The sequence below is a fragment of the Anoplopoma fimbria genome, chromosome 9, assembly GCF_027596085.1.
Source record: "Anoplopoma fimbria isolate UVic2021 breed Golden Eagle Sablefish chromosome 9, Afim_UVic_2022, whole genome shotgun sequence".
NCBI lineage: Eukaryota > Metazoa > Chordata > Actinopteri > Perciformes > Anoplopomatidae > Anoplopoma > Anoplopoma fimbria.
Window position 1 is genome coordinate 29,179,893 of NC_072457.1, and position 60,948 is coordinate 29,240,840.

Genomic DNA, 60,948 nt, shown 5'->3' on the forward strand with positions numbered 1-60,948 from the left:
GCACAGAACAGAGCTGATGTTACATGACTGTCAATGAAGTGATGACTTTCACAAATAACTTCCCTTCTACACTGCAGACCAACAGAATTTACTACAACATAAACTATAAATCACATCACATGGAGTCCTAAATTTGTTCACACACTCATGTTGAGCAGACTGACCTTCAAGTTGATTAAAAATACTGGTCCCCACAAGGTAAACCATTCGATTTAAGGGTTAATTTATTTTTCTTGTTAAGGTTTAGGGTTTAGGGTTTAGGGCCAGGTCAATGATTAATGAGTTAGGGTTGGGGTTGAATAAGACTGTTTAATCCATTGCTTTAGAGAGACTGCCCGATGTTTCCGATTCAAAGGTTTAGGGAAGCTGTTTTGTAGAGTCCTACCAGAATAGTGTCATTGCTGCTGCCTCTGGTCCCTGGTTGAAAAAACTACCATCACAACAATAGCAGTTCTTTTTACACTTATTTCCCCCAGAAGGTAGTAATAAGCCCCTTCCTCGAGCACCATAATGAGGAGAAAGAAAGATTTAAACTTACTTGGAAAAGGCACATAACTGAGATTAATCCTCCAACTGAAGTGTTCCAAATAGGTATTTCAGTTTTACTAGCATGGAAATGCAAATGTGGACAGGGTCATTAAAAAAGTTGTGGTGCTGTTTCTATAAAACTTGTAAGTTCAACCAATTAAAACATAAGGCTGTTCTCGTACACTGTTAGTAGCTACGTATACTTACTGGTAGTGATATAGTATAATTTGTATATAACCCATCAATTCTTATGTAATTTACATAATTGTGATCCAGTGCAGGTGACATTGTATAAAGGGTGATTAAGCATGTGTAGGGAGGCGCTAGAATTTCAGCTTAAGTGTGTGGTTGGGCAAATGCACATCAGGTTAATATCCCCACCTCTGATTATGCAGCTGGTTTCCAGCATCTGGACTCCACAACACAGCGGATGAGACAGTTCAAGACAGTGCAAGGATTATGAGTTTCTGACTTGTAAACAGCATTCACAATAACATCATGTTGTGTCTAAGAGTTTCATCACTTCCGACATGGTGCTTAAAACCAAATCAAACATGTGCAATCAATGTAATTAAATCCAAATTGAATAGTTATATAATGTTAATGTCACTACAGTATTTTTTTCAAGCCTTAAATGACAAATTTGTAATCATGAATTGCCTGATGACATAAGAAATCATGGGAATCTTTGCCATATCTAATATCCATATCATATGTGTTGATGAGACAATACACATATGGTAAATGTTAGTATAAGTCTCCAGGGAATTATTGTAAGTAGATATGATTACCTCCCTAAGGGTCTGAAACAAGCATGTGTGTGTAAGTGTGATTGTCTTCACTTCCCTTTTCTTTCTTTTCCTCTTGCCTTTATGCATGAACTGGTGTGCTAACGAAGCCCACAGCATGTCCTCTTTTCTCTCTTTGACCGATTCTCTTTGTGTATGCCTCCCCCTCCTCCCCCATCCTGTGGCCCCAGCATGTGCTGGGCGGCAGGGCCGGCAGGATCTTCCTTGCTTTTCCGTATCATTGAAAATCGACCGGCTTGGGTAACGGAGGAGTGGATGGGCAGAGTGAATGCAACCCTGCCACTGCAGCTGCTCCTGGCCACGGCAACTGGGGCAGAAAATCAGACTTATCGCTTTGCCATAATCAGCAAAGGATTACAGTTTCCTATCTCCCTGACCCTCTGTGTCCCTTTTTTGTCTGCCGCTTCTTCCACATTCTGATTTTCATTTGACGATTTTACCTTTCTCAGGTGTGATTTTGCTCTTAAGTGTCTGTTTTACTTGCTGGTTTTCTCCTCTCTTGCTTTCTAGCCTTTAAACCATCTAAGCCTTGCTGTATATGTATAAGAGTGTATGTGTGCATGTGCAATGGTATGTGCACCAGCTCATACAGAGAGCTCGTCGCCCTGAACCTTCCATAAGCACTACAGAACGAAGCTATGGTCCTCTTTCCCTCTGTTGTCCATCTCCCATCGTTTCTCTCTCTCTCACTCTTTGTCTCTGTCTAAGACGACCAGGCTTAGAGGAAGATTTAGCTTTATTCTCCTGGGTGCTGTTCCTAGCTAGAGCTACTGAATCAGTCTTGGTGGTTGAGTCTTTGAACAGCCTCTCATGTTCACCCTCTGTTAAAGTGAATGAGTGGATGCCTGTTTAACTTGTCTGTGAAGTAAATGCTGTTGCTGAAACACAGGTCTCTCAAATAGAATAAACACAAGAAACCTCCCAACTTTTTAATAAAATATAAATACATAAGTATAAAAAGGAGGGACAGGAGGAGTTAAGGGAAGTATAATATCATGACATGAAATGAGTATGACAAATGACGGCAGCTGAAGTCCCAGGTATTAGCTTGTGGGATTCAAAGTCGAAATCATGTCAGCTTTCTCTAAATCTTCTAGTGTGAAATTTAGCTGATTATGCTTCTACTGCAATGCATAGATCCAGTCTCAAAGTCATCAGGCTAATGCACCATAACACTGTCTTACCAGTGGGTCTATTTGAATGTGCTTGGTAGGTAAACACACACACTCACATTTCCCTTTCTATTTCGTCAAATGACTTTTTGATTTTATATTTAAAAAAAGACTCCATTCTACAAACGTAGGTAACCCTGATGACATGGATAAGGTCTTTTTCTCTAGAAAGCTTTGTTTTCAAATGCTGAGTAGGTTTGCACTCTTGATGACGAGTAAACTGATCTTGCTATGTAATTGATGGAGTCAACTAGCAGTAATCCTAATTTCACAGTCAAAGTGGCCTCTATTTTCTTGGTCTGAAGGGTTTAAACTGGATAAAAAATAAATGCAAGATAACAGACTCATGGAAACAGCCACAGGCAAATGCTCCTACTGTTGTTTACCTTACTGTTTGGATTGAAAAGGTCACTGAACACACAATGGAGCATGTTAAATAGAAGCTGGAACAACAGCAGTTTAATAACGAGCACAGAGACATTTCTAGTTTGTTTTCCTGCATATGCAGTGTGTGTGTGTGTGTGTGTGTGTGTGTGTGTGTGTGTGTGTGTGTGTGTGTGTGTGTGTGTGTGTGTGTGTGTGTGTGTGTGTGTGTGTGTGTGTGTGTGTGTGTGTGTGTGTCCAGGCAGTCATGACTTTATGTTTTTGCATTAAGCATCGGTCTGTTGAGGTTACCTGAAAGGGCAGCTGCAACACCACAGTGACTGAGTAATCCAACAACATAAGATATTGCATTAGGTTACTCCACATCCCCTTTCTTAGACAAAAACATGGCACTTACATAATGCAATACGGTAAGTAGAATAATCCTAAAAAATGACACAAATGTGAAAAATGGATTCCATGGTGCTCTCTGCTATGCTCAATTACTATTTTTCCCCCTCAAAGAGAAAAAAGGGGAAATACATTGTGGATGAAAACTGATAGTAAACACATTACAAAGCTGATGTAAAGCATAAAAAGAAAGAAAGTAAAAAAGAAAGAAAAAAGATGTGTGTCTCCTGTTCCAAAATATTCAAGAGTTTTGACAATTCAGTCATAAAGATCTCTCTCTTTCATGCAGTAATTAAAGCACAGATTGCTCTCTAGACCTCCCCTCAGCTCTGATGACCTTAATGTGAACTCATTTCCTTAATTAACATGGATTGGAAGTGGAATGAGACTAATTACTGAAGTAGTCTGAAATTTAAAGACCATCCAGAATCTACATTTACCTCAAGCGTTGGATAACAAGACTGAAGCGATTTGTGTGCACTGACACAGAAGAGTTTGTTTGGGTGTTAGATAAGCAGGAAGGTCATGCTTACTTGGTGTGTGTGTGTGTGTGTGTGTGTGTGTGTGTGTGTGTGTGTGTGTGTGTGTGTGTGTGTGTGTGTGTGTGTGTGTGTGTGTGTGTGTGTGTGTGTGTGTGTGTGTGTGTGTGTGTGTGTGTGTGAGACAGATAGGCTAGGTCCCCCTGTGGGCAAGTCTTGGCAATAGTAGAGAAGCGATCAGATGCCTGAGCAAGACAGCATTTAATGAGATGCTTATAGGCAAAGCATTCAAGTGCCATGTGACCTGCATGTGTGCAGCAAATAGGTATGTGTCCATGTTGATGATGAATTAACCATCAAATCCCATGCATTTGTTTGCGTGTTTGTGCGTTGGTGCAGAATGATTCACCTTGCAGTTCTTCTTCCAGCTGCTGTTAGCTGAAAATTAATTATGCGGGAGAGAGAGAGAGTGTGAGAGAGAAAGAAGAGAGAGAGAGAGAGAGAGAGTCCATCTCCTACACTTGCTTGCCTCGACTTCTTTACGAGTCAACTAACTGCTGATTTGATTGCCTAAATAAATCACACAATTCAAATTAATCTGAGCTTTCTGTTCTCTGTAAAATACTCTGGCGGTCGGACCTTTGCACCTCCATAAATCCACTCCCATTCTTCTCATAGCAATAGTAAACTGAACCGGAAGAGATGCACATTTCTCAATTTCCCAACAGTGTATGGAAACTCTCTGCAAGATCGATAACTATAGATCACGTCATCTGCTCAGCCTGTACAGCAGGTAATTAGATCAATTGTGCCATAGTAAGTGCTCATCCTCGCCACTTCATCTTCAATCAGCGAAAGGTGATAGCTTTGGAATAACAACATATGGAAAATAAAAGCAGAACTACTCCCAGTCTTGTGGGCTCCCTTGTACAGGAATCAGGCTCTAATCGGGGTCCATGATGCCCACACGCATTAAGGGCTCTAATCAGATTTGGTGTCAGGATGTGATGTGGCAGAATGGATTCTTCCAGTCATCTGGGATCCTTTCTCACTCAAGTTACCTTATATCATTTGCATGGATTCATTTTTGGTTAAAACATTCTTTGTGCTTGTTGCCTCATCCATAGCCTCCTGTTACATTACGAGATCATGGCATGCCATGTATGGTATGCAGTGACAAGGCATGATAATATGTGGCTGACTGAATGAAGCATTAAATTGCACTCTGATGATTTACAATAATGTGCAGACGCACTGAAGATAAAACAATGTGATGGGCTTCTGAGAGGAAACTTACATGTCCCTGCTTCCTGTGAGATGATCGTAAGTCATTTCACATAAACTAAAGTGCCTCAAGACATCTATGACTGTTTCACTTAAAGTAAAGTGGGAAACCCTGTTGTTCAACCCAATCCTGCTCATTCATGTCAACTTTCATGCAGTAACTTGATTTGGACCTTTGATAAAGATTTTTTTGTTCACTTAGACAGGAAAACATAGAAAAAATAGGGTCCAGGTTGAAAAATACTGAAGTAACCCTATTGTTTTGAGCACCACTTTTGTTTTGTGGTTTAATAGGTTCACATTTGTGTCTCTCTTAAAGCAATACTTATATGCCCTTAACTAAGGCCACTCCATCAATGGTGATACATATGTAACGTAACGGACCTGGTAATTAAACTCAACAGGATAGTAAACTGCTTTTAAACTATTAGATTATACTCTTTTATATAAGGCAATCCCTTTCCTCATCATTTATTATTTTGCATTGCCTTGCATTTGACCTGCATCCAATTGGCTTTTTATCTAATATTATTTCACACCATTATATCTATCATCCATCCATCCATCCATGTATCTGTTTGTCTGTCTGTCTGTCATGATTTATTTATTTATTCACCTCTGGATGGGATCCGTCCTCCCTCCATCCTCAGACGGGCTAGCCCTCCTCCGTCCCGCCCTCAGCCCGGCTCTTCTCCGGCAGCATCCATCTCTGCACCCGATCCCTTACACACAAAACACGAGAAGAGGAACAATACAGGCGACAGAACAAGGGTTTGATAAAGAAAAGAGACTCGACATCGACATCAGACCTGGACAGCACCCAGAGGTGGTCCTCAGGAGGTCCGACTGGGCTGTTGAAGTGCACACTGCAGGACTGTGTGTGAACAGCACAATGATTTGATCTTCTGGATTCATCCGATCGGTGTTGTAGATGATTGGAGGGAGCATGAAGTTTGCGGTTGCGGTGGTGTGGTTGTCCCTTGCTCTCGGGGAGGCTACTATGGAAGGTAAGACACACAGTCATCTTTTAACTGTTGAAGCTAAGCTACAGTACGTCTTATTTGCCTAATAACCTAAGGGTTAATTGACTTGGGATAGCCTCACATGTTTGTGTTTTTGGTGAGCATTTGGCATCGTGTTGCGCGTCAAAACACAGCATCAGCACCACTTTACAGTCCCATTAATCTAGCAGAGTTATTGACCAATGCGCTCCATCCTGCACAGATACTCCTAATTTTGAAACAGTTTTATATCCATACTATATGGATCAGATGTGATGACTAAATGATGGGGTCAGGTGAGAGGAGCACGGTCATGATTTATTAAAGAAGGGAGCACAGCGCCCCCCTTGGGATGTACGACTGAGCTTGGCTGTATATCACACTGCAAGAGAACAATATAGGACAATAAAACACATTGAAATGAATGGGAAAAGAATTCCCTAAGATAATAAAGCTGTGACTCAGGTATGGTCTTGTTTATGAAAAGTAAAGAATGAGATATTGTGTCACTGTGGTGCTGAGCTACAGAAAGTCAGTCTTCTGTGTGAGTGTGTGTTGCTTTCAGTTTATGCTACAGCATTCACACAACTTTAATCTCAAGATGGAGTGGCTCTTGGCAGCACACGCTGTACCACTCTCTTGCTGTATATTATTTTTTCTGTTGTGTGTGTCTGCTAGTGACAGGGAGGAGAGAGTATGAATGATGAAGTTCATGAAAGCGATTACTCTATCACCTCAGAGAACAATTATGTGTCCCAGAAAGCCTCTGTCCACGATTAAGTTAATGATTAATCACATTTTAAACTGACACTGAGCTTCCTGCAAGGGAATTATGTTACCCACAATTTAAATGTTCAGTTCACGAAAATTACAAAAAATTCAAAAACATTTTCTCACTTCCCTGTAGCATCATGCAGATGGCTCGGATTTTATATGTCCAGCTTTTCAAATATTCGTCTCCGACATGTATGGTGTCAACTCATAAAAGATGAATGGAAAATAACCTTAACAGGAATAATGTCCCAGTTACTCTGGTTTTCCAGATACCTTGCTGACAACAATTTCCATAGGAACTATTTATTTGCAGTAGTTCCAATGAAAACGCCAGGTGTAGGCTGTGTACAGTAGTACTGCACACATGCGGTCACCTGTGGTCATGTGATGCTGAGTGTCTTTGACATCCAATGACTATGTGTGAACCGTTCGCTCATACACATTACAGTACACGTCTCAAGGGCCTGATGACTGATGGGGTTAACCATTGTGAAAACTCTTGGCTCACCCAGAGTCAGAGTTATAAATCCACTCCATTCTTGACAAGACCTGCCCCGCGTAACTGGTGGAGGCAGAGATGATTGGTTAAAGTTGGGTGTTGACCTTGAGTAGGGTCAAGATAGCTCGTTGGTCAGGGCATAGGACCTCAACAAATCAGGTTACCGGTACCTCGTAAAGCATGGACGCCTGGCCAATGTTAGAGCTTGAGTGCTAAAAGGAAAGCAGTGGGATTCATAATAACGTCCCCTAGAGATTCCTGTCCTGTTGCATTATGGGTAAAGCTGTTGCACTATGAGCAGTGGTGTCAGATTGTAAAGCATGCTTCTCTCTCTTTCTTTATGATTCTCTCTTGAATCCTGCCTTAAACATGTCCCCTTTCCCAAAGGTCTGGAAGCATCTCATTAGAAGTCAATGACAATTGCATTCAGAAAAGGGATTTTGCAGTAGTGTGAAAATTTTTTAGCTCCCCTCTGTTTTCCCTCCCATCCTTTTACCCTCAGTGGTATATCCTGCTGTTATTCCACAGTGAACAGCTGGTGGAAGGGACAATGTGATCGTACCACTGTGTCACCCATCGGGTGTTTTAGATTGAGGAGATGGCAGGGTGTTTCATTGAAAGCTGGGTCAGCCTGTGTCTGTATCAATACTAAGCATGCTGTAGTTTGTCTGTCTTACTTACACACATGCACACACACACATGCACACAGAGTGTACGTGTGTACAATGCCTTGTTAAGTCCTCTGTTAGTAAATACCTAAACACAAAGACACACATGAATGCATCATAATTTCCAAATCAGTCCCCAATCCTCCAATCCCCCCCTGTACGTTCTAATCAATAGTATCCCCTTCACCTCTGCTCAATCAACCACGCACACACACACACACACACAACACACACACACACACACACACACACACACACACACACACACACACACACACACACACACACACACACACACACACACACAGTCAATCATTCTCTATCTGAGGGAGGGAGCTCTTGTAGTGGAATCCATCCCTGTGGTGTTTAACTAGTTTGGCCCCCGTGTTTTTGTTGATGATGATCTTGAGACAGATTTGCTTCCCATAGAGATTCTAAATAGGAACACTGAGTGTACTGATGGGCCTTTCCAAGCCCTTACAATCTGTGCTTTACAGGGGATCTGATGCAATGGGAGGTAATCGGAGTCTGAACAGGCTGTCTACTTTAGCTTTAGATTCCAACACACCCAACAGCAAACAGGAGTAGACTGAAGACAGGGAATGCAGGGTACATCTGTGTCAATGCACACACACCCTTAAGCCCTCTTGTTTTTCTCGTTTCCGTAAATGACAGCCTGGTTTCCTAAAGTCCTGACAGTTTGTGTTTTCTCCTGGGTGAAATCAACGCTACTACTTACGTAACTTAAATTACATAACAAAACACACATCAGCCAAACCATGATCTGTTACTAAACCTAAAAAAATAGTTTTGTTACCTAAACATAACCAAGTAGTTTTGTAGCATTTTTTTTTGTTTCAATTCACAAAGTTAACCACATGCTTAAAACTGCAACTGTAATTTATGTTTCCCTCAAAACTTACTACTACTTTTATGGGAACTAACAACTAACAAGTAATGTTTGTGTATTCAAAACGATCTACTGGTTCTTTGAAGAAAAGGATTCATGGACTGGGTTCATCTAAAAACCACTGAGAATTAGACAGGAAGCAAGAAATCAGATGAGACAAACTGCATTAGGCATAATGCTAGGTGAGCAGGAACGAGAGCGATTCTGTTCAAACAGATGGAAATGAGAAAGGAATTGACTGAGTGTGTTGTTGTACTGCAGAGCAGAGTGACATAGACAATGTGTGTGTCAACAAGTAAGCAGTTCATATTCCACTCACCTTGCGATGGACAAGAACCACACCTGTTACCATGGTAACTCTACACAACGAAGATGGCGATATAGTTGTAGCCCGAAAATGCTAAGAAGACAAAAAAATAAAAATGAGACTAATATTATTCTAAAACAATAAAAATCAATTGGGGAAACTAATTTGACCAAAACAAATATATTTGAATCAAAATTGTGTGCGAACATGTACACTGTTTCATAGTAATAGGCCATTACATTGTGGAGGGTTATAATACAAACATTTGTACTTTTCTTAGGTTGTCCTTCAGGCTGTTCTAAAAACATATTCATAAAAATATTTCTAAATGCAATCATAAACCTTATGCCCTTAAGTTTCATTCTTCAAATAGCCCGTGAAGGTGAGAACTTAAACAAGAAATAACAATAATAAATAAATTGTTCTGGATAATGAATGTGTAAATTCAGGGACAGATAAATAGTTTAAGTTAAAATCAACCCAAAAAACTAAATATTGAACTACAGTAGCAGAATATAGAGTATCAAGTGATCTATGTAGATTTGCTTGCGCTGTGCACAACCCTGTGTTTAGAAATAAGCTGAAATGGGAATTTGCTCTCGACTTGCTATCTGTTTTGCTGTCTGTTCTCATTCCCCTTGCCCCAGTTAACTTCTCCTGTACCAACCTCAACCCTGCCCACTCATCCTGTCTCTCTCAGTCACTAAAGGGAATTGCTCCGGGTCACTCCGTCTCACTCCTTCCCTTATCAGCTCTCTCCATTCCCCTTGTTTGAGAGGGTATTGATTTAAACTCTTCTTTTCTGTCTATCCGCTTCCGTCTCCTTGCAACACTACCATTGGCAGTGCCAAATATCGTCCTCTTATTGCAGTCGAATGCTCAGAACTCAGCGTTGATAGAGTTACCGAGGGAGCCTCTGTTGTGCAGCTTAAGTATAAATACCAAATACTGCTCTGAGCGCCCAGCACATGCTGCTGTCATCTGCATCTTTCATGAGTTATAATGAGTAACAGGGAAGAGGTTCCCTGTCTTGCTCAGGGACAATTTGACAGGATATATAGCTCCTGATGAGCATGCTGGCTGTCAGTAGAATCAAGTATGTAAACTTTAAGCCACTGAGGAGTCGCCGATAATGTACTTTTAACCGAGTCAAACCAAACTGAACTAAAGTGTGTTTTCTGTACCTGTCTACCTGAGAGACCTGATATCTCCCATCTGTCTGTTCTTGACTGGGTGGCTGATGAAGTGAAAGCAGTGTTCCTTCAATGCACAGTCTCAGAGTAAACGTCACTCTTTAGCTGACTATTATGTCTTGTGCCTGGCTGCACAAAGCGCTCTGAGCTCAGCTTGTCTCCCCTGGCAATGGTTCTGTCTGAGGTGATCATGTCAGCGTGATCATTTTTTCAGCTTTGGGAGCTTAGATGCATTCGCTCGGCCATGGCCAGCTGTCAGTCGAGGGTTGACAGTGTGTGTGTATGCCTGGCTCTAAGGCCCTGACTTAATTTTTCCCTCCACTTGCTTTTGAGACTCTGGGGAGGTGGTTCACTTTGTTCATGCATGACTGTGTCTTTGTATGTTCTCAAACATGGAAGAAGAAGTTGACATTTATGCACACTTCTGTCTGTGCATATGAATATTACATGCACGCAAAAAAAGTCCAAGACAGTGTTCTCGAATGTCTTGTTTTTTTTTACATTTAGTGGCATGGCTCTAGGTATGGCAATGTCGGTCTGTTGGCTGGTCAGTCCGTCCACCACTTTGGTCCAGACTAGAGGTAGGTGGTATACCGGTTGGACGGCATGGATTTTGCAATACCTTGTTTACCTGATAAATATACCCATTTTTTGGTTTAGTACACATACGAGGACGAAGGAGACCGATGAATGATGTAACTGTTTATACTGTCTATGGTTACTTACGGGTTACCGCTGTTCAGTTTCATCACAGAATTCCTTGCTTTTCATTTTGGCACCCATGGTAAAGGTTAGAGCAGCCTTTGAAAAAAACAAACAACAGTAAATAAGTGGGAAAAAAATATATATATATTCTAATTATTATTTTTGCTGATATCCAGGTTGCTTAGCATGACAGTTCACTTCCAATTAAAAACAACAACATGGCAGCTACTATTGACTCTGATGAATCACATTTTACATTATGGGGCAGGATACTCCCCTCAAAACACATATAGGCCTATACTTCATTGTCATTTATATTTAGACCCAACAAACACATCTGTATTTTATGTTTTATTTCTTACTGAAAATGTGTTCTCTTATAGTGCAAATAGAGTGAAAATTGTTAGATGTGAAAATGTTTTTAGTGTTGTATCCCTTTTGATTTTGTAATACTTTAATATAATACCATCACTGCAAAAGACTGAAAAAATACTGTGGTATAAATTTTAGGACCCCTAGTCCAAACTGAAATATCCCAACAGCCATTGAAGAGATTGTCAATATTTTAACAGATATTCACGGTACCCAAAGGATAAATCCTAACAACTTTGGCGAACCTCTGAGTTGTCCTCTAGCACCAACATGAGGTTGACATTTGGAGTTTTAAGCAAAATATCTCAACAACTATTGGATGTCCCCCTAGGATGCCTTGTAACAACGTTGGTGTTTCCTCGACATCAGCGCACAATTTAAATTCATCACATTATTTAGTTTATAACTAAATATCTGCCAACTAAAAACATTCTCACCATCTTCAGTTATATTGCGTGTTTTGTGCTAATTAGCAAATGTCAGCATGCTAACATGCTTTACTTGTGAACAGGGTATGGATGCCACCTGCTCAACATCAGCATGTTAACACTGTCATTGTTAGCCTTATGACCTCACTGAGCTGCTAGCCTGGCTCTATGAATTACACAATGTCTACACAGCCTGCTTACAGAAGTAAGAGCAGTGTTAGCAGAGAAGTATAGAAAGCCAAGGACCACAAAAACACGTAAAATTGACTTCTGAAGTCACAAACAGTATCAGTCTTCCATGAGTATCTGCACAGGATTCGTTCAGGCTCAGTATTGGGTGTGACAGAATGTCTACATAGCTTATGTAGCAAAATCACCATGTTAGTAGAGCAGCAGTGTCAGCTTCAAACTAAACTACAAATTTCAGCCATACTTATAGTCATATCCATAGCTATATTCTCATGAACAAGCTACCATTTTCTTTCCAATACAAAAATGTTGTCCTCATCTCTATTTTCTTCTCTGGCTCCTTCCAGCACAGGAAGACTTTGTGTCGCTGGCCGAGATGGAGGATTCCTTGTTGAGGAACCTTTTCAGGGGTTACCAGAAGTGGGTCCGGCCTGTCCTGCACTCTAACGACACCATCACTGTATGCTTTGGACTCAAGATCTCACAGCTGGTTGATGTGGTGAGGAAACAACACCCAGATACGCAAACACACAGGAGGCTCTGTCTATAGAAGAACATGCTGCACCCTCATGTCCTGTTGACCTTCATGAATACTACCTTTGTGGAACTCATCCTGATCAAATTTTCCACTCTATGGTCAATATAAGGCCAATTTGTGCTGTTGAAGTTCTTGCAATTGAATTATATGTGAAAGGGAGTAGGTTTATATGAAAGGAATAACAAAGTAGACGTGAATAAAAAATGACTAGGCCATTTTTGTTGGGAATCCTCAGCAAATAAATATGTAAGTGTGTTTTATTTGTGTAGGGTCCTCAACAGATTTTGATTCACCATCTTATTTGTATGCAGCCTTTCAAGATTACTTTGCATTTTAGTAAAATTGACAAAGGCAGAACGAAAGAAGGAAAATCAATATAGTCAGGCTGACCTTTGAAAAACCAATCAGAAAGACAAATCAAACAGAATGCTGAGGACATGACCTCCGTGTCCTAAATGGTAGCTCTGTCCATGCCATAAATTATGTGTTATATTAATATTAGATGGATGGGGGTTTTTCAAATGGACTCTGCATTGATCACATCCTGAGCGCCCTTGAGCAAAGTGGAACCAGACAGGGACTCTAATGCTTCCAGGAGATCAACGCAGCAAACAGTCTCTGTGTGTACCTGTTAAGGAAGCTCCCTGCAGATAATAAAATTGCCTTATGTAACATGGTTAGTAAAATCCTGTTACAGTCGTCTGAGGATCCACGGTTATTTTTTGTAATGGAAAACAGAAGGGAGGAAGTGAATCTCACCATCAATAGGACACATAACAATAAGCAGAACAGGTGATTATTTTTGAAAGAAGAAAGATTCATGGGAAGTTATAGAAAAGAATTCCATGAAAAGAAAATAGGTTCAGAGTTGGCGCATCATCTGTTTAGGACAGGACAGAAGGTTACTATTTAATGTTAAGAAGAGATGATAAAGGAAACCAGGGCAAAGGAAGGCAAATACAAAAGACAGAAAGGCAGGTTAGAAGTGTAAGAGATGGACAGGGATGGCTAGTAAAGGACGTCAACAGAGGAAGTATAGTATAGAGGTTGAGCAGTGTGAGCATAAAAAAGGTGGAGGATAAGGAGATGATGGATTTAAATGGGCAAAAGAGAGAAAAAAAGAAGGGCAGGTAAGAAAGGTTAAAAGGTCCAAAGTAGTCTTTCATAGTAGCAAAACAGTAATGAGGCCATCCGGCTGGAACCAGATCGCATTTATTATTTACACACAGGGCACACAGACACACACACACACACACACACACAGACACACACAGACACACACACACACACACACACACACACACACACACACACACACACACACACACACACACACACACACACACACACACACACACACACACAGCTACCACAACTCTACAGAGGGCCACATTCTGCCATGCAAAAATAATATTTAGAAGAGGGCCATCTTGTGGTGTTCTAGCTAAATTACTGTGATTTAAAAAAAAACACCCCCACCTCAGATCAATTTTTGTTCAGAGCGCGTGGGTATGAAATCAGGTTTGCCTCAGCGCCTCTCGAGAGCAGACAAACTATTTCAATCTATTCCATAGATTTTCTTTCTTTTCTAGTTACATTTTTATGTTTCTGCAAGGCATTTCCTGCACAGAAACTCGACAACTTACATTGAAAACCTTTCTGACTTCCAGAAATTCATTACTGTCTTTGTCCCCATCTTACTCCTCTCCATGCCTTTCTCTTTAGTTTTTTGTATTAAATATGTCAATACTTATTGAACAAATGAGGCAGCTGTGCCAATGCAAGTTTTGCCAGTGATATTGGTCACATAGTATCTGGTGCTTCTCTCGCTCATTAAATTCTGTAGATGTACCCTGAAGCAAGGCACTTAACCCCCAAGCTGTTTTAGCGTGCCTTCTTAGTGGCAAGCAAGAAAGCAATTAACCCTCTTTGAAAAAAATTCCATTTCAACTTGGTTTAAGTTATTTCTTTCATCCCACTCAACCTTTTGTTTCCAGATTCTGGTTTGCCACTCACCTCCTCATTAGCCTCTCTTATCTTTCATAGTAAGCCCCACAGTGATGTATAAATAGTGAACAAAACTTCTTCCCTGTCTTCCTGCAGGATGAAAAGAACCAACTGATGACTACAAATGTCTGGCTGTGGCAGGTAAAAATCAATGCTAATCTCCAAAACTGAATATTTAAATTGTTAGGTGCTATTTGGTGAAACAACCATGACTTGAGTAGATAGGTTATGATCAGTTAATTTTAACAGTTTGATAAACGTATTGTATGATTCATTAGCTGCAATATTATATGGAAGCCAATATAACATTTCAAATGTCACATATTTTGGTGTATAATTGTACTGAAAGACAATTAATGTAGAGTTACAATGTTATGTAAATATATTTTTATATACACATATGTCTATAAGTGCAATGTGAATACAATCTGTGTCCGTACTTACTATCAAACTGCTAGTAGTTAATTGTATGACTTATATTTAAAAGTGCTTTAGTTAGATTTATAGATTCTTGCAAATTTAACATGTTAATTGCTACTGGAGAAATATCTAAATAACATTGATACAGAAAAATCTGAATTAAATCACATATTTTCTTTTGCAGATATTCAGTAATTAAAATGTAAGGGTTTCTAAACAAATGCACACATGGCAGATGTTGGGTAATTCCTTGTCTCTGATCGGCATAGACTAGAGTAATAAGATGCTTGATACATGTGTCTTATTCTTTACTTTCATCAATAACTATTTTCTACTTCTATGTTGATTCTTTAGAGCATTCTTAACTGTGATTCTTGGTTGGACCTCGTATATAAAATCCAAACATAGCATTGAAGGGTATCAACAAATTAGAATATTATAGCAAAGACACATATTGACATTGACAAGGCAACAAGCAAACTCGGGGCAATGAGAAACATAGTTTCCATTTGCTCTGTGCAGTTAAGACTCTGGTGCTGTCCATGGTGCTGAAATGAAAAAGATGCACTTACACTTTCTTAAGTCTAGTGTCAAATCATGTTACTTATCCTGTTGTCTTATTATTTATTTAAAGGAGTGGGTTGATGTGAAGCTGAAGTGGAACCCAGATGACTATGGGGGTATTACCTCCATCAGAGTGCCTTCAGAGACTATATGGCTCCCTGACATCGTCCTGTATGAAAAGTGAGTTATGCAGCACTCTGCACACATCAGTAGCACGTTCTGAGGCACTGCCTGATAACTGTGATGCATTTACATCAATTTTCCTTTCCTTATTCACATCTTTTCAACATCTTACCAGGGGTGTAAATATAGACAGTGAAGGAAGGGAGGTTGCACTGGGACCTGTGGGGTGAGGGGGCCCGTAGAGAGAGCGAGCCCTCCAACAGTATGATGAGAGAAGAACGGGCTGTTATGGTGATTCAGATTGTCACCTAAGAAATAAGTCTGTGATCAAAAATGATGTATTTACTTTAAAATGGTGCAATTTGTTATATATTTCCTTGAAATGGCGAACTTATCTCCATAATGGTTTACTTTTTTGGGGGGGTAAAGAAGTTAGTAGCTGGTTTACAAAATCATAGGCTTATTCTACAGAGAGTAAAATATAAAACGCTATTCAATTGAACGAATCATTTCTTATTTCCTTTGATATTTTTGTGGGTTATATACATGTTGTAATTGTCCCATGTCAAGTTGCTATTAGATCTCGGATCATCCTGTATTTTGATCAGACAATAAGATGGTGTGTGTGTTAATTACTTTTACTTACCACCTCAACCTTTCTCTCTCCTTCTCATCTTCTCCCAGTGCGGATGGTCGCTTTGAGGGTTCCCTGATGACCAAAGCCATTGTGCGTTGGGATGGTACCATAACATGGACTCCACCTGCAAGCTACAAGTCCGCCTGCACCATGGACGTCACCTTCTTCCCCTTTGACCGACAGAACTGCTCCATGAAGTTCGGCTCCTGGACTTACGATGGGAACATGGTGGACCTGGTCCTAGTGGATCACTACGTGGACCGTAAAGACTTCTTTGATAACGGGGAGTGGGAGATCCTGAATGCAACAGGACAAAGGGGAAGCAGGAGGGATGAGATGTACTGGTACCCGTTTCTCACCTACTCCTTCATCCTCAAGAGATTGCCTTTGTTCTACACCCTCTTCCTCATTATCCCGTGCCTCGGCCTCTCCTTTCTAACTGTGCTGGTGTTTTATTTGCCATCCGACGAAGGAGAGAAACTGTCACTTTCCACGTCTGTGCTAGTGTCGCTCACTGTGTTCCTCCTTGTCATAGAAGAAATCATCCCTTCATCTTCAAAAGTGGGTTTCTTCAGGAGGTTTACATCTAAGCCTATATTAATTTAAAAGTTTCTACTAGGCTTTAATTTTTTCAATCTGTCCTACTTTTTCCTGTGTTTAGTTATCCTAATTGTAATCTTAATTATAATATGTACAGATTACAACCACAGCTTTCTCAATTACCTGCATCTTAAACTGCATTTCAACTCATTACTGTAGGAAGCTACTGACGTCAGATACATATAGGTCCAATAAGAAGCCTACAAAGCTCCAAAATACAATGACTGCATCCAAAATCACTGGGTTATTTCAACCTCAGTTTTCAACTGTGCCATATTCTTTGAAGAGTATGTTTCATATGAAAACATCCCACAATTCAACATAAAAAGTACTGAACAAGCAATAGACAATAACAAAGCTTCAACTACCATCTTGCATTGTAGGTATTCTGTAGAAGACAAATTTTAATTACTTCAGTGATCCCCTGACATTTCATCTAGCGCCACAAGTCAAAGATTTCACTCATTCCGTAAAATAGATTGACATCTACTAGATTTACTGAGGCAAAATTGTGTACAAACCTTAATGATTTCAAAACAATGAATCCTATTGACTTTGGTGATGTCTTTTCCTGACCTTTAGTGTCACCATAAGGTTGACATTTTTGTTTGTGAGTGAACTATTTTGACAACGCATGGATAGATTGCTGTGAAATTTGCTATAAATATTCAAGGTCTTGACAGGTTAATTTCAAATAAATGTTGTTAACTTTTCATCTAGCACCATCTTGAAGTCAAGACTTTCCAATACTTTGGTTTTTGCGCAATTACCTGCAAAACTAATGACGTTCCCATCGGCCTCCGCTGTACTTTATGTTTAGTGCTAATTGGCAAATGTTAGAATGCTAACATGCTAAACTGTGAACCTTTCAACATGGGCATATTCACTCTAGAATTGAATGTTAGCACCTAGCTTGCACCACTGTGACTGAGCCGCTAGCATAGCTGTTTTCTTAGTCGCATTAAATATGTGTAATTTATGTTAACAAACTGCTAGAAACGAATCGAAATAACACATATTTCAAAAAGTCAGCTGTTAAACTGATTCAGCAACCTTTACATTTTTCTGTCACCAGGTTATACCACTGATTGGAGAGTACTTGCTCTTCATCATGATCTTCGTCACTTTCTCCATCATCGTCACCGTCTTTGTCATTAACGTCCACCACCGTTCTTCTGCCTCTTACCACCCAATGGCCCCCTGGGTAAAGAGCCTCTTCCTCCAGAGACTGCCCAGACTGCTGTGTATGAGGGGGCACACTGACAGGTAATATAGGATCAACTGTAGTTTAAGGTTGGTCAACATTTTGAGAAAAAGGCTTATTTACTTTCCGTCCAAGAGTTAGAGAAGAAGATTAGCATAGTTTAGCATAACTATAAGCCAAATAATTTACTGGCCCTGGCCAAGAAATACAGCCTTTGTGAAAAAACCAATTGTCGATTTGACAATTTTTTTTGTTTAGTTCCCAAAATGTTGAACTCTTCCATTAATATCTGCCAATACATTGTATGTTATTAGAAGATAAATATGCACAAAAAAATTAAACACTAAGTGTCAATTTCCTCAGATACCACTTTCCAGATATGGAGATGCGCAGCCCAGAGCTGAAGACCCGCAAAGGTGCGGGGAGACGGGGAGCTCCAGGCCACAGTGGAGGTCAGCAGAGAGGCCCTCTCGCAGGGAAGGAGGACGATAACCAAGCCTGGCTGGCCATGCTGGAGAAAGCAACAAATTCAGTTCGCTACATCAGCCGTCACATCAAAAAGGAGCATTTCATACGAGAGGTGCGTGGGCAGACATGGGATGAACGTCTTTGGTTGCATGCTGTTTTACATTCTCTTCTTATTTGTATGCCTCAGCGTTGGCGACAGCCATGGCCTGAGGCATAATGTTTTTAGGTTGTTTGCCCATTTGTCCCATTTTTGTGATGACAATATCTCAGGAACACCTGGAGGGAATTTCTTTAAATATTTCGCAAAAGTCTACTAATTTGGTAAAAAGGTCAAGTTTACATTTTTTTGTCATAACTCAAGACTTCATATGCTAATTTTGACAATTTCTTACAAATGTTTGATAGAATAAAAATGATGAAGTGATGACATTTGGAAGGGGGAAGAGTAATTCTAGTTTGTACTGTCACATCTTATTATTTGTTAAATTTATCTCATTTGCTTAATAATAGCTATTAAAATGACACAAAGTAGTTCTTGTGTCCTTAATGAGGAATGTTTTCACTCTGAAAAAGTGCTTAAGGCTGACACAGATTCACAATTGTGGAACTTTCTTTTCTTTTCTGTCCCTGTTGCTTCTGTCTCTCTCTCTCTCTCTCTCTCTCTCTCTCTCTCTCTCTGTCTCATTCAGGTTGTTCAAGACTGGAAGTTCGTGGCTCAGGTGTTAGACAGGATTTTCCTGTGGGCTTTCCTCACAGTGTCAATACTGGGAACTGTCCTTATCTTCACCCCTGCTCTGCAGATGTACTTCAGCACACCTTGATGAACACACACACAAACTCATGAATACTCTTCAACAGCTACGTCTTGTTTTCCAGTTTGTCTTGTCTGACGGCGACTTAATTAAAAAGCTCAATAAAACATTAACACTGTATATTTATTTTGAAGTAGTAGTTCTAAAGTATGGTTTGCATTTTGTAATGACTAGTTGAACTGCAGTGTTGGATGCAATATGTCATTCATTGTGAGGTGCATGCACAGGAGTGAAAAGGAATGAAAGCAATAAGCAGGTTATAGTAGCGTGTATGATTTGAATATCCATGTTTGTATAACTCTCACATTGTAATTATACATGCAACAAAATGCAGTACATCACTCCATGAATGAGTTATTTTCTGTGTCACATGCACCATGTTGTTCAGCCAACTGTAAATGCTGTAATGAGGATGATAATAAAATAAATATAATGTACCAAATAATCTTTTCAGTACTATTTTGAGGCTAACTTAATGCTTACAACCTGGCAAAGGGGACAAGTATTCGGGAGGACGCCAGGTTTAAAGCATGGCAGTTTGTTTGTGTTAATTTGATAAACTGCTAGTTTGTTTGTTAATAATGTTTGCAACACAAAAGCATCAGACAGTTAAAGGATCTGGACCTTAAAGGGATGTATTTCTGATGGAGAACTGAAGCCGTAATCTGCTCTCTTTAAGGCCCCTAGACTCCTTTGCCAAAACCAGTGATTTTACCATGCAGAACCGCTGAGTCGATCGGTTATTTTACCCAAGTCACACAATAACACAAACTAACCAATTGATCGAGGTCTAATGATCTATCTATGCTCTTAGGAGAGATAAATTATGTTTGTGTTTGGGCTGTAATGACACAGTATCACCACTAAACGGCAGCAAACATCTATTTACCGTTTGTCACAAAAACAGGTGATTTTGCTTTAAGGACACTATGATGTGATAAAAAAGTATTTCAAATATAGTATGTGAGCACACAAATGAGAAGTTACCACATTACATTTTAGGATGCCATGCTGCATACTTTTGTGTCCATGATGAAACACTAATGATGTATATTCGTTCACAGTTCCAACCCGGATGAGTAGCTGCATGGGAGAAGGTTGCAGTCATTATTATCCAACAGAGCAGTGCAGACCTTCAGGGAGAGGTCACAATAAAATATAAACCTGTCTGAAGAGATTAGAAACAGCAGATACTATATGTAGCTCATAATGTTGACATTTGTTGAGATTTAATCAAATATTTGTAGTGTTGGGGTATAGGTCATATAGCATTATACTGTCCCCCCCCTTCTGATCAACTCTACTTAAACGTTCCCCGTGTTGTCAGCTTTGCTAAAGGGCACATCATCATATTAATTACAAGAAGAGACAGTGGCTTCTTCATTTCCCACCCACTAATATTAACTGCTTCAACTTTCTTGTGTAGCCTTCGTGCTTTCGTCACCCACCAAATATTGTTACAAGTGGCAGTCCCTGGTGATATGACTGCGTGGTGTGCTTTGGCCTGGTTCTGGAGATACATGAGTTTGTTCTCTGACTTAGTGAAAGTCTCTCCCCTGTTTCCCCTGCACTTGAACAGTCTGACCTCATCCCACTCTTCTATTATTCACAGCTACTGATTTGACTCAGGCAGACAGGTGTTTGTGTGTGTGTGTGTGTGTGTGTGTGTGTGTGTGTGTGTGTGTGTGTGTGTGTGTGTGTGTGTGTGTGTGTGTGTGTGTGTGTGTGTGTGTGTGTGTGTGTGTGTGTGTGACTCAGACTGTGACAGATCAGGGTGGAAACAAGCTTTCAGGTCTTTGGATAAAAAAAAGATGGCACTGGATGAAAAGTGATCACCAACGTTTTTACAATTCACCCTGAGAGGAACGTGAATGTCTGTACCAAATTTCTTGGAAATCCATCTAATAGTTGTAAAGGAATTTCAATTATAACCACAAATGTCAAATTCATGTTTGTGGCTAGTGGAAGTGTCAGGGGATCACCAAAATATGTACATTTCCATAATCTGGGAACTATGTACACTATTTAGTGCCAAGCCCTCTAGTCGATGTTATATGATATTTCACAGGATATGTAAAGCTCTGCTAGTGACACTGGATGAAAAGTCAGAGGATTAACAAAGTCAGTAGCATTCATCCTCTGAGGGCCAAACATTTCTGAACAAACTTTGCTGGCTATCCATCCAATAGTTGTTGAGATGTTTCAGTCTGGCAGGCAGAAGGCAGGATGACAATACTCTCCCTTGAGCCAGGCAGATAGGGTGGCTTATATGAAAAACAAAACAGAAGCGTTTATCAGAGGCAACTAGAACTGCAATTATACATTTGGGGTTAATACTCTGTATAGACTCAACATAAAATATTTTATATTCATAGAGATTTGGATTCAATTGTAGTATTTGCCTGATGCCATATTGCAACCTAATCCATGTGGGTGAACACAATTTACTAAACTCAATCTAATGCAGTCTGAATCCAATACATACCATTATACCAAGATATTATATTTCTATATCAGGTATTGATATGGTATTGCATTTTAAAAATAACATTGCTTGACAGAGACACATGGCTTGAAATACACAATAAAAGCTAATTCCAAGCAAAATTCAGTGTACAGTGTTGCCTTAATTTTGCATTGACATGGGATTTGCTGACTTTATTTTCGGTGACTCTAGTGTACAGCTCCAGTAGCAATGGACATGAAAAGATTGAAAAGCTGATCAGGGTAGCACTCTGTGCTAGCACCCCTGGTAGAAATACTCAATTTTCTGCTTCACATCTGTTATCACTGCTGGAAAAGTGAAGCTCATCTGGATTGAAAAGCTGAAACACACATTCTCCACAAGGTCAGTGTCATTCTTAATGAAGCAACCCATGGTTGTACATCATGGGGAAATTACAGCTGGGTCAAGATGACTGTATCACCTGTGCTATAACGTATAACGCCCCATATACAAACTGTGTGTGTATGTGTGTGTGTGTGTGTGTGTGAGAGAGCCTCGTCACTTCCCAAAGCATGACTCAGACTGCTAGTAGCACTAACTTAGTCATACGGTCATTTTAGGTGCTGCAAACCATAGCCCATTGCTAGTATTACTTTTCCTGTCTCTAGGTGTGATACTGCCTTTCAAAGAAATTACAGCTAGATTTGATCAGGACATTTAGTTGTTATGTCTTCTGTCATGAAATGATACAGTCTAAGTGAAAGTTTGGGTTTATTTTTTTTACTTACCTAGACACAAGAGAAATAAAGTGAAGAAATGGATCGAGAGGCCAAAGCTGCAAAGAGAAGGATTAGCTCCTGTGCCATGTTGAGAGGTACATTGACTGTGTTAATGGCTATGGATTTTAAGACAAGCCCACACTGCTCATGCTCCTGTGTAAGTAAATGTATCCATGGTAGATATGATATAGGTCACATCTAAATATTAAATATCTTGAATAGAGCAGGGTGGATTCTAAAGCTTCATATCTGTATTGAAAAGGCACAGTATACATTCATACAGGAAATAAGAATAAAATGACTATGCGCAATGTGAGAATAGTTGTCAAGATGAATCAACAGAGAATCATCTGCCAACTCTGCAGTTCCCCCTGAGCTCTGCAGAGCGTTTCAGCATCTTTCAGCTTTTTCCTTTAGCTTTCAGGAGAAGTAAAGTTAGCTTTACGGTAAGCGTACTTTACTTTTCCAGCTAACTCTCACTGCTCTCATCGACCAGCAGGCAGCTGGTCTCAGAGAAAAACTGAAAAACAAACGTTTGCCACCTGTCCAGCACCTAACAGAAGACTGAGAAAGTTAGAAACTAGATGGTGAAGCATTTTTTTCATCTCTGCTTTTGGTCTCTACCAACCTCTGAGGGAAATATCTGTCTCTCTAGCCTCTAAATGCTCAGCCGGTACAGTCTGGTTATTAGAACTGTGTCACCGGGGACAGATGTCTGTTGTAGCAGCAAAACGAGATTGGTGAGAGTGATGGCCGGACAGCTAAACAATGAGCTGAAATTCGCTATAAAGCTTAGGGGAGCTGCAGATTTAGGTGATGATTGTAATTTCCTGTAACATGTTCTTTGGTAGAGGCTACATTCAAGTGATTTCACTTCGGACACATGAATAGTACATTGATTTAACATGGTGAAGTATGCCGAGACATATGCAACAGCATAAGCCTCAGCATAGACCTACATGTCCAGCCATGCTTGATGATCATGCTTCAGATGTTGTTTACATGTTTATGATATGAATCGAATGGGCTCTGTGTTACTGCGTATCACATATATGTTAATATATGTGCGATAAAGGGATAAGGTGGACTACAAGAGACAATACAGTATACAGTATACAGGACTGCACTGTAAATAAACAGGTGCACACAGAGAAAAAGGCACATCAAAACATACACACGACCACACTTTCACAAATACGCACACACCATACCAACTCCAATCCCTGCAGGCTCATCCAAAAGGACATTTATTTAATGTGTGCTGATGGCAGTCTACATACATATACAACACTGTGTCCAGACTGGAACCAGAGGCAGACAGAAAGACAAGGAGGGGAGACTGGGGTTTACACACTGAGGCTAAAGCGAACAGGAGAGGGAGAGTGATACATAGTGAGGGCTGGAGAAGCCCTGCAGGCGCTCTCGTAATGGTCTGAGGACATAACCGCATCTGATGCTCAAAGGAAGTAGTGCGAGAGTACAGAACAGAGTAGTGGAGGAGAGGAAACAGCGGGGGAGAAGAGAGATGGAAGGTTTTATGATGAGGAGGAGGAGAGAGGACAGACAGGAAAATCCACAATGAATGAGTGGGTATGGCAGATGGGCCGAGGGTAAAAGAAAGGAGAAAACTGGAGGAAGTGAGAGTCAGTGAACAGGTGACTAAGAGGACGACAGAAGGAGTGAGAAGAGCATTAAGACGATGACGCAAAGATGACGGGGTGGCATATATGGGCAAGCTAACAGATCAGGATGCAGATCATCTCTGCATCCACTGACAACTTGAAGCATCTCCATGCAAGCTAATGAGAACGCATACTGACTGCCACACACAATTACAGCACCACACTGAAGCTCAGGCTGTTTCAACAGAAAAAAACATTTGTTGCACTATGCTTTAACACCTGGCCACACGAACCAAAAATCACCCCATTGGACGGCTGCCACGCTGATTGAGATGTGCCCAGTGATGCATGATAACATGAAATGATTTAACTGACTTAATTCATGCCCATTGTCACCAATCCTGTTTGTGATTTTCATGGACAGGATTTCAAGGCGCAGCCGGGGGAGGAGAGTTTCCGGTTTGGGGACCTCAGAATCACATCCCTGCTTTTGCAGATGATGTGACCTTCTGTTGGCGGTTCTTCAGGGGATGAGAGTCAGTGACCTTCAGCCGGACGGTGGATTGCACTGGGTTGGGAGTGAGTCACTGTTCCCAGCCGAGAGTTCAAGTATCTCGGGATCTTATTCACGAGTGAGGGTAAAATGGAGCGGATGGACAGGTGGTTCAGCAGCGTCCAAGTCTGAGGCCATGGTTCTCTTCCGGAAAAGGAGCTGGCCGTAAGGCATTGCACCCTCTGGGTCCATCTACGTTCCACCCTGCCCCATGAGCTTTGGGTAGTTCCGAAAGAATGAGATATCTCGGGATCTTATTCACTGGGCTCAGCCTTAGAGGGTGGAAGACATCCGGAGGGAGCTCGGAGCTGAGGTGGCCAGCGGGCATCTGATCAGGATGCCTCCTGGACGCCTCCCTTTAGAGGTTTTCCAGGCACGTCCAACTGGTAAGAGGCCCCGGGGTAGACCCAGAACACGCTGGAGGGATTATATATCTCGTCTGGCCTGGGAACGCCTCGGGGTTCCCCAGGAGGAGCTGGAAAGTGTTGCTGGGGAGAAGGACGTCTGGAGGACCCCCCTTAGCTTGCTGCCCCCGCGACCCGGCCCCGGATAAGCGGAAGGAAATGGATGGATGGATGGATGGATGACTTAATTCATCATCTGCAGCGCTGCTGTGCAGAAATGCTTGTATCTCAAAATAGAAATATCAATGTTCTCAAATAAGGTTTGAGCAGAATTTCAATGGGTTCTAAAGAATTTTTTCTTGAAAAAGTAGCACATGTCACAAAGTAAATGTGGTAAAAAAACAAACATTTTTTTAGGCTAAGCCACCAAGAGGGAAACAAGGTTGTTACCACATAGAACAAAAGGATAACATGAAGATGGATTGGGATCACCTGTTCCTTTGCCATATTCTAAGATTTATACATTTCCAAATCCAAATTGTGGTAATATATAGGCATACTCTATGTACTGCCATGAACAGTATGTGGCAGGTGGCATGGCAAGAGAAACCCTTTAATGCACATGAGTAAGTGACACCTGATCAGCAGGCGGGAGAACCATTGAGCGATGCTTAGAGAACAGTTCTCAGTTAAATGAATGGGTGAGCAAGTGCAGATTATGACTGGAAATGGAGGAGAGGAACACAATTATGAAGAAAAACAGAATAGTGAAAAACAGTGCTGTGCTAAAGTGGCTGATACTTCTCCCAAAAGAGGACAAAGCTGAGAGGGAAAAATGACTGCCTCTCTGGGCTTGGACCTGAACGTTACTTTTTAAAGTAATGTCTTTATTGTTGCTCAGTTGCATTAGACTCCTTCCCACCTGTAGAAGTACAAGAGGACTGATGAGGCAGTGACATATTTAAGGTTGGAAGGGAGATCATGTTCACCACTCTCAAAACAAAAAGACTGAGTGATGCCACCAAAATCCTGATGATCAAGTTGGGCATACGCCAAACAAGGTATGAACAAATGTTCAATTAGAAAACATTTGCATGCGTAAAAAACTTCTGCCCTCTGTTGCGGATCCCTGCGTGCGTGTTCATCCCTGTTTTAGTCATCATCACCATTAAAGCAGAGGGGGAAGGGACAAACCTTGAGGAGTTTGACGGCACTGCGCATAAGCAGCCGGCGGACACACGGCTGCGACAGGAGACGATGTTTGATATAAAATACAGCTGAGCACAGAGAGAGAGAGAGAGAGAGAGAGAGAGAGAGAGAGAGAGAGAGAGAGAGAGAGAGACAGAGAGAGAGAGCGCAGCACCAGCAGTCTGACAAAGCTGCTCTCCCTCGAAGTTTGACATCCCCAACAGGCTGCAGAGGGACTTCTGCTCCGTCGCTGCCATGATGGAGCCTCGGAAGTGTACTGGATCTGTATTTATTGGAGTTTACTTGTTGGTGACATTCTGCTGTAAAGGTGAAGCCTCTAATCTCTTGTCTGTCTGTCAAATGATGCAGGGACCTAAAGCCAGGCCCCTTTTCTTTAATATGTTTGTCATTTGAACCCATGCCATGCCGATTTGCCATTTGTCAAATGGATAACAGACACTGTTCTGCGCTAAACATCTGGTGTGACAGGAGCATCAGTTTCCATACCTGTGTAAAGGCATGCTCTGGAGTAAAATAGATCCTTTTATTAGACATGCGTCTTAATAAATACATGTCATAATATACATTCAGAATGGCACATTTAAAGGAGAGATCAAAGATACAAATGTTTACATTGTCTTTCACTCTGTGTTTCGAATCCCGTAAAAACACCACAGTTTAATACACTTCTCTGTTCCTAAAGAGTGAGCTCTTTTTAATAGTCCGACAACATCTGGACCAGCATCAGGAAGGCGTGCCAGCGATGATGCACGAAGCCCATTGGGGCCGTTCATCCCTTCAGTGTGTAATCTGCAGCTAAAGGATGTTTAATTGCGTGACTACATATGAGCAGAGCTAGAGCACCCTCAGAGGAGGTTAAATCTGTGTATTATGTTTGAATCCCTGGTTTGACCTATTCTGTAGGCTTATATGGACGTTTTTTTTCTTTAAAATACAGGTTTTACTCATGCAAACTTTTTTGTTTCCTTTGTTCTGTCTGACTAAAATAGAGAAGGAGGAAAACAGACAGACACTTAACCATGAAGTAACTCAGTGAACAGGTGCTCTGCATGGTCATAAGGTATAGTGGCTACAATAGCAGGTGTAGTTGTTCCTATATGACAACATGGTGATGTCCTATACTCCTAAATAGATTCAGTAGCAGTTCGGTCAGATGTTCTTCATAGGAGCCCTAATCACCATAAGTAAACATCTTTGAATCTTCTATGAAAATGTTTGGAACTACAAAGTAGATTTCTACCTGTTGTATCCCTCAGTGAAGTTAAGGCTTCCTTATTGAGGAGTGATATGGTGTTTCACTAGACATTATATAGGACATTACAAGCAGGATTTGAGTTATTCCATAAGTAAAAGGTGACACATTCCCTGCCGTTCACACACTTAGCTGTTTTTATTTCCGCCACCCTCTGTTCCAGATGCAGTCCTTCCAATTAGCTTCTCAGGGTACAGTATGTCAAAAAGAGTCTGGATACAGCCTTGGGATTATCTGAAGCTGTAGATGGCTTGTCTCTGCTAGACACGACACCACCGTACATATATCAAATGGAAAAAAATGGAATTGAATGACTCATCTGCATCCATGGTGACTCATATGCGAGTCCTTATCTATGGTTGCTGATTAGTTGTAGTTTGCTATACAACAGCTTTATTTACACTGATAGCAATTTTGCTTATTGATTTGAGACCATTTTTGTTCTCCTTTATCAATCTTCTATATACAGACTTAGAGGGATTGTAGTGCATAGAGTTGAAATAAATTGACTTAACATGCACAAATCAAAATATTATTATGTTAATAATGGAAGTAAAAATCTAGCTATTAATGCTCCACTTTGTAGTTCCACTTGGCTCTACTGAGCATTTTAGCATCTTTCAGCTCATTGATTTTTTTTTGGGGTGTGGTCTTGTAGCTTAAGAGTCAGGTATTTTCCTCAGGAGCTGGTGAAGACAAAATCAAGTTAAAGGGAGAGTGAATTTGCTCTGTGTCTGCTGGATGTGCTTTCCTGTTCAGGAAACTAAAAAACGAATTATGCAGCACCACACCATAAATGGATAATTCTTTTAAATTTGAAGCAGAAATGGAACCAGGAATTTGCATGATGCAGGAGATTACTTAATGGTTCATGATTCTCTGAACTCTTGGATCAGAGAAACACATTGAATATATATATTTCCTAAAGCTCACAAAGTAATATTCTTGAGGGAAATAAGTCCACCCCATCAGATTCTGTTCTAATGTCTTATTTGCTTCTCATATTTTGGATATGTATTTATTTCCTAGAGATATCTGTGAACCAGCTGCTTTAATATTATTTGATTATAAACTTCACCAAGTCTACTCAATATTCAGGCAGCCAGAGGTTATTTATATTTAATCTGTCTCTCTGGTGGGATAGTCCTTGTGAGTGTTGTCATTTCTCTTGTTTCTGTTAAATTCCTTCTTAGATTGCAGAAAAAGACCCAAACTTTTCTATAGCTATTAATATGTGTAAGGTAAAAACATTTGAGATGTTCTTTATTCCACAGCTGCTGGTCTTTTAAACAAGTTATCATTTAGTCACCTGTTGGAGTGAGGTTGCAGGTTGGCTCTCATTGTCATTGGTTTTAACTCAAATGGTCGTTGTGACAATCGTCTATTGGGTGTTATATGTATTATATTTATTGTGTAGAATCAGAATTGTTCTTTATGTGTTATTCATTTTGGCTACTATCTGGAAACTGAACTGCTTCTTGGGGACATTAAACATTGACACTTCTCTGGCATTGTCCCTCTTAGTGTAAAGTTATTATTGCTGCGAGCAGCAAGCTGTTAGGGGATGCCTTCTGGCCCTTGAAAGCTCCAATATGATACACACAAAAATGGAAAAACAGAGACAAGATTTTTCTTAGGGGTGTAAAAAGTGTGTCTCTGCTACTGCTCTCTACTGACCTGCAGAGAAGCCAAGGACATGTCATGTTACATGCAATGACTTTAAATCATGCGAGTTGTGTGCATGCTGGGTCCAGCCCAATTCTTTTTTTTATTTAATGTTGATTGCATGTCCGAGTCTTAATGCTCGATTTATTGGCTCCATGGAATGGCAGGCTACAGTGTTAACTTGCCAATGCTTGACGTTAACACACAACACACAAATTGCCTCCAGCCTATAAGGACTTTTTTTCTCTATTCTCTATGCACTTTTTGAGGAGCACATCATTTATCCAAATAAGTCAATCCTCAATTAGAAAACTAAATTTGTCTTTGAACCAGGAAACAGTTGTTGTGCCCCGTGTCATGTAACTTCTTTACTTAAGTAACTCCACTTCCATAGTTATACTTCAACAAAACCAGGTAGTTTTGTTGCTTCAACCTAGCTAAGTTGTTTCCTCTTTTGAAAATAGAGGTTTATTTGGAAAAAACTACATGCATGTAACGAGCGGAAATTGACAGGTGTTGCTGGAATTTCCCTTCAACCGTTGTATGAGGATAAGTAGAAATATCACATTGCATAGCTGAGAAGAGGGAGGAAGAGCAGGGAAGAGCAGGGATACTTAGAGATACACAGGTGTTTTGAAGGACCTGTAGTTTTTGTTTTATTTTAAAATTGAAACTTTTATTATACGAGCACAGTTGTATAATATTGCATGTTCCATGATTGTATTCTGTCAAATTGATACACTGAGCATTTCACTGAACTGTTTCACAAGAGATTCTAATTTATACCTGATTACTTCATGTTAAACCTCTGGCAGGTTTTGTCTCAATGATTTTTTTACACCTGTGTGTCTCACTGTTTATGACAAGAAAGAAAAAAAAACTCACTATGGACAATAAGTCTGTAAAGATGATTTTGAAGGCAGGGAGTCCTTTCAAGAGTGAGTGACTCATAAAGTGAATTACCTGTGTACCTATGTTGCAGCATCACAGTAATAAAATACTCTTTTTATTTCTCTACAATACAACAGAGCTTTAATGATTGAGGATCGAACAAGGCCCCCAGTGGGCTCTGAAATTTAATATGATATGAGAGGTGTTTAATGCCATGAGAGAGAGCGATATGGTAGCCATTTGAAATTGATAGATGCCTTCAGGCTACCTTAGGGTTCTGTCTGTATGTTTATGTTCAGTATGTCTATTGAGGTTCTGGATCATAGAGCAATTCAGTGAGCCCTGGATGGAACGACAGTTGCAATCTGGGATATGCAAAAGAGGACAGAAGGAGAATAATTGATTGGCCGTGAAGTACTGGGCAGGGATTCTGTATGTCAGAAGGAAGCTCTGAGGGGAAGATACATATTGGGACAATGGGGATATTGCAGGACAAACAGAAAGAAAAACATCTTCTATAAAGCTTGAAATGCCTTCAGATGTGTTCACATTAGCCTCTTGTCCAAAAAAAGGATGGTTTGACAAATTATTCTGTGTGGGTAATGAATACATATTGAGTATAGTGATTACTTACTGTAAACACTGTGTGAGAGTTTCAGTCGGTAGCCCGATGATATTGTTCAAAACAAAGATTATTAATAACTTCTTCCTTTCCAAACTCAGTAGATCAGTGTTTGAAGGCAAAGTTAAACAAAGGTGAACTCTTCCCAGTAGGTCTGTCGGAGTTGGCCTGATGGTTGCATCTAAGTAGGAAATGAATGCCTTAATTCATCCATTATATGAGTTTCACTTAAAGTGAATGGGAGAAAAAAATTCAAAATTTGCAAGTCAGATGTGTAATGTGACCCGACTTTGTCTCTTATGATGCAATATATTACATTTTCTCGTGCAAGCTAAAGACCGAAAGAAACCCGTTACTTAGTTACAGAATTTAGCGGCTTCGAAATGTGTTGCTGACTGTGACTGGAAAATACAACTTACAACACATGCTCTTTACAACCACAACCTTTTAAGCCTCCTCCTAAAGAGATACAGATGAACAATGACAACATCCATAAGAGCTTACCAATCATGGAAAAGTGAGTATATTAATAAAATGTGAGAATCCTTACATTGTGAGTAAGTAGAAGTGGAGAATTTTGTTATATGATTGATCATTATCTGCTGCTGCACACACACTTGCAGCTTCACACAATTCAAAGGAGAGGAGGTGTGGAAGCAGGAGAGGAAGAGGGCAGTAAGAGGGACTTTTCCCTGTTTACATTCCCCACACTGCAGTAGTTGCCCTCAGGGCTACACAACATAATGAGAAAGTAATCTGGTCTTCCTTAAAACCCTAGTGACCTCCTTTATCGGGACGGTACACACTGTCAAGTACAGTACTCTGGGGTAGTAAACTGATGTTGAGCTATCTGTTCTTATCCCTCACAACACACAGGCTTTTTTAAGCAATCTTTTATTAGACAGAACTTTTTCTTCATTTATTTTAATGAATCATTAAATCATCTGTCCATCTGTTTCTCCCTCCAAAGCAATATTCTCTATAAACACACACCACATTATGCAACAGCATGGATGTATAAAATGAATGAGGCAAAGTGTATTTGTTTAGCACCTTTCAACAAAAGGCTGTGTTTCCAATCATATATTTGTACGCTCATTTTGAAGTATTGCTTTTGAAAAGCTATATGGAAACAGTTAATTCTATAAAATTCCTAAATTGTGCAAAAACATTTTTTCACGCTCGCTTGAGGTGGTTTTTGCCTTTGTTTAAAAAGAGTTGATGCATTATTTGGATTATTCAAACACCTTTGGCGAATAAATTCTGAAGTAGTGAACATTTAACTCACATGACTAATCAGCTCTTCTGCTGTCTTCCCAGATATTCCCATTTGGCGAATGGTTGTCTTTGTCTCTCGCTGCTTATCATTGTAACAAAAACAGGGTAGACAAAAAGCACATTTTTCATTCGCCCCCTCCATTTTGAAGGTTTTGGAAAAACAGAGTCTAGCCTTAAAATATGTATAGGGCATGCGAGGCAAAATAAACTGCGGTTCTACATAAATAATTTCCAACTGAGTCAAAGCTTCGGTTATGAGATTAAGACCCAAGTTAAAAAATACAGCTAGAAACACCTTTGGGTGTATATGATTTAGCCAGTTATGACAGATTGTGACAAATTGAACCTACTGTTTTCACAGGTTAGGAGTAGTTAGTGGATTTTGCTTTTTAAATTTTAAACTTTATCATTTGTTTTTTAATGTTAAGAATATACCACACATAACATGGCTTGATCTTACAAAACAAATATTAGCTCAGTCTTACAACAGAATTATGTGCTTATTAATTCACTCAATATGAACCTGTATTATTCAAAAAATACTTAAGGTTTAATGTGACATGAGAAAAACACAAAGACATATACTCAGTTTAATATGGGAAACTGTTGCTCACGTCCTGTGTGACTAAAAGTTAATGTTGACTTATTTTACCATACTAAAGTAATGTACGCACTTCAGTAGTGCCAGTTATGTAGGTAGCATTGGACAGTTCACAATGGTAAGTTTCACTTTCACAATGTGGTAGATGCAGGTAAACACCCAACCAATTGGCTGATAACATTCAAAATGGATGTTTGTTTTCATTCAGCTGGAGAAAGTTTTGGGAGATCAAGCACTTGATTCCTGACAGAGAAGATAATAACCGATGACAAAGCCTTCTTCAGGAAATACTCTGTATGTCCCTCTGCTTGAACCCTAGTAAACAAACTGTTCAGAACTTATTGTATTTGACTGTGCCATCTTCTGTCTCACGGGCAGGAGGTACATTGTGGTTGCTGTGGAGTGCTGTTACTTAAAGGACAAGAAAATTATTGTAGAAGCAATACATCCACTATGTGTTGCAACCAATGGAAACACTGTAAGTAGGGGACTGACTTAATAAAATGTACTATTGCTGATTTACTGCAGTGTATCCTGAGTTGCCACCCAGTCAGACATGTGTTCATTCTTACAGTGTCTCTTTGTCAGGCTCCTTATTGTTAAGCCCAACTATGTTCATCTTGCTTGGCTCAATTTGCTCGATCGACACTTTTACTGGCTGCCATTCGCACCCATTATGGAGATTCCCCGTCACGGAAAGATTTAGGGGTGCCCCAATGTTACACTCACCAACACCCTCTCACACACACACACACACACACACACACACACACACACACACACACACACACACACACACACACACACACACACACACACACACACACACACACACACACACACACACACACACACAGAGAGAGAGCTGACTTTGTTTATTTTTGCCTCATTAGCTATTTAGTCATCCGCTCAGTCACTGTCGGTGAACTTGCGTCTTGGCTGTCACATCTCGGTAATGGCTGGAATATGTTGAGACAACATCTAATTTGGACAGGGGTCACTGGGGAGATGATGGCTGTGACCTTTTCAGTTGTAGCTGAGATGAGACACTGAAGGATGAGGGAGTCTGGAAGTATTCTATTCCTCCAAAGTTTCATTGGGTGTGGATGGGAAACTTAAAGCCACTGTGCTTAGATTTTTTTTGTGATTATGGCATCTTTCAAATGATTGTGATTCGTGCCTATTTCAGATTTCAAAAGAGTATAGAACATTTAATAATAATACTATTTAAGCAGATGCAAGGATGTTTTAGTGTTTAATAATGTACTGTATTTTTAGCATAATACGTTCCCCCATGAAGACATTTTATATTATGACAGCAGTGTTTTACTATATTGTCACTTGTTATCTGTTTCAACATCAGCCTCCACTTAAGTGACTCCTCAGGGAGACGTGTGGTTTTTGATGGATAAAAATGTATGTCTGCTTACAACTACATTAACGTGGGTTGATAACCATTTATCAAATGTTTATTGCTTATGAATAGTAATGGGTCTTAAGTAAAGTGTTACCACCACAAGTATGGCATTTGGGTTAACACATCAAAGGCAGAGCAGGAGCAAACTCAACAAATCACATTTCACTAAGGGTGAGAGGCAATAATAAAGTTGAAAGAATATTGATATGAGTGTGAATAAGGTAGGGAGGTGTCTGCCTTCACAAGGAGGTGCTCCAAGTTTCTATCATTAAATGCAAGGATACAGCTGGCCACGTCATTAGTCCTTTCACATCTTGACAAGGATCAGGAATGATAGTTGTAAACAACCTTTACTGTGATTGGAAATTTGAAATGAACAGCAGTCTACAACGATAAATTCAATGTTTAGTTGACCCATAAATCCACCCTGGCCTCCTCCTTGCTTCTTACCTTGAGGCTCTATAACATGTCACCTTACTTCCTCTTTTGCTCCCGTCATAATTGCTACGGCCACTGTAGGGCTTTGTCACTTGAACTTAAATTTATGTTTTTTTGGGGGATCCGCTGTAACGACTATTGCTGTTGTTCTTCTAGTGGGTCTCTGAATACCCGACAAGGAAATCTAGAGGTGGTCAATATATTTGCAAACAACTGCATTCAAATATTATTCTGTATATAATCATGGTTTCATATAACATTTCCCCTGTAATTCAGGTAAGATCAATTTGAATCTTTCCTTGAATAGCATTTCCTGGCTCCATGTCCCTCATCATCGAATAATAAGCCAAAACCTATTGATTGCCTCCCGGTGGCTGACTGTTTAAGAAGAGCTTGACTTGATATGCAGCTGAGTTTTGAGTTGGCAACGCATTTTAAACATCAGTATTGCAGTTGATCAAATTCATTTAATTGTGGGAAGGCAGAATTGTGATTGCGATGAATAATAGATTAAATGTGCAGCCTTTGCTCAATTTTAGCAGAAATATTGGTGAAAAGGAAACAAAGTGTTGTGCCAAAGAGAATACTTGCTACCTTCATGACTGACTGGGTTTTCTTTTGCATCAGGGATTGGGCTGTCATATACCTTCCCATTCAAGATGGACACTTCATTGTTAAGTGTAAACCTCTTCATGTGGCCTAATGGAGACAAAAAAAGGAGCACAGTCAACAAAGTTAAAGTTCACTGAGTTGAAAATGAGCTCATCATGTTCAGCATATCGTGACATAATCAGGATTTATTGAGGGATTTGGAGCCGCATGAACAATGCAATAATAATGTGTTGATTAGATTAAAGGCTTTAATAAGTGTGGGAGTATATCTAAAGTGTTTAAGTAAACTACTGGGCTGATTGAGTCTGTGTTACTTAGAACTTAAATGTGTCAGTAGAATTTAAATGTTGCTCCAATGTCTTATTTTATACTTGACATGATATGACCATGACATGCTTCCATTTTCTCCTCTTACGCTTGTTACTCTTCCCTTTTACTCCTGTAATTCCACTATCTTTTATTATATTATTATTTTCCTCCCTTCTCTCCTCCTGTACATCCCACGACAACTTCTATCCTTTACCTCCTTCCTCTTTTTAATACATCTCACTTTTCCTCTCCCTCTTTCTGTAAATTTACATATTTAATCATGTTTCTGCTCCAGGTTGTCATGGCGGTGTGTACCAAAGGAAGCTGTACCGCGACCTGATGGTAAACTACAGTCGTCTGGAAAGACCCGTCCAAAACGACTCTGCACCCATTGTTGTGGAACTGGGCCTCACACTGCTACAAATCATTGACGTGGTGAGTGTGTGCACCTATGCGTGTTTCGGCATTGCTTAGGTATAGAGAATGTTTGAAGACAGACAGAGAAGAAAACAAGGATGTCTGTGGAATTCATTTCAAAACAAAGAGTGAAAAACCAAAAGTAAAGTTGAACACTCTGTTCAAACTGTTTGCATACAATATGTTTTTCAGGATTTTTTGTGTTGTTTGTGTTAAAGGTTTTCCATCTGATTCATCCACAGTGACTGTGTTGCATGCTGATGCACACACTTTGTGCTCACTACACACAATTGTTTCTCTGAAGTTAAAACAGTTTTTGCACCAGTTGCAGCACCCAACCAGCTGGGACTATTCTTTGAAAGAGCAACTTCTTTGTTTATCACCTCAATCCTTTTCATTTCGTGGCACCACAGGCCCTCAGTCCTTTCTTTCATCCAACAAGAAAATTGAATCTCAGTGTTAGGATATGTTCTCGCACATTTTTGCAGCTTTTTCTTCCCAGCTGCTCCTTACTCTCCCTCCCGCCTTGAGGTTTTTTACATTCTAATCACAACTGTGTCTCCTAGTTCAATTCATTTTTGGAAATAGGCTTATTTTCTGTCCTGCTGAGGGCTAGATGAGAAGATCAATACCACTTCCATATTTTTCTGTTAAACATAAGGCTACAGCAGAACCTTAGCTTAGCAGAAAGACGGAAGAGTAAGAGCTGGACTATGTCTTGGTCTGCTGCAATGACACTTTACACAGGTCACAACACAATAACAAAGAACAAAGAACAAAGCAATTTCAGTCCTTGATAACATTGTGTTCTGCCCTCTTCATTGACCTATCAAAAGCATTTGATATAGTTGATCATAAAATCCCACAAAGTGCAGTCTTTAGGTCTGGATGACGCCACGCGAATTGGTTCCACTCTTACTTTACAGTGAGAGCTCAGACTGTTGTTGCTGATGGTATTCAGCCAAGCCAGCCCAATCATAAATGGGTTGCCTCTGGGGTCTTTATTTGGTCCTTTGCTGTTTACATTATACATAGATAACGTGATTCTTCCTAATCAATGCTTAAATATACATTTTTTGCTGATGATACAATTTTGTATGCCCTGGGCTCCACTCAAGTACATGGCGTTCTCTGCTTCAACCAGTGACACTGACTGTCCTGCCATTAAAACTTGAAAAGGCATTTACATTGTCCTTGCTGAGTCATACAAAAACTTAGCAATTTGGCTTGACAGAAGATTGTCTTTCTGGTCAATGGCCTTTTTTTTTTACCTTTGGGCGGAACCATTTTAGCTGTTTCTAGTCCTTCTGTGGAGCTAAAATAATGGTCTGCTGCTCTAGTCTTATATTTATGGAACATTTATGAGAGTGATATCAATGTTAACCAATGAAGTTCTTTTCAGACCAAATGCAAATGTTTTGTACAAATAAATCACATCTATCTCTATAAGCCTAGCCACACCCATTCCAAAACTTTTGTATTTTGGTTTTAAGCAGCTGTTTCAATAACTACGAATTTTGGAAGCTGATGAAAACAAGCCAACAAAATAATGACTTCTGCTCAAGCAATCAACAGATTTTCTCAAATGTCAAATTCATAATTCAGTTGATAGCTTCAAACAACAACATGATTTTTGATAATGATCGATTGATCCCTATGGTCTCACAAAATAGTGACCTCTTAACAAACAAAATTAAGATTATACAAACAATAAGACAACATCTGGGGAAGTTCAGCAGTTAAACTTTCTTGTGATGGTGAGAAGCCTACACAAGAGTATGTATACAGAACCATTAATATCCAAGTGCATTAGATGATCTTTTGCTATGGACATTAAATGTCAGTCATTGTGAAAGGTATACCATGAAACATAACATTATTATTATTATTATTATTATTATTATTATTATTATTATTATTATTATTATTATTATTATTATTATTAGCAGCAAGGGAACATATCAGATCACTGCCTTCCCTGATGAAATCCACCAAGTCCCTAGAGGCATTATATGTTGACCATTATAAACTGACCATTGGGCCTTGTAGTAATGGCCATGTATCACATATAATAATAACACACACACACACACACATATATATATATATATATATATATATATATATATGCTTAACACATTTAGACTCAGCCTTACTATTCAGTTGAGTCACGCACTGAAAACAAGTTCAATGAAGCTTAGCATTTACATTTGTTGCAGTCAAAAACTTGAATTTTCAGGGAAATACACCGAATGGATATATTCATGTTTGCCTCAGTGTGAAAGGTAAAAAATTGTCTATGAATATTCCGTATTTCATATTAGGTTTTTTTGTTTTGTCCCCGATACGAAAACGCCTTAATTCTCTGCGAAAAAGTGAATATGTGTAGTGATCAAAATCTTAAATTTGGTTATGGCTTTAGGTCTTATTGTGCCACCCTAAGACTTTTAGTGGCCCCATCTGGCCACCCTTGAGAAAACATATCCAGAAAAACACAGTTTAGCTAAACCCAATTTAGCTCAATGTGGCCAAAATCCACCCTTCCTCTGTCACTCTTGATTTTCTTCCATGTCAACCCTAGGTCTCTAAATCGACAGTTCTCTTGTTTGGGTAGAATTTCTGTGACATCTTATTTTATGTTTTGTTTCTTCTTTGTTCGCCCTGCGCTTCATTGTGTTTTTCCTCCGGTTACCCATCTCATGCACCTAACCCCTCTCCAACCAACACATAACCTCTTGCCTGTAAGCTCCACCACACAGCCAGAGCACTCATCCAAAAAACCCAAGCCGACACTCTGTCACATCCCTGAGCCAGCCCTGTCACAAGACGTGTATGTCTTCTTATGATAACTGCATGGTGGTAAGAGCCATATATGCTGAGTTGTAATATAGAATTCCCATTCAATTATTTATATGGGCAGTTCCCCTGCAGCATACATATGAAACAACATTTGAATGTATTCTTAGAGCTTGCAAATGCCAGACTTGAGACACAAAGTCAAGAGGCGAGATAAACTCCAGAGAGAACACATGGCGCTTTTCCAACACAATGTGACAAGACTCTTTAGTGGTTTTTTAGAGGGACAATTTAATTAAACATGTTATTCAATTTTTCCTTTGATTTGAAAGTTATTTTTGAATAAGAAAGTTTAACGAATCACATACTGTACATAAATATACCGAAACCAAAGAAAAAACATATGTCTGACGTGTGATTGTTATGTGTGTTTGCTTTTTTAATATTGTTGTTAACTACATTGTTCGCTAAATTGCTACATAATGGATAAGCTTACTGGGCAGTTTGTAAATAATGTATTGGTTCCCGTGTGTGTGTGTGGCCTTTGATTCCTCCATCTGCTCCGGGGTAACTCTCTAACCAGGGAACTGGAGCAGGTTGAGTTCATCACCATGAATAATAACAGATACACAGACTGACAGACGGGCACAGGACTGGTCACCATCCAGTATGGGAAGGGCCACCATGGGCCGTATGTAGCTAACAATGAAGCCAAGGTTCAGTAACTAAGTACACTTCAGTCAACACTAAAATGCTACTTACGCATTAGTACATTGGTATTGATAATCTTATAATATAATATAAAGGTATCACACTCAAAGGGAATAAATATAAATAATTAGCTGCAATTATGTAGTGCTTTTATCCAAAATGATTAAATTAGATTTTTACTTCTGTATTTTGCATGAGACCCAGGCTAGACATGTCCCTCATGTTTCCAATGCTAAGTTAAGTTAACAGCTGCTTGTCCTGGTTTCATTTTAAATGGACGGATATGAGAGTGGCATCGATCTCCTCATCTAAACCCCATTCTGACAGGATAAACATTACAGGGTTATAGGTGGTGAATAAAATATTCACCTTTCTGCTCTGTAACTAAACTCATCATCCGGGGTGACATTTTAACTGAAAAGGCATTAACACCAGGGGTTTGAGGAATAAACATAACGACCATGTAAAAAAATACTCGCCTGTCAATATTTTGCGTATCTAAAAGTATACATTTGGCGTAATAATCATTAAAGCCAATGCTAGTTTCTGAAAGGGAATTAAAGGCACTGCTTACCTTTAGAAGAGTTGCAGGCGGTGAGCGTTGGTGCTGAACCCTCTAAGAATGGTGTCCATACACTTAGGTGGGCATTTTTCGGTTAAGTCCCTTTCACATGCTAGCTGGGTGCATTACGATAGCATGTGCATTACAGCTGCTCACAGAAGAACCCGCTGGCTCTTGCTCTTCAGAGGTGGTGGTGCTCCACACATTTGCTCCCTCTTCCTTCGGTGGAGGAGGCCTTGATGAAGCCGCACCAGGGGGAACGCAGCTATGCTCTTATCTTGACATAATGACAACATAGGTCAAGCACTGGACCAAATGTGACCTTATGCTAAAATTGAATTTCTTTCAAGCTTCCTATAGGTATACAAATAGGTCTATATGATGATATTAACATGTTTCTGTGTATCAGATTAACAAAAAAACATTTCAACTTCCTCCATTTGCACACAAAAGACAAAATTCACACTGAGCTGATACAAAGGAACGAAAAGCAGCACTTCTCGCAAAAAAAAAAAACTTGGTCGGTGACTGTAGCTGTAATTATTACTTGGGGTTAAAAATAAACACATTTTTTTGTTCAGGTAATGGTAAAAATAACCTACCTCTCTAGAAAAATAAATACATTTTGAATGGGGCTTAACTCACAACCACAAAGCTAGAAAGCGTATTTCCCCAAATATTTGCTTTAAGTAAAGGACATGAATACTTCCTGCACTACTTCCAAGGTTACATGAAGTGCATAAACACTAACAAACCAGACTATGTCGCATCCACTCTCTGTAGTGGTGCAGCACAAATTCGACCGTATCCATTCAACTATTAAAACATGGGGGAATCCTGTTCGTCCTCCATATCACCATGCCCTGTCAAGGATCTGTTTTTTAGTAAATTGATGACACTCTAAAGTGAAACGTAGTGGAGGAAGCAAACTGGATGGTTTTGAGAAAGATTCATGATTTATTTTCTTCTCTTTTTTTATCTTTGAATTCAAGTGTTCATTGCCAGTCTATCTGAAACCAATCAGGGCAGATTCATCAGGAGATTAGAGTGGGTGTGACGGGGCTGATACAGCTTATTGAAGCTGAGCCAAATCTCACAAATCACAACAAAAGAGAGGTCAGACACAGAATAGAACGAAAACACAGGAACCTTGAAACCGAACCCATATCTCCACGATTGCAAGATTGATCGTACCACACCCACCAACAGAACAGAACAATGTTGCTTTGTTTAGCACACAATGGGAGGCTGTTCTATTTTAAGCAGCGGAGAAGGGAGGCTGTTTAAAAGGGGGACAGATCGAAAAATACAGGGGGAGATAAGATCGGAGCGTGGAGGGAGTTAGGGAGGAGGTGGGGATGAGAGAGTGGAGCGGAGATTGTGTGAAAATCGATTTTTCACTAACCAAGAAGTAAAAGCAGTGATGTTTGCTTGGCTTGTCATTTATGACACAGAGTTTAAGCACCTCTTAATGTTCATTCATACATCTTATTAATAATGCCAAAGAATAATTGTGGAATAATGTGATGTAAGCAACACGTCCTCAAACACAAATGACAGAATAGGTTGTTTGCCAATTATCCCAAAATTACATGAATCATTGTTGCATTTATCATTGTCAGACGGTTGCAGTTCTAAAAGGGTGGTTTATGTTGTGAAACAAACTGCTAGGTTAGGTTAAGTAAAAGTTCATGGTTTGTGTTAACATAAGTGTGTTTGTTACATGACGTACTATTAGTGGTTGTTCCAAACGTGAGTGTATAGTGTATATGTTCATGATTTCCTTTGCATCACTGTCCAAAATCCTTTTCTGGAGGAGAATGGAGGGTAACCTGAGGGAGAGAGACAAAAAAAGCTGATTTGAACAATGATGATTTTTCATCAACCTGGATTTCTCAGTTTCTTATATCCGTTTTCAATTTATCTGGAGTTGAGGGTACAAGCCTAAACATTTAGGAACTAGTGGTTTAATCTTTAGTAATGTATTTTATTCCACATGCTTATCATCTGTTGTTTTTCTGTAAAATCTGCAACTGAAATGTAGTGGAGTAAAAGTAATTAAGAAGCATGAAATAGAAATATAGTACAAAAACCTGAAAAATACTGTACACTCAGGAACACCTTTTCTCTTTAAAGACCTGTAAAAGGACCATAGAGCTTCGCAAGTTGTATCCAGTTAACTAGTAATTTTATTAGAAATTGTGGATTCATAACATCACTTCCATGAAATTTGGAAAGCGTTGCTCCTCAGTAAAGATATAAGAAACCAGTTATTAAACTACTTTAAGCACAGTAAAGATCCAATCCAAGCAAACTCCTCTGGGTCTGTCTCACATAAGAAGTTTCATTTTTCAGGTTACACAAAAATTGTGTCCCAAGAGGGAAGGAAAGCAGGCTGCAACAAACAAGAACTGTATGATACTGTGTGATAAGAAAGAAAACTATACAGTAGATTATATCTGGTGGGATTTAAGAAGAAATAAATAAAGTGAGCAAATTGATTTCATGATTTGATTTTACTACAGTCACAATAAAGGAAAAGTTTTCAAAGGGTGGAACTTGCGGTGTTGAGTCATGGTTAGAGGATGACGAGATAAATCACTTAAGTGATTCTACAAAAAATGAAAAACAACTGATCTGTGAAGAAACAGAAAAAAGAACATGCTGTCCAGCAGTTTCTACATTTAAGGTAAGAGGGAGTTTATCCGTCAGACATCCAGCGTACCAGTGGGCAACAAGGAGTAGAACGTGTCGCTGTCATGTAGGATTGTGCTAAACAGATTCTAAAAAGGTCCAATCTCACACTAGACTTCTTTGCTCCTCTACCTTGTGGCTCTTCTTCTGACCTCTTTCTATCTTTTTTTTTCTCTTCGCTGACTCATGATCTCAGCCTCTGTCTGTTCTGAGTGTCTCTCTGTCACTCTTGATTCCTCTCACTCCTCTCCCTTTACTTTTTTCCCCACACCTTCGTCCACGTTTTTCCCTTTGTTTTCTCTCTGGCCATTTGACCATGAACTGACCCTCCGACTCTTGCTCCGGCTGCATTTCACGATCCACATGAAATGCAACCGTAGCAAGAATCTGTTTTTTTGTTTGTTTTCACACATGTTTTCATAAAAAATGCTGTAAAGGCATGTCTCTGTTGAAGAGCCACATCGTTTCTGCTCAGTGTCAATGTCTTTTTCCTGTGCAAATTACAGTTTGTCCTATTGTATTTCTCTTTTTTTTTCTTCTTATCTAGGAATTGTTTAAAATGGCAAAACATGACTTCTGTAACCTTACATCACAAGAGTGCAGTCTGACTTCATTCCGATCTGTCTCAAGTCGTGTTTACCAGACCTGTAGTTTCTATTTTTTTTTCTCATGTTGCAGAATAATTCCCCTCACTATCTGTCTACCTCAATGTCTCCTCCATGCTAATTACTCTCCCTCCCCTCCTTTCCCCTGCAGGATGAAAAGAACCAGGTGATGATCACAAATGCCTGGCTGCAGCTGGTATGTCCCATCTTCAAGCACTTTTTATGTGATCACTGTGTTATAATTGTCGTTCGGTTTATTTTTGGAAAGTGTGTGCGTGATGTTTGTGTCCTACGGGCTCTGCCATTTATTCATTCCTTCATTTTCAGAATGTGTTCACATCTAACGGCATTTGAAGGCATAGAGCTAGACCTGAGCTGCAACCAATAACATTTTGTTTTGAACAGAAGCTCTTTTCTGTGACCGCCCAAAAAATATATGAATAAGTGTATGTATATATATATATATATATATATATCAGTGAATCGCCAGGGCTTCATGTGACAAAATAAAATATGAGATCCTTAAATTTAAGTTAGACAGTGTCAAATATCATGATGTGTTGTTTCCTCCAAAATAAAAGGCAGTACCATTAAGTTATGTCAAAAATTATATGTTGTGGGATATTTATTATTTTATTATTCTTCATATTAGCAAGATAAATAGGCCATCATAACAGGAAAATGAGGATGAAAATATCTTCATAAGCCAGCAAATCAAATATCAAAAGATAATATGTTGTGACATTTCTCAGACCAACACTGGGTTACTTTCTTTTGCCTTGTTAAGCCTTTATATTTTACATTGGCAGCTGTTGTTAGGCCTGTAAGCGTCCCATTCTGCCCAAGAAAATGTTACGTCAGGTCAGTCAGGTAGGTACCACAGCCTCATTATCACAGCAGCCCCAGTCAGAAGAGCCCATTAAGGATGTCACAGCCTACACTCATTGAGTTTGAGTTGGTTGCTGACTGGCTTACAAGTTATGAATGAATCAATTATTCAGGTATTCACCTCGTTAATGCGGGCATCCACTTTGGTGTGATGGCTTAAGGGGGCTTTGCAGATGCAGCAGATTTTGAAGGAGACTTGAGAAGTACATTAACAAGCTCACAGACAGACAGGCGGAGAAGGGTCAGGTTCACTTTCGCTTCATCCCAGAGGATTTTAGGATTACAGGTTTATCAGGCAATGAATGTCCCACATCCGAATGGATAGGATTTTATGTGTTTTTTACCTGTGAGAATTGTAATGAGCTTAAGTTTTCTAAAAACTAGGAGTTACTTTTCTCCTCTCTTCTATAGCCAGCTCTATAGCCAGCTCTTATGGCTGTTGGAAGAGTGACATTTAAAGGGTCAGTTCGCCCAAATTACAAAAAACAGTTTACCCCGATTTTATTGTATATTTGTCTCAGATATCGCTGCCTGCATCTGAATATAATGAAGGTGAATGGAATTGGGTTGTGGTGCTCAAAATGTATCAGTAGTTTATCTTTCCAGGAGCCGTGTTGCAGTGAATATTGACAATCTATAGATCAACTGTTTTCACCAGAACTACTTTGAAGCAAAGAAATAGTCCCTTTAACACCTTTTCACAGTGAGGGCTGTACAATATTTAGAGTGACCAGGACAGTATTTATGGAAAATATGTTATTGTTGAAATTTTTTAAAATACATTTACTTGTTGCTGTGATCACAACATATAAAATCCATTCACCTCTATTGTTTTGGGGTGAAGGCAGAAATCTCAGAGATGAATATCTCAACTACAGGACAGAGAATTCCAAAACTATAGGAATGGTTTTTAGTAACATGGAAAAAACTTTTCCAAAAATCTGTTATCTCTCTGAGAAACAGTATACTGTTCTGGAGGAGGCTTTTAGTGGCAGAAGATTTGTTGGGAGGATGTGATATGCACACTAAAAAGATGCACAGAAGGTCATTAATAATAAGAAAAAAAGTTACTTCTCTTGGAAGTGTGATAAATACAGTGCAAATGTGCATCCTACACCCAAAAAGTATCATCCTAAACCTTATTTATTCAGAGAATACATTTTGCACCCTCTTAATGAGAACCTAGTTGTTTTAAATTAGTGACGCTTTCTTAAATTTCTGTTATGCAACTCTGAACCTATTCTTAGAAAGCTGTCACCTTACGTAGCCTACTGTCTTCCTTGTCTATCCCTGACAGACTACGAAGTCAGTGAGCTGTAATTTGTTCTGTTGGCTGTTAGTTGTGCTTTCCAAGCCAACGTGAACAACATGAAAGGAAGGCTCTGTCGCACCAAACAGCCAAGGCTCACAGATGACAAGTGTAGTGATTAAGTCATTAGCTGCGTGAGTGGAGACATATGTCAGCAGGCCCACTTTAGATGGATGGCATCTCTTTGAAATTGTTCAACTCAGACACCATCTGTATAGGACTTTTGTTGATTGTAAAGTCACTTTTATGGACAGAGGCACATATGCATAGACAGATTTGCATGTGCACGGAAACATGCACACATTAACAATCCCAAGAGCACATTTATGCAAACACATTGCACACTATCCATATGTGTATGACCATGCATGCACAAATACATACACTCATGTATGTAGGTACAGATGTGCCCAGTGTACAGAGGCCACATTAGCAATGAGACAGTGTTTGCTCCATTGAGATTGTGCCCCTTGGCTACAACATCTGAGTACCTCACACACACACACACACACACACACACACACACACACACACACACACACACACACACACACACACACACACACACACACACACACACACACACACACACACACACACACACACAAAACAACAGTAACAAACACAGATGAACACACTAATATACCATTCCACATCTCACACAACATCTTGAATGGCACAAAAATGGCACAAAGGCAACACTCACTTCCTTTGCCTTGAAATGCTTTGATGCTGGGCTCAGTTAGCCCCTCGCTCAATATGGACTCAGGCTAACCCCAGTGCAGGGGTCAGTGCCAACAACTGTTCGCTTGGCAAGGATTCACTGCCAGGCCTCATAAGCAGAGCTGGAGACAAATTGTAAGAGCCAACAGTTGTGGAAATATTAGCCTGGCTAAAGGATGTGTTTTATATTTTAGGAAAGATGCTGTGACGCACAGATTATATTTGCAGTTTGCGTGGCATTGTACCAACAATATTCAAACTGTGGAATGCATGTTGCTGTCAGAGCTGTGCGCATTGCTAAAAATAATAGCAAAGTCCAAAATAACAACTCTTCTCACCTATGTGGGATACAAACCAAAAACTGCTCACTAATCTTTCATAGTCATGTGGTGTTTTGTCCTTGTTTCAATGCCCTCACCTTACCATCTCTCTCATTTACTCTCTCTATTGTTGTTTCAGTATTGGACAGACATTTACCTTACATGGAATCCAGAAAGCTACCCCGGGGTTCAGAATCTGCGCTTCCCTTCCAATCTGGTTTGGGTCCCAGATATCCTCCTCTACAACAGGTAGGATATACTCACACACAACCTGCCTAGTCTCATCGCGTTATGCCTTGTTTTGTGTTCCTCCCTCCCACGTAATACTACCCCACTTACTGCATTCATACACCTGCTGTGTGAAAGCTGCTTTTAAAGTTGTATTGATTGAATACTTTTCCATTACATACTTAATTCTACTTTTGTAGATAGGAAGCTAGCCAGTTCAGAAAATAATATAAACTATTTTATAATGTCACATCAGTATTGATATAATAATTTCATGTATAATCTCTACTCCACAGGCCCTCAGAAACCCTCTACTTTTATTCTAACAGATTGACATTGCACCATTTCGCGTTTAAAAACAGCAACATATCATAGTTTTACTCCTACAAATAAGAATGGTTGTTTTATAACTTGTATTTATATTAAAAAAGGGATAAAGAAAGGCAGCTTAAATAATTAAACCTATTTTCTGGTACTTTTATCAGTGGCTACTGGCCACAACACACTCCTGCCATTTCATTCGATTTTGCATACTCCTTATTTTTATCTGTTGTTTACTGTTCTCTCTTTCTCTTTTCTTCCTCCATTTATGAATTTGTTTACTATATTACATGGACGGATATTCTAGATTGCCTGAAGCCTGTTTCCCAGATGAAATTTCACTCTTGGTTACCTCTCGGAGGACATGAACCATAATTCCCACGGGGCTTTGCATCTGTTGCCTGCAATGGGCAGTGGGAATTAGAATAGTAAAAAAACTAAGCCTGGAAATGTCAACAGGGATTTCTGTAATGTAATGTAGCCAGTTATTTATTTTGGTTCTTTATTTTAGACTTAATCATATCATTTCAGAATGTTTGTAGAAATGGTCCACCCTCATATCAAACTCTCCAGGTCTAATTGGAAACATTCATCTGGCTGAGCTCTTTTCTTGTCATACTTTTGTCAAAGAATGTGACTTTCATTCATGGTAGGAAAAAAATGAAGTCTCTCCTTTAAAATGAAGTAGAATTAAAAACATGCTTACCTTGCGCGGCAGTTTTGTGTTTTTCACTTTTCTGGCTTTAGAAGATTCCATTTTTTTATTCTGCAACACCAAGATAGACTAATAGATTAGATTTAATGCAGTAAAAGGGAAGAAAATAATTTGCTGCAAAGTCTGTTATCAGGTTATTGCAATGGCAATTCTTTACAGTTTCACACAGTATATATAGTTGTGGAATGCAATTCTTACTAATGAGAACCTCCCTTACTGAACATGAATCATATTAATGTGCAAGGGAATTCCACTTGAGGAAAAACTAAAGTGGTGTTTGTCTTGTGCTCTTGCTTATGTGAGTAAAACAGCTTTTTATAGGGGTTGCTAACTGTAAAAGGTAATGTGATTGTTGAACATTATTAAACTGTCAAGCTCCAAGAGAGGATATTTAACTGGGGAGTAAGATGTTTTTCATGCATCAATCCATTTCATGACTCCTTAGAATAACACACATAAACACCCAAAGAATCACACTTGTTATGAGGGGAAGACAAAGTGATACATGGCGGGTTGATTGATGGCGTTGATTTTTTAGCTGCACCTTCAAGGTGATTGAGGATTCTGTTATGGGGGTGGGGGGGGTGTAGTGACAGGTTTCCCACATATAAGTGTATGCATGAGAGATGGAAAGGGAGAAGGCAGAGGTTTGGCTATCTAACATGGATGATACAGAACATTAAGCAGCTTACGGTTGGGATCAGTGATCGCTAACGATAACGACAATATAGTCCTGACACAGACCCAGATTGAAACTGACATTCCTTATGCATGCATTATAAATCATGATTACAGTCATTCAAGCAGGAAGAGAGATTAAAACTGTGAGATAAGATTAACTTTTTACGGATCTCTATTTGTAAATTAGGTCATTGCAGTAGCAAAACATTAACAGGAAAAAGACAAAAAAACATTTTTGTATAGAAAAAAATAAACTGTGAAAAGTGACCAAATAGTTGTGTCAAGAATGTAAAAAAGAAGACCAAAGCTTCTTTCTCATCTACACACAGCTGATCAATCACGTCACGAAGTGGGTGTGACTGTCAAATTGTAGATTTAGGAAAGTTATATAAATTGTCGGACAGTGCATGGAGGTGCGAAAGTCCATTACTTTGTGAGTATTACCAAGTGCAATAACATGAATGATCTTGAGTAGACTGTCCAAAAGCATATCCCCTTATTTCTGTTTGTATGACTCACTGTCTCACCAGCGAGGTCAGTCTTACCTCAAAGTGTGGCTATTTGGAACAGCTACAAACACTTTTGCCTTTAGGCATGGTTCACACTTGGCATGCACCTGTTTTTTTAAGCATACCCCGGCCTTAAGAGCAGCCTTTGGCTAAGCAGCCAAGCCCGGGAGTGGGCCTTGCAGATGTACGATGTTAGCCTTCTTCCTGTAAAGTAAGGTGTAAAGGTCTGGTGATGCGTCATCATGCACCAGGTGAGGGTAGGATCCCTGGTGTGCTGAATTATGTCTAAAAATACTTGATCTGTGGACGTCAAATGTCAGCTCTCTGGTGGGGAAGAAGCCGCAGGTAGTGCAAGAGTTTGTGTTGACCAAATATTTTCCGTCACTGACTAAATTTTTCAAACAATGACGGAAAAATTTGAAGACATGTCCATCATTTTGATGGACTGGAGGCCTTGGAGCACATCTGTCAACAGACATGACAGGGTCACAGAGCGGTGCTGATGCAGCTGTGCCACAGGGGCAGAAGGAGCCCATGCTGTGGGATTAGGTAATATTATGTTCAGAGAGTTGTATAGTGCTTTTCTAGTCTTCTGACCACTTAAAGCGCTTTAACACTAGATGTCATCATTCTCCCATTCACACACCGCTGGCACAGCCTGCAGGAGCAATTTGGGGTTAAGTGTCTTGCCCAAGGACACACCGGCATGGACTAGCGGAGCCAGGGATCGAACCGCCAACCCTCTGATTGAAGGACAGCACTGCTCTACCACTGAGCCACAGTTGCCCGGCAGCAGTGCGAGTGTTTGGCCTTCATAACAAAATTAAAATGACCATGAGAAGCTGTCTGTCCAAGGCAAATACGGGGAAAAAAACAGTTTAGTGTGTTTACTAATCTCTTCTTCTTTTTCTTTCCATTAAAAATTCAGAATGACGGGTAACAGTAGATCTTAATTTTTTTAAACCCTCCTCGTCAATATGAAGGACAACGAGAAGTTCTTACGCAACCACTGGGTGGTGCAGGTGGTGCAAAGGTACCAAAGGTCACAAACCTGTGGCCTATTGCTGCTATTTTGAAGTTTTCTCAGACATAATAGTAGGTTCCACTCTGTGTGAATGCATGTTTTGTTGAGGATGCTCTGGCGGATTTTTATGCCTATGCAGGAAACAACAGTTCAAAGTGTCTGATCTTCTTTGAGTCACTGGTTGGGATTCAGAAGAAGAAGCTGCCTCGGGCCTTCATAACTGACATTGTTTGATCATAAGGTAGTTCCCATTGAACATAATTCAGGAAAGTCTGTTTCTTCATTCCACAGCAGGGTAGTCTCTCCTAGTTAGCCAAGGCTGTTTGGACATGAAGTGCTGTAAAGCCAGACTGGTGTATGATCTAAAAGGTAGATGTCTGTATGTTATGTTTCAACTCTAGGAGTGGATGCTTTCTTTCACCAACCCTGGCCCAAAGCTCTGCTAAACACATGTCCCCTGATGCCTCTAATTCCTGTGCCTATTAGCACACATTTAGAAAGAGAATCTAAGGGTCATTATGGTTCTACCAGAAGGCACGAGCGGCACAGGCAGGAATGAGGCAGAAGAAGTGTTGCACCGACTCTACCCACTGCACCCTTTGGACCATGGTGTCACAGTGGGTCATAAACTACATCAGCTTTGCCTACTCCAGCTGAAGAAATTCTGGTTTAAATTTCGAGCAGAACTATGGTCACACGGCGCTTATGTGTCGCAAGTGCGAAGATAAGAGCCCTTGCAGGAAATTCGGCAAGAAGAAATCTTCCCAAGCAGCACAGCTCTCATATGCCTATACTAGAGTCCGGATTGACAACACATAACTACTTTTTCACTTGTAAATCTAGACAGTACAATGCTGTCTTTTCTGACTTTGGCCACATATCTTGAATGATTAAAATATTCAGAAAAAAATTTCACAGGCATGAAATTTCATTATAGGAATTGCCATTTCATTGAGCCAGTGGATATTGAAGCAATATATTCTGTACAGTATGAAACGATAATTGCCAAAACATTTTTTAGGGCTCCTTTTATGTAGCAACACACTAACAGAATTGTATTTATTTTGAAGACTGGTTTGTCAATGGGTTAAGCATGTTATATCAATTCTACCACGGATTTGCTTTTGTTGTTTCTCTTAACTGCTCTGAGCTTATACTTTTAGCAAAATGAGTTGCTATGGAGGTACCGTAAATGGCAGCCCTTTTTTTCAATCCTGTCTTGCAATGAATGCAAAAGGACAATTTATATAGCAAAAAAAACAGTCCTCAACATTTTAAATTAACATTTAAGAATGGCTTTTATCAGATATGCAGAATCCTTCCATTTGACTCTTGAAGCAGAAAGGTTATGTTGTAATGTTCCAGGGATGCTTTTGTTCTTGTGTGAAATGTTTAATTTTGTGATTATGATGTCTGTACTTTGGTTTTTGGGTGTACATAATCCCTATCTGTTTGAAGGACATGACAGACAACCATGTTTGTTTAAGATAATAAGTAAAATGTCTGTCTGGATCTACACTAATCCTTCTTGTCTCTACCTCTCTCCGTCACCTTCATTTAACTTGCTGTTTATTGTCTTTTTTATAATCTTTGTATCCATCTTTACTTTGGTTCTTAACTCCCAACTTCATGACCTCTGGCCCTTTTACTTCCCTTTCTCCTCTTTTCATTTACCTTGTTTTTGGTGCTTTTTTCCTGAATGCCTTACATTATCCACTTTCTCTACCTGCAGTGCTGACGAGAGGTTTGATGCTACGTTCCACACAAACGTGCTAGTAAATGCTTCAGGATCCTGCCAGTACATCCCACCAGGTAAGAAAGTAGAGATGAAGTATTGAGGGATACATTTAAACTCAGACTGTGTCTGAAAATAAGGTAATATCAATGTTGCATTTTAAGTAAAAACATGATTTAAAGTTTTGCAAACTTTATGGTTTCCCATTATGTAAAGCTTGTGTTAAAAATGTCTAAATGGACTTGTTTCTCTGCCTTTCTGCAAATACATCAAGAGATTAGTAACTGTAATGTCCCATTCTGCAGACCATATTTTGCTTTAGTAGAGCAACCAAATACTTGTTAATTCAACAAAAATCTGTCCTCTTGTCTAGCTCTGAAATGTAATGCTTTAAACGCTTGCTTTATTGTACCTCGCTGTATCCTGTCCAACATTTTTACATCTTTGTTCTCATGTCCTAGTTTCATAAAAGCCCATCTAGGGACCGGTGTTGCAAATAAGCATCCTCTATAATTGGATAGCTGCTTTCAGATTGTCTATGTATATTGTCTCTGTCTCTAACAAATAAACCATAAATAAATAAACAAATAAATAAATTATTTTTAGAAACATCATTAACTTGATAATTCTTATTATCATCTTCGCTGTCATCATCTTCCTCCTGACTGTCAACTAAATCACTAGCTAAAACATCTTGCTGCAGGTTTAAAGATTTAAACCAGGCTGTTTTAACAGAGTGTAACTACATTTCAATGTGTCTGATCTTGTCAAACACAATTGAAACAACAGTTATGTGTGACCTATACATCTAAAAACGTTCACCTTTCAACACATTTTGACCCAAGAATTTTATACCCAAAAGTTAGCAAAGTATTCTGATTGCTCATATATTTTTTATTATTAATTAGTTAATGTTTAAATGTTTCAGTTCAATTCATCTTTTGTAACAACAACGACTTTTTAGTGACTGAAAATTTCTAAATTAATTAAATATGCAATTATAGATGAAATACTAAAAGGTATTTTGGCGTATGATTTGCCATCAAATGAGCCTGTATGTTTTTCTTAGAAAAAAACACAAAAAAAGTTAAAACACTTTTATAGGAAAATTTACAGAAAATTTGCTGAATTGTTTTGCAATGCATTACGAAAACTTGACTTGACAGCCTGATGGCTGTTCGCACATTTGTATTGAACTAGCTTTCATCCAGACTTTAAGGTTTGCATCAGTGAAATATAAAAATGCATTAGTTACTTCAGATTTTAAACAAATTGAGCTAAGTACATAAAGTAACTTTCCCCAATGCCTCTCTCAAGGGATCCTGAAGAGTACCTGCTACATTGATGTACGGTGGTTCCCATTCGATGTGCAGAAGTGTGACCTGAAGTTTGGCTCTTGGACCCATAATGGCTGGCTGCTGGACCTCCAGATGATGGAAGTGGACATCTCCACCTACATACCCAACGGGGAATGGGATCTTGTTGGTAAGAAGAAACACTAAGACACATTCAGGTGCATAACCACAGTAAAAACAAACTAGAGCTATAAGCTGTAAACTGCTGCTACAACGGCAATATTTCAAATCTATTATGGAATATGACATTAAAGAGATATAGCAGACAATAGTTTGAATAATGGTGTGCTGCTGCTAATGCTCTAGCAGGAAGTTTTTTATAAAAGAAAATTGGGTTTTTAATGTTACTTGAGTCCCACTTAGAATAGTAATGAGAATCTACCAAGATTAAAGTTCTTATACGATCATTAAAAAATAACACTGTATACAATGGTAACAAGTAGCTTAAATGTTGAAGTAGTCATAGTAGTATTCGAAGAAGCAGTAGTATGAGTAGAGCTGTAGCACAGCATGATTAATGATTAATAAAATAGAACCCGGTACGTAATAGCCCTAGAGTTTCTGCCTGGTTATAAAAGCATATTTTACCTACATTGCTTTTCTGAAAATGTGTTGGTTTTTCTGACAGGATTAATTTACAAACGTATAATTTCCTGCCGAGAGAAGAACCGTTTAGCAGGCTATTTATTAAAGTAAAGTTTTGTCAATCACTAAATATTTTGGTGATCATTGTGGATAAATCAGAAACTCAACGTATGAGAACTTGCATGGTGACATAAGAGGGATTAAGATGGCATGTGAGAGCTGACATGATGATTGACTGACAGGACTCACAATATCTCTGGGATATGTTTGAGCAACAAATTCTGAATTCCTTCAGGGACCATGAGAGACTGACAGACTCCTAAGAGAGAAAGACAGAAACTTTAAACATTAGCTAGGGCCTTTATTTCATATTCCAAGGAGTTAGTCAACCAGTCAGTATGACATAACTCTGACAGCAGGTGTTTCAGCAACGTCGACTGTCTTGTTAAATGCCTATTAAGCCTGGTTAAAGAGTCTCACACTACAAAGTGCCCGGAGAATATTGCTTTATTTAGCGCAGCAGTATCAACAAAGTTTCTTCTTAAACTCTTACGCCGTTTATTTGATTATGTATATTTAGTTGTAAGTTATTTAGATGTTTACCCGATAGGACATTGTTTCGTGTGCGATAATTACGGGACAAAATGTTATCTATGGTTCAGAATAAGGGGTTTTGGCTCAAAAGACCTTTAAATGAATAGTTAGACATTTTGAAAATTACTTTTTGTGCTGAGAGTTAGATGAGAAATTGATACCACTCTTGTGTCTGTAGCGTAGGCTAAATAAGAAAGCTACTGCCAGCAGCTGGTTAACTTATATGGCTAACATGGCTGAAGTCAAAACGACAATTTGTGTCTTAATTGGGCTTGCCAGATATCTCACCAAAGTTTTTGCTGGTTATCTGGCAACCACATGATTGAGGATCCAGGAGGTGACTGCTCTGAAGAGAGAATTAGTCTGGCACATAAACCCCCCAACATGTTGTTTTTACACTTTGTTTTTTGTACAAATTACACAAACAAGATATAAAGTGTTAATAAGCAAGCTTAGCAAGTCTAAGCTTAGGAGGAGGATTGTGTTACCTTGGTAGAGAGCCAGGTTAGCTGCTTCCCTCCCATTTCCAGTCTTTATGCTAATCTTATGGTTTCAGCTTCATATTTACCAAACTTCAACTTCACCTATTTGTGTTGTTATTATTAGTTTTAGTTTTAGTTTCTCTAACTATGTCCACACTACATCTCAATTTGTTTGTCTCTGATGATAACAAAGCACACCGGTTCCTTCTCTTTGTTTCACTCTCTTTTCCTTTTTTTTGGTTTGTTTTTATCACCATGTGTAAATGTAGGGCACACAACATCTTTAAGTCATGTTTAGGTGTTAATCAGACACTTACAGAATAATTCACATTCACACACACACACACACACACACACACACACACACACACACACACACACACACACACACACACACACACACACACACACACACACACACACACACACACACACAAAAACACAAAGTGAGTGTACCCAGCTGGCTGGGGGAATGGAGGTCGGTGAGTATGGGTGTGTGTGGTGACAGCTGGCCCAGGGATGGTTCACTTAATTCAGGCACAGCCAACCGGCAAGCTGGCCAAGAACACACACTGTCCTGGTGCTTCAGAACATTATCATCCCAATTCCAATCAATGCACACACACACACACACACACACACACACACACACACACACACACACACACACACACACACACACACACACACACACACACACACACACACACAAGTACACAAAAACACACACACACAGGATGTGGTGGATGCATCTGCAGGTCTGCAATCCATCAAATAAGAGGATGGCTAACAAAGGCTATTTCTCTTTGGCGTTCAAGTGACATCCTTTGAAACAAAATTGAATCTGTGCAATCAATCTGAATCGCATTTCTATAAGAATGATCATTGCTTCCACCCACACATAAATTATTTTTTTTGTAACAACTTAACCCAAAATGAGTATTATGAGTTTACAAATGTATTTTGAATATGTTGCTGATTAGAAGGGCTTCATTCAGAATCAGTAATCACTTAAAGGTTTCAATGGGAGATACAGATGCCTGAGTACTCAACTTTGATTTTTGACTGTGCGCCACAAGTGACTCTTCGTCTCTCCCTCTTTCTCTGTCTCTCGGTCTCAATCTGTCTCTCTCTCTCTCATTACACACACAAATATTTTATGTTTTTATTCACTTAATTATGCAATTTGTAAAGCACTGTAAACTGCCACTCAGTATGACATGTGCTATATACATAAATGGCCTTGTTAAACAGCAGGAACTGTTGGGCTGTAAAGTCCACCAGACAAAACGGATGTGTCATTGGACTATAAATAAACTGCACTTGTCTGCAAATCCCCTTGATTTCCCTCAACACGTCCGATTACAAATACAGTCAGTCAGTGTACAGATTCAGAACTCAAAGACTGCTCTCAAAACAGGTGCCTGCCATAATGACATTACATTTGCTGTAGAAAACACTTTACTTATGACTGAAAACAATTGACTTTGTCTGACAACAAACCACAATAAGCCGTGCTTTGCACTGATTTTAAACCAGCTACAATGTGTTGTTATACACAAGATTAAACTGCCATTGGAGGATTATTACTTTATATAAAAGATTATACCGTGACATTATTGTATTATGTCCAGTATTCATTTAGACAAGAGTGCATTTGCTGTTTTTTCATCGACAAGCTGCTTTCCTCATGGGCAGCAAGACAATACATGGTGAAATCCTAATCTTTCTACATTCTTAGCATTTGCTATACCTGTGCTTGGTTTAAATCTGAACCTTCAGATAAAAAACATGTAGATTTAGTGCCATCTTTGATTGATTTGGGAGAAACTGACATTAAGTCTGCATATGGTGTAATAACAATGACAGGGGAGCATTAATCATTAAAAATCATTACAAATAAAAAAGAGTATTAATAATGACTGTTAACTGATTGTCTCTGGCAAGCACTCAATCAGTAGCCACAGTGGCGCATCAAATTATTTTAAGGTCTTATTCAGCCAAGCAGAACATAGAGATGTACTTTTATTTTACAGTTTTTTGTGTATGACCCACCTTTTCATTTCTCTCCCAGGTGTGCCGGCTAAACGTAACGAGCTGTACTACGAGTGCTGTAAGGAGCCCTATCCCGATGTGACGTTCACAGTCACTATGCGCCGTAGGACGCTTTACTATGGCCTCAACCTGCTCATCCCTTGTGTGCTCATCTCTGGTCTGGCCCTGCTGGTTTTCCTGCTCCCTGCTGACTCCGGAGAGAAGATCTCACTCGGTACAGGACACACTCACACACATTCATCACTGCACACACACATTCTCTCACACTAACACAGATGGACAATGAGTCATGATTATAATTATACATGCATACAAAAAAGCATGTTTCTCCTCTGCCTTGCTGATCTCAGCCTACCAAGTCTAGACGCTATTGCAAACCCATTTATTTGTCATTGCTCTACGCTAATGCTGACATTTTGGCTGTGAATGTACATTTGAGTTGAATTTAATCATTAGCAGATAAATAAAAGATCCATCATAAACACAGCAAGGTTAATCACCTGGTCCTGAAAATGTCAGCTTCTTTCCAAATGACATTCAGTGTGACAGGGTCGGAGTAAATATATAACTGCAAGTCATCCCTCGGGGATAGAACAAAGAGTGAATATTCCAAAATAAATCCACAGCTGTTTTCACCTATTTTGAAGGAACCAGCTACATTTATTTTAAGTACTCTCAAGTCACCATTTAATAGAAAACGAGACTGTGATGAAAGAATGTTGCCTCTGTTCTTCTGCTCTACTGTCTTTCTCCAGGCATCACAGTGCTGCTGTCTCTAACAGTGTTCATGTTACTGGTAGCAGAGATCATGCCTGCCACTTCAGACTCCGTTCCTCTGATTGGTAAGACACTTTTCTGCTCCCATTATTGTTCATTGTGACTTTTTGACTTTCAAAGTGATGAAAAAGAATAAAACCTAATTAAGAATTATCATAAAATGATTAGCAGCTTATCTCCCAAACAGTTAGCTCTTTGTGACGTGATATTTACTCATAATAATGTGTAATGCAAATTCCAAACTTTGTAACTTGCAACCCTTAGCTTATCTTACACAAAGACTGGAAACGGATAAACGGCATGCCCGGCCCTATCGAAAAAATAAAATAATTGTCAACTTCAGTCTTTTTCCATGTGTACCTTCAGACATAACCAGACTAGTTGTTTTCCCCTGATTTCAGTCCTCATACTAAGCTGAGCTCCTGGCTTCAGCTATATATTAAAAGGACATCTGCCCCATGTTCCCTCAGCATCATCCTTGGCCAATGTTAAAATTGGTCTTTTTGAGATATCGTGCCAAAAAATTCTGTCAACAGACACACAGTTTTGCTCATGAGTGTAGCCTTTGTTGGGTCGGTCTTGTCTTTGCCACAATAGAAAAAAACAATTCTCCGGGGACATTGCTCTGCATATAAATTAACCATGTGCTTCTGTTCATAACATTTTTGGAGTTAAGGGCCTGGGGAAAAATGGGGATCTGTTTTGGAGAAAACAGGCTGTTGGACAAATGGACTATGAGTCCAATGGGGAATTTTTCGTACTATTGGGGTTTCATGGGAACAATAGTATGGCACTGGCAGAAGTAATGATCTGAAGGATAATATGGAACATGGACATGGTCAAGAGCTCAGACAGAAAAAAAAATGCAAAGGTCATTCTTGCAAATTTGACCAAAGTCCAGGTATGTACAATACATTTAACCAGTTTGGTAAATTGGGGGAAGAGCTCTAGACTAAAAGTCAAATTACTTACTGATGAGATATTTAAACCTCATATTATTCACCCCAGTTCAGGCTTGAGAGGCTGGACATGGGATGTTGATGACATAGGATGTGAAGATTATTCTCAGAGTAGAAGACCAAGAGAGTTGCATTGTAAAAGACCATACTGCCACTTTACACAACAGACAAGGAAGCCGGCCATGAGATGGGAGGGGAGGCTGCAGAGGGAGATGCTGCTTGATATCACGATAGCTCAGTGATGTAAAACGAAACCATTAGCTAATTTGCATTTATTGGAGTAAACATATCAACACTTTGCAGGTGAAGCAGAACTGATGGTTTGAAGACAAAATGAAATACTCCTTAACATGCACTCTAACAATAACACTTCGACATGGACCGGATTAAAAAGAGAAATGACTTCTTCTGATTTTAGGGGGACATATATCATATGTTTGAGTGTATTAGGTTGTGTGTGGACAGGGGAGCATGCTTGCCTACATGTATATGTTATTCATGTTCTTGTTCCTGTGGCTTCAAATGCCCACAAGCATGTGTATGTGTTTTAGTTGGTGTGTACATTGGGATGTGAAATGTGAGTCATCCTCCCACCGGCCCCTGTGGTTGTATATCCTTTAGGTTTGTTGACAGGGCTAAACCCCCTACTGACTGACCAGCCATCCGACGGACTTTGCAGCAGTCCTAACAAAATACTATGCCTATCTCTGATGTTTCGTCTTGTACTGTATGCAGATTCATGAGCTTTTTATTCCAAATGACACTGATGCGCTGTATTAATTGTTTTCTATTCTAAATGGAAATTGTTGTGCTAAACTTATGTGCTTATCTCCTTTCCAGCTCAGTACTTTGCTAGCACCATGATGATTGTGGGCTTGTCTGTGGTGGTAACAGTCCTGGTACTGCAGTTCCACCACCATGACCCCCATGGAGGGAAAATGCCTAAATGGGTAGGCTAACAATACTTTTTAACCCAAAAATTTATAAACAGCATATTCTTATTGCCCTAGCCAGTGGATTATTTTCAAATAACTACACAATTTATTCATGTTGGTACATTTAATACCCTCTAGGCTGTTGCCAAAAAGTATGAGTTAGCAACACTTGATTTTAACTGTCTGTAATAAGTCATCATAAGTGTCCACCAACAGTACAGGTATTTTGTGACAACCGTGCATTATATATCATTTTATTACCAAGGTTTTATTTTATTCATGGTTTTCCCCTAATTATAGATCAAAATAAGAAAAGTAATTCATCATTAAAAGATTATCCACATTGACCTATACAGTTATTAAATAAAAATGATTATATGGAAGGAAACCTAGAGATTATTATTCTTTACCTCATGGCACATGTGCATCTTCCCCTACAATAAAATGTCACACTGTCAGAAATAAGATTGCAGAGTAAAATATCTAAATTTCTCTGTAATTCTATCTCCCTGCCTCTCTTTCTATTTTTCATATGATTTTACTTTGGAACATACTTTTGTCTATGACTCACTGATTCCTCCTCTCCTCCTCTCCTGTCTTTCATCTCTACGCCTTATCTCATCTCTTCATCCAGGTCCGAGTCATCCTACTAAACTGGTGCGCTTGGTTTCTCCGCATGAAGAAACCTGGAGAGGAAAACAAAACAGCTGTGAGTTCCAGTTGCCCCCCAGACTACAAGTACTCCCACCATCCTCCCCACCATACAAGCTCCAGCAGCATTCAGATGAGCACCATACCAGGGCAGGCCTCCACCCAGTCAACCACCACCAACGGGAACATGAACTTGTACTTTGGCTACCACTCCACGGGCACGGACAACCCTGCTTTCCCACTGAGCACTGATTCAGGTGTGGTGGTGTGCGGGGGTGGAGGTGGAGGAGTTGGTCACCCTAACGGCTCCTCCCCACATGACATGCACTCAGAACAGACGCTGCTGGAGCAGGTTCCGGAAATATCCCGGATCCTGGAGGAAGTGCAGTACATTGCCAGGCGCTTTCGGGAGCATGACGTGGGAGAGGCGATCTGCAGTGAGTGGAAGTTTGCCGCTGCAGTGGTGGATCGGTTATGCCTGGTGGCTTTCTCGCTCTTCTCCATCATCTGCACCTTCACCATCCTCATGTCAGCTCCCAATTTCATTGAGGCGGTGTCGAAAGACTTTACATAAGGCTTATCTCTCCACTCTCTAAGAGGAAAAAGAAAAAGAAAAACGTTATCGTTCAAAATCCTGACACGACTAGAACTGTGCCGCACAAGCCTCCCTGCTGCAACTATGTGAAGCTACACAAGTTTCAATTATTTTAAAGGGGTTGTTACAAGTCACAGTACAAAGCAAACCTTTCCCTCTATCTTCACATATTTGTCAGTAATATGTGGTTGTTGGTGATGATGTGATTTTCCCCTTTCC

The 60,948-nt window shown here is 39.6% G+C and overlaps 2 protein-coding genes across 2 annotated transcripts; both read left to right on the forward strand.

The window, feature by feature from the left end:
* The first annotated feature begins 14,736 nt into the window (after window positions 1-14,736).
* chrnb3a (cholinergic receptor nicotinic beta 3 subunit a) lies at window positions 14,737-19,474 on the forward strand. Its single transcript, XM_054604111.1, has 6 exons — window positions 14,737-14,778; window positions 15,692-15,801; window positions 16,429-16,942; window positions 18,057-18,247; window positions 18,549-18,765; window positions 19,343-19,474. The coding sequence occupies exons 1-6, from the start codon at window positions 14,752-14,754 to the stop codon at window positions 19,472-19,474; spliced, it is 1,191 nt and encodes a 396-aa protein (XP_054460086.1). The 5' UTR covers window positions 14,737-14,751.
* Window positions 19,475-26,573: 7,099 nt separating this feature from the next.
* Window positions 26,574-60,715, forward strand: LOC129096198 (neuronal acetylcholine receptor subunit alpha-7-like). Its single transcript, XM_054604899.1, has 10 exons — window positions 26,574-26,725; window positions 35,799-35,938; window positions 43,440-43,484; window positions 46,668-46,777; window positions 51,739-51,818; window positions 53,059-53,226; window positions 56,832-57,026; window positions 57,568-57,654; window positions 59,389-59,498; window positions 60,118-60,715. The coding sequence occupies exons 1-10, from the start codon at window positions 26,653-26,655 to the stop codon at window positions 60,706-60,708; spliced, it is 1,599 nt and encodes a 532-aa protein (XP_054460874.1). The 5' UTR covers window positions 26,574-26,652; the 3' UTR covers window positions 60,709-60,715.
* Window positions 60,716-60,948: the final 233 nt, after the last annotated feature.

Coding starts and splice junctions, on each gene's coding strand:
- chrnb3a (XM_054604111.1), top strand. CDS start 14,752: ATGACTACAAATGTCTGGCTGTGGCAG. Junction 14,779..15,691: donor CAAATGTCTGGCTGTGGCAG/GTAAAAATCAAT, acceptor ATTTATTTAAAG/GAGTGGGTTGATGTGAAGCT. Junction 18,248..18,548: donor ATGAGGGGGCACACTGACAG/GTAATATAGGAT, acceptor CAATTTCCTCAG/ATACCACTTTCCAGATATGG.
- LOC129096198 (XM_054604899.1), top strand. CDS start 26,653: ATGATGGAGCCTCGGAAGTGTACTGGATCTGTATTTATTGGAGTTTAC. Junction 35,939..43,439: donor TGCTACAAATCATTGACGTG/GTGAGTGTGTGC, acceptor TTTCCCCTGCAG/GATGAAAAGAACCAGGTGAT. Junction 46,778..51,738: donor GATATCCTCCTCTACAACAG/GTAGGATATACT, acceptor CTCTACCTGCAG/TGCTGACGAGAGGTTTGATG.